Source organism: Rhinopithecus roxellana, chromosome 11 (assembly GCF_007565055.1).
Source record: "Rhinopithecus roxellana isolate Shanxi Qingling chromosome 11, ASM756505v1, whole genome shotgun sequence".
Classification (NCBI taxonomy): domain Eukaryota; kingdom Metazoa; phylum Chordata; class Mammalia; order Primates; family Cercopithecidae; genus Rhinopithecus; species Rhinopithecus roxellana.
In genome coordinates this window covers 16,934,751-17,006,839 of record NC_044559.1, presented here as the reverse complement: position 1 = coordinate 17,006,839, position 72,089 = coordinate 16,934,751, and positions in this window count along the sequence as shown.

The following is a 72,089-nucleotide window of genomic DNA, read 5'->3' as shown; positions in this document are numbered from 1 at the left end:
GCATATAAGCTCTTGGGTCCCTGAGAAGAACAGAATAAACGACAGGCTAGTAGGAGAAAAGAGGAAAGAAAAAGGCTGGTCAGCTGTGTCTCTTTGGGGATGTCAATTTTCTATGTCTTAACTCAATTGTAAAATGAAGATGGTAGATGGCATTAATTCATGCAATGTTGTTTAGGGATATGTCAAAATCTGGGCTTAATATTGAAGATATAAAGGTTGAAAAACCCCACATATGACCCTTGCTCTTGTGAAGGTGACAATGGGGGAGATGAACATCAGTCAACAAACCCAAGAAAATTGTTATATTTTGGGTTCCAAAATAAGCAGACTCTGAGATGGAGGTTAGTTTGCAGATTTGTCTTGTGACCACCACTTGTAGGAAGGAATGAAGGACAGGAAGCAGCTTGAACAAGAAGCAGGATTGTGTTATTGTATTAGTCCAATCTCGCACTGGTATAAAGAACTGCCTGAGACTGGGTGATTTATAAAGGAAAGAGGTTTAATTAACTCACAGTTCTGCATGGCTGGGGAAGCCTCAGGAAACTTACAATCATGGTGGAAGGCAAGGAGAAGCAAAGTACTTTCTTCACAAGGTGGCAGAAGGGAGAATGAATGCAGGAGGAAATACAAACACTTATAAAAAATCAGATCTTGTGAGAACTCACTCACTACCATGAGAACAGCATGTGGGAAACTGCCCCCATGATTCAATTACTTCCACCTGGTCTCTCCCTTGACAGGGGTGGGTTATGGGGATTACAATTCAAGATCAGATTTTGGGTGGGGACACAGCAAAACCATATCAATTATCAACAAAGATTGTTTAGTATCAACAAGACCTCAGTCATCCTTATGAAGAAGTCTGGTCTGAGATGGCCTTCAGAGTTTTTCTAAGATGGGCCACGTAGTCTGGATTTTCTATCCCAGTTATTAGGTGCAGGCTGTACCAGTTAGTAAAGTGGTTCTCTTCAGTCCAAGTATATACAAATATGGCTGATATTTGAGGGATGTCAGGGAGTAACTTTAGTCCTGAAGGAGGATCTGAGCAGTTCATCAGAGTCTATGAACAGATGTGCAATTATGAACTGCGACAGGCGCTATGAAGAAGGATTATCCACTGCAATGGATGTGGATAGCCAGAAGATCTGACCTAGTCTGAGAAGTCAAGGAACTCTTTGCTAAGGAAGTCATAATTAAGTCAAGATTTGATAAAACCTAGTGCACTTCAGGGACCAAAGAGAAAGAAAAAAATATTTAGAAGACAGAGAGTCTAGAATATGGAGAAAATGAGCATGAAGTCATTGGCAGAGGCAAGACCACACAAGGCTTTGCAATCCAAGTTGAGAATTTCATTGTAAAAGTAGCAGGAAGTCACTGAAATATTTAGCATGGCAATAAGTGGGGTGGGTGTTGCTGGGGGGGAGGGTAATATAATCAGATTTACAATTTACAAATATTGATCTGGCTGCTGAGTTGAGGGTTGGAATTCGGAAAGGCAGAGTTGTTCTCTGAAACTGCCATCTAACTCTTTAAGTTTCTACAAGCTTTATTTTATTACTGACTTGAAAATGATCAGCTTGTCCCACAGAATCTAGATTTCAAGGTGTGTAATATGGCTTTTGGGATATTATAAATGATGACTAAACATTTTATATATATCAATTAATAATTCTATACAACCCATGAAGCATGTACTATAAGGTCTCATTTCACGAATAAATATACACATTATGAAGTATCATTATTCCTATTTTATGGATGGATATATTGAGCCCTAAAAAGGTTATGTATGTCATCCAACTATATGCAGCTAGTCAGTAATTCAAGCCCAGACAGCTTCACACAGACTCCTTCAGAGACAAAATAAAATAAAATATAATTTACATATATGTATTAGCAAATTATCATATACTTAATCAAGATTAACTAAAAAGCAGACATTATCTGTTAAATGACAGTAACACAAAACCTGTGCTTCAGTGTAACAAATATTATGTATTGTATTTTAAATGTGATTTGGGGTATATGTTTAATGATGAACTCAATATATATTTTTTCAGCTAATATTCAAAATGCAAAATACATGTAATTTTAAGGGGTTTAGGGCTTACATATTACTGTTGTGTTATTTGGAATAAATATCCTCACCTACTATAGTAAACATATCCCTAAATCATTCTGTTTTAACCTAATAAAAATGCATTCATAACTCGTAAGCCCCAGTGACCATGTTTCTCATTGTTATATGCCTTTCCAGAGCCCAGAGACTAAGATGTCTTCCTTTATCAGGTTGTACCCTCCTTTATGATCCTCTGCCGCATTCTCTACACTTGTCCAACAGAAAGAGCAAGGAGGGAGTGAAGTCATGGAAGTGGACTGCATCACTTTGTCTGCTTGCCATTGACCGGAACTTAGTCCCATGGTCATATCCAATGGAAAGGATACTAAGGAACACATGATAACTATTGGCCCAAAAAGACAAGAAATGGATGTTGATGCCTGTGTAACACAGTTTTCCATGAATATAGAAGATATTTACAAGTCAAAAAGTTTGGGTAATGTGCACCTACATTAAAGCACTAATTTGGTTCCTAATCCCATTTTATTTTTCTTTTGACACTCTTTGAGCTATGGAAATAGCTATGGAAATGTTTAAAATTAACTTCTGTTTCAAAGTTTCATTTTGATTTTTTAAATGTATTCTCCAGAGCAACCACTAAATCTATGGTCCAAACTACACCTAAAGTCCACAATGAAGAAATAACAGCTAAGAATTTGTCCATTATTTCATTCACAAAGCTGATTTTTCTTTAATTTCAGTAGGATTTCTACTTTGCTTAAAGTCATGATCTAAAAATTGTTTAGAAAGTTTCTGCATAGTTAATGAAAATGCACAGTTAAGAATCTGTCCACTATACCATTCACAAAGCTGATTTTTTTCTTTGATTTCAGTAGGATTTCTACTTTGCTTAAAGTCATGATCTAAAAATTGTTTAGAATAAGTTCCTGGATATGTAATGAAAATGCACTTACATGCTCCAAATCTAGGGTTCAGGAATTAAGTACAGTATTACCATTGGTAATGTGGACAAAGATGAAGACAATGATGATAATTAGTAATCATGAGCAGTAAGCCTACAACAATTATTACAGATTTCTTCAAAATTGTTTCAGACCCTTCTAATACAGTTTTTCTAATCCCTACATTATTGTAAGATGTAGAGTAACTAACTGTATGACTTAAAAAAAATCATCAAATATCCTCTACCCTGAACTACCTTTGGAGTCTCCTTTCTCAAAACAGTCATAAAGCATACTTGGGAGTGAATGGTGTGGTCCAGGACTTTAAAGTCACCTAAGTGACAGCCAGTTAGTTGCAATCAGCACCACACAGTCACAGTGTCCACAAGTTAACAAATGCATTTGTTTCTCAAATAGGAACACATTGAGCAGAAACTGAACTACGTTTTCAAGTCTGAGCCTCAGTCGAGGTTTCCATCTGAGTTAACAATGATAAAAATGAATGAAAATAGAAGTGGTATAAAGTGGAGGGTGGTTAGCTCTGACAACAGAAAACAATTCTTTTTTTTTTTTTTTTTGAGTTCATGTCATTCAACAGTCTCTTCCAGTCCTAATTCTTTAACTCTGTGTCTTCCAGAGAAAAGAAGCACAAAATTTAGCCAGAATTCAGTGAGCAAAAACTCCATGATGTTCAACAGTAAAAACTCTACTAAGAATAAAAAAAGAAAGAGAAGGTGTCATCATCATGTTCATCATCATCATTATGACCTTCATCAAAGCAAACATTTATTGCTTGACTACTGTGTGCAGGGCAATGTACTAAAACTTTACGTGTATTGATTTGTGCAATTGTCATTGTAACCCTGAGAATTTATTAGTTATATTAATCAGGACTCTTCCAATTTCAATAAGGAAATTCCAACTCAATGTAGGTTAACAGAGAAAAAGAGATAGAGAGTAGTCAGTAAATAATGAGAGATCAAGATACTGGGAAGGCAGTATTCAAGCTATTATACTCAGAACACTTGTCTCACTCTTGCTCTCTCTCTCTCTCCTTTTTGATCTGCCCTCATTCTCTTCTTTCAAAAATATGACTCCTCTATGTGGCAGGGATAATAGAGAGCTACAGCTATAAGACATATGTACTCCTTCTTGCTCTAGCCTAGAAGTATCTAAAAATAAAATTAATTAACTTGCCTGGAGTCACATGTCCATTTTTTAATTCCATAGGTAGTTTGATGGAAGAAGTTTTCTGACTGGCCGATTCTGGTTTCCATGGTTAACCTAATTTATTGTTGGCTATGTCCAAATCATCTGGAGAAATATTAAAGAGGGCAGACAAAAAATTCCATTCTGTTCACAGCTAGGCTTTCCTATTTCACAATATTACATTTGAAGAAATTAAGCCTAGAGAGGTTAAAATAATTTTTCTAACATAATTCATGAGTGTTAGGGTAGACTTGATCCAGCTCTGATTGATTTTATAACTTATGACTTATTACTAAGCCAAATTAGGTTTCCAAAAAGTGTCAGTTGGGCCAAAGTGGAAGCTGAACCTTCATGCTAGACATTTTCAATGAGATGGTGTACATTAATAAGCCTGAAGGAAACTTGTTTATTGTAGCTACATACTTTGAATATTGACAACCAGTAAAGAAGGCTTAGACTTAAAGAAAATCAAGTCTAGGCTCAGTACAAGTCATTTCCATTCTGTGGGTATCTTTTTTCTCATATAAACCTCCTACCCAACTATATCATGTAGTTATATCAAGACTTAAATTATTGAACAAATATCAAGGTATTTTGGAAAGCTGAAAATGCCCACACGCCTGGAGGAAAAAAAAAAAAAGAGAGAGAGAGTATAGTCATTCCTTGGTATCAGTGGGGAACTGACTCTAGGAATCCCCATAAATAACAAAATTGGACGTGCTCAAGTTCCGTATACAAAATGGCATAGTATTTGTGTATAACCTATACACGTTCTCCTATATACTTTAAATCAATTCTAGATTAGTTATAATACTTAATACAAACGTTATGTAAATAATTGTACACTGTTTTTATTTGTATTTTTGTTGTTGTATTACTTTTGCTTTTTTTTTTTCTGAATATTTTGAATCTAAGGTTGATTGAATCCATGCATGTGGAACTCGTGAATAGGGATGGCCAACTGGATCCCTTTATGTGCCTTCTATTTTGAAGTCTGCAATCGTGGTCTATTGACAACTTGCCAAATATTTGAGGGAAAGAAAGACAATGTTATGATGGTACTTTATAAACAGGAAAATGCTAATTTACTACTCCGTTCTTCTTTATTTAAAATATACTTTTAAGTTCTAGGATACATGTGCACAACGTGCAGGTTTGTTACATATGTATAGATGTGCCATGTTGGTGTGCTGCACCCATTAACTCGTCATTTACATTAGGTATATCTCCTAATGCCATCCCTCCCCCCACCCCACGACAGACCCTGGTGTGTGATGTTCCCCTTCCTGTGTCCTAGTGTTCTCATTGTTCAATTCCCACCTATGAGTGAGAACATGCAATGTTTGGTTTTTTGTCCTTGCGATAATTTGCTGAGAATGGTTTCCAGCTTCATCCTTGTCTGTACAAAGGACATGAACTCATCCTTTTTATGGCTGCATAGTATTCCATGGTGTATAATACCACATTTTCTTAATCCAGTCTATCATTGATGGACATTTGGGTTGGTTCCAAGACTTTGCTATTCTGAATAGTGCTGCAATGGACATATGTGTGCATGTGTCTTTATAGCAGCATGATTTATAATCCTTTGGCTATATATCCAGTAATGGGATGGCTGGGTCAAATGGTATTTCTAGTTCTAGATCCTTGAGGAATCACCACACTGCAATCTACTCATCTGACAAAGGGCTAATATCCAGAATCTACAAAGAACTCAAACAAACTTCCAAGAAAAAAGCAAACAACCCCATCAAAAAGTGGGCAAAGAATATGAACAGACACTTCTCAGTTTTTCTTTAAGTTGTCATTGTTGCTGTCTTCTTCCTCCTCTTTCTCCTTGGTCTCCTTCTACTTTCATTCTTCTTCTTAATATCTGATGAAGTTATCTTTGCTAAATAATCCTCTGGGTAGGAGTCTTACAGATTAAATTTCATGCTTAGTGCAAGATTTTGTTTACACCAAAATTAGAAGCAGTTTCCTTCCCATTAGGTCTCTTCTGTTGACAGAGTATTTTCTGGTTTTTCCATGCTGTCATTCATGTGCATTATTCTGTTACCTTCTCTCCTGAGCCTTTCTCTGTGCAATCCAAACAGTCCTTTCACTGTTTCTTATACCAAATCTCTCTTTATTCCTAGAGTCTCCAACTAACCACAGGCTGATTCCAGATGAAATTTGTACATTGATTTATAGTAAAGCCTTATCCACTGCTCTAAGGAGGCAAGGTAACAATGCTATATTTTTGAATAATTGGGTTAGAAAACCAAACCCATGTGTAGTAGGATAAAACAATGGGATTTATGCTGCACCTCATTTATTCTGACAGTTGTAAAATTCCAAATCTGATTGTATGTGTTGATGCAGGCAGTGGGTAGGAAAAAGGAAAGACATGTTATTGTCAAACCAATTTTCATAGCATCTCAAAGATCATTTAATTTTGGCTGAGATTGCTGGTCATGCAGGGGATTCTGAGTGCTTTTCCCTGTCTTATACTGCAAGAAAATAACTGAATAAGAACAGTGACCCATGGAACTCTACCTTTGCATTGGCCCCCATCCCTGAGACCACTTGATGACCTTTGGTTTTGGAGCAGTGTTATCTTTGGGTGGACATTAATCTAAAAGGTGACCAGGGCACTGGAGTGGGAGAGACAGTGGATTTTAATTTCCTTTTCATTAAGTTTCTGACTTTGGATTCAGTATCAAGATAGAAAAAGAGATGGTTAGCAGGGAGGGAAATATGTAAAATAAAGACAGCTCCTGAGTAGATAAATCAATGTATGAAGATAGAAGCATATTATACAGAATTATGAGTCGCACCAAGGTATAAGAATCAGAAATGATTAATAGTGCTTGCATTTAAGGGTGAGACTGTATGTGGGAAGAGGCGGTGTGGAAAACCTTTGCTTTTTGTAGCAGACTCACACACACACACACACAGACACACATGAACACAAGTATTTGTAATATAAGTTATGACTTTTATAAAATCTATATTAGTGATTCTTTAAAAAATAGGTCTAGAACAAAGAGGCTAAATTTGATATAGAATATGAAATAAGTCTAAAAGTAGCACAATTATCTTTCATACACAAACCACATAATATTCTTTGGTGAGATAAATGGTGGTGGTGGTGAATAAGGAGAGAGGTAGTTAAATTCTCTAACAAGTGTCTATCAGAGACAGAGGACAAACAGATTATTTCCCAGAAACAAAGAGGTTGAGAGGCTGAAGTAGAGCGGAACAGAAGTAGAGCAAGAAACAGAAGTAGAGCAAGAAACAGGCACAAACACACAGGAAGAAGCAAATGTGAATGTGGGAAAAAAAAAAAAAAAAAAAAAAATGATTGTTTAGGCCATGGGCAGTGGTTCATGCCTGTAATCCCAGCACTTTGGGAGGCTGAGGTGGGCGGATCGTGAGGTCAGGAGATCCAGACCATCCTGGCCAACATGGTGAAACCCCGCCTCTACTAAAACTACAAAATTAGCCAGGTATGGTGGTGCATCCCTGTAATCCCAGTTACTCAGAAGGCTGGGGCAGGAGAATCGCTTGAACCCGGGAGGCGGAGGTTGCAGTGAGCCGAGATCACGCCGCTGCACTCCAGCCTGGTGACAGAGCTAGACTCTGTCTCAAAAAAAAAAAAAAAAGAAAAGAAAAATAGATTGTTTAAATGTTTGACATTTTTTTCTAGTAAAAATAAAGAGAATAGGCTGATAAGGAATAAAAGTAAAGTTTATTGTTTTGTAGAAACAGGAATCAGTTCAGTAACAACTTTTGCTTCTCTACTATAATTTGTCAGCTTTTACACAGGTAAGGGCATAGACCTGTGTGTGTTTGTGTGTACTTGTGTTGGAAATATTATCTGTGGAAGGGCATACAGTTTGAAAGAGAAACTAGCCCAGATGAGCAATTTAGGAGTCCTCTAGATCATGGGTTCCCAATCCCTGAGCCACAAACCAGTCCTGGTCCCTGGCCTGTTAAAACCTGGCTGCACAGCAATTGCTGAGCGGCAGGTGAGTGAGAATGACCACCTGAGCTCCTCTCAGATCAGTGGTGGCATGAGATTCTCATAGGAGTGCATACTCTTGTGAACTGTACATGTGAGGGATCGGGGGTATGAGCTCCTGATGAGAATCTAACTAATGCCTGGTGATCTGGGGTGTTTATCCATGAAACTGGTTCCTGTGGTGCCAAAAAGGTTGGGGGCCACTGCTCTAGATCCCTAGCTGCTCTGTTTAATATTACAGTCATCAAGAAAGGAGAAGTTTTCTATCCCTTTCTTGTTCTGAAAAAATGGTTTTATGCCTGGCTTAAAAGGGTTTAGAGCACATTCATGGGCTCCTTTATCACATGATTATTATTCAATGGAAAAATAAAAATCAGTAACGCAGTGCTGGTCAGCATAAACTCCTGGAGTGAAAGAGAAACACACATCTTGTAGGTGTCAGAGAACATATAAAAGTGGGAATTATTAATAAGGTACTTCAGTCTTGCTATTGGCTTGGAACTAATTAGATTATAGTATCCACAACGAGAAAGCTTTCATTTTATACCTGTTTTGCTGAGCTGGTGATATCCCAGAGGCTTTTTGCAGGGATAGCTCCTTATTTTTGAATCTCCTGATGCCCGTGGATCTGAATGATCTGAAGCTCCTTTTAGAACACACACAGAGCCTTTAGTCTGAGGCTCCTTTTAGAGCACGCAAGGTTGTAGTTGCTTTTCTGATGCATTTATTTATAAGATACACCCAATCTGTTTGAAGTGGTTTAAGGAGCACATGCCTGTGTAGCACAGGCACAGACTGCAAAAGAGGTGTGGCTGGTTCGGTTCATGACACCCCAGTGTAGCTCTGGATGGGGGAGTCAAGGGTGTGGGGATGAACAAGAATGATCAATGACTCCTTCCAAATTAAAAAATTTATTAAAACTAGAGACAGAATTGTTTTCTTATCTCTAACCCCTTCAAACCCCCCCCCCCCCCCCACAGTTGTAGGCACAAACTAGGCTAGTGATTATCAATATTTTCTGAGCTTCAGAAGCAAGGAGATGCTTGTAAATAGAACTCCATTGGTTTTGATTTAATGAATCTTGGGTGAAACTGAGGAATCTCAAGGTATAGATATCACTTAAGGTAAATCTGCTGACTTTTTGAGAAGTACTGTAGTTAATGTTCTTAGATTCATTTTTCAGTATCTGGGCTCACTTGTTGGCCTGTCCCTGTTCTTTGTTTGCTCTCTTCAGCTTCCTCACCACTGTCTTAAACTGACTCCAGATGGAAAGAATACTCTCTAAGATTAAAAATGTCTATCCATTTATCCCAGAAAGTGAGAGTCATGGAAGAAAGAAGCCCAAACACGGAAAAAGAGACTTCATTATCTCATTAGTATTTAACAGCAGTTCATGTAGGAAGGTTTGACCTCTTTATTTTCAGAGTTGAGAAATCTGCTATTCAGGGAAGTCAAACGCCTGGGCCAAGATCCCACAATTTAGAGTAAGTTGAGAAATGAATGACAGAGGCCCTGGTAGAGATATAAGACTACAAGGTGCAGGGATGCAGAGGTCACCAGGTCATTGTGAACTGGAGGCTCCTGATTTTCATTTTAAGGGATCGATCAACATTTACATAACAATGGATCATTAATCCTTTAGCGATGAAGGTTTGGCAAAAAGTGGATCATGCTACACAGCATGGCTTTAAAAACACAATGAGTAAGATCTTAGTTTCATTTTACACAATGACAAGTAAAAGCCATGTAAAGTGTACAAATCTGAAATATAAGGGTCTGGTCTTATATTTACTAATAGTTAGGTCATGTCTACCTTAAATGTGTCTGAGTGTTTATGACAGAGAGAGAGAGAGAGAAAGAGAGAGAGAAAGGGAGACAGAGGGGAAGAGGAAATAATAATTATATAACTGATGATAATCATTTTTAATCAACCCTGAGAGAGAGAGAGAGAGAGAGGGAAAGGGAGAAGATATCCAGAAAAGAGGTTTATCGTAGTTTCAAGAAAAAAACGAACAAACAACAAACAAACAAAAAACCCTCTGAGTTGAAGTTCATCAGACATAAAGCCTCCATAATTAAACCTGCTGCCTGTAACCCTTCCTTGAGAGGAGACAGGTATATTATGTGTTCTCAGGTCATATGAAAAAATCTCCATGTCATCCTAATTTCAAGCCTTGGTCAATCTTCAACATGTTTTTTCCTTGTGCTAAAAATACATTTGCAATTTTATCCCATGGGATCTACTTCCTGTCATTAATGGGTTGGAACAATGAAAGCACTTTGCCAAAGATCTCAACTGTAAAATATAAATCACTTTTTATGCCATCAAGATGAGCAAAACATTTTTTCATAAATTTCCAGTTTCACCTATATGCAGTTTTGGCAAATATATCATTTCCAGGTAGCTTTCTGTAAACTGCTTGGCTCTGATGCTTTTTAATGACCTAAGTAATGTTTTGGAAGCAGCATTGCTAAATTTTATAAAACCAAGTTATTGATTGTCTAAGGACAATTTAAGATGAAGTTTGAAAGTCACAGCCTTTGTGGCAGTATAAAATGATGCTCTTACCTCTTCCAGCTGGAGAACAGAAAAAGAGGTGTTACAGTTTAAAGAGAGGGAAGCGTCTATCAGAAGACACAGCAAACTTTAAGGTTTAGCTATTTTCCAATCCCTTGTGCTGAGAGAACAGAAGACAAAGGAGTCATCTGTCTTGGAAGGACCACTAACCCCAAGCATGAGAAGGATGCAGGGTTGCTGTTACACAATGGGGACAGGGAAGAAATGTTTAGATACATGTCACATAAGGAGGACAGGGAAGATCACTCAGAGTATCCATGTAGCAGTTCTCGTACTGTCCTATTCCATTTTTATGGTACATTGACAAGTGGCTGTGACCTGAGAAGCTCATGGTGATCTGGGCTCTGAAACCACAGTGGGAGGATTTGGATTCACGCAACAGGTAAGTCATTCAGCCCAGCAGAGGTGCTAAAAAATGTAACGGAAATCTAAATGTCCAATGGTCAAACACTGGAGAAGGATTCAGAGTATCAGCTGTAGACCCCAAACCAGTTCTAGCCACAGAGGCTACAGTTGGTCTTAATAATCTATCTCTTGAAATTTCTCCAGGAAAGGTCCCATCAAAATGTCAGAGACACTGTTTCTGATTAATCTGATCGTGCCAAGGGTAGAACTTAGTAGATGTTGTTGTATGTTGCCTATACCCCCTGCAGGATTAATTCATTCATTGTCTTAGCTGCCAGGAATGTCACCTACTGAAAGGTCGCAGTTGCCTCCCTCCCCAAGAATGGCTGGTGACTGATGGAAACTGACTCATATGAAGACAGACTCTTCTCCAGGGGAATCTCCTATCAGTGATAGGCCACTATGCTTCCTTTACTTCAATATGGGACATTTGTGAAAATCTGTTCCAGTCTCAGACTCCCCGGTGGGATTGGCTGAGGCCTCTGTTGCAACTCCAACACTGTCCACCTTCTCTTTCCTTTTCCTCACTTTACAAACGCGATTTCTTGGGAGACTTCCCAGAAAACTTCCTGCAAGCAAATCTCAGCCGCAGAGATGATTTCTTGGTCAAGCTAATCTATGACACTTCTTTTGATTTTTAATTTTTTTTTCTTTTTCCAGAGCTCTCTATTAGAAAGGGGGAAGAAAAAAAAATCGACCTTTGACACAATTTTGAAAATTTAACAACTGATAATCATCCTCAACTCCTCTCTCTCCCACAATCTTGGTCTTACTCATCCAACCAATAAACAAATCTTCTCAGTTTGTTTGTAAAATCTGTCTCAAAATTACCTATGTTCCACTGATACTTAACAATACCTTAGTTTTTCTGATACTCTAGTTCGAGTTATCATTATGTGCCTTTGCTAGTTTTCCTTACCGTGTTAAATGTATTCTCCCATTGTAGTGAGAGTGATTTTTCCAATACACAATGGTTGAAGCACCAAAGCCTTAGCATTTTCCTAGAGACTCTGCATGTGCCCGCCCTGCCTGCATCCAGAGCCTCAGCTAAGACCTTCCCTTCACTTCTTCCAACTTGCTATGTGCCTTTGAATTTTGGACCTTTATGCCTGTTGTCTTCTCTGCATAAAGTTTTTCCTCCAACTCAACATATGTAAATACTAAGTCTAAGTCCTCTCATCAATGAAAATGGACTCTTATCCCAATAAACGATGTTGTTTTAAGATGAAACAAAATAAAATTAACATATAGTTGTATGCTGGCATAATAGTTTTTACAAAATTTACGCAAGCATTTTCAGTCCTCTAAACTTTTTCTTTTGATTTCTTAGAACCTCAGTGTCAAAAACAATCTTTAAAGAAAATATTTAGGCTGAGTGCCGTGGTTCACACCTGTAATTCCAGCATATTGGGAGGCTGAGGCAAGAGGAATGTTTAAGTCTGAGAGTTTGAGACCAGCCTGGATAAGATAGTAAGATCCCGTCTCCTCAAAAAATTAAAAAATCAGCCTAGTATGGTAACATGCACCTGTAGTCCCAGCTACTAAGGAGGCTGAGGCAGGATGATTCCTTGATCCTAGGTGTTCCAGGCCTGGGTGACAAAGTGAACCCAGTTTCTAAAATAATAATAAAGAATTGATTTATATCACCTCAGAAATTCCTAATGCATTGTGTCATGAAGATTTCAACAAAATTAGTCATTACCGTTAGGTCTATATATCCCCTGGAATGTGTGTCTTTATCAAATGTAGACGTTGGCCTGCTATAATGCATAAAACTTTGTTCTAAAATCTGTTTTAAAAAACAGATAAAAGCCATTAATGAAATATACTCACTTTCATGTCCTTGACATGAAGAAGGAAGATTCGAAATCAATGAGCAAGTAAAAGAACAGTAATTAGCACATAATTAGCCATAGCAGAGTACAGTGCTCAATAATTTTTAAACAAATTGACTCTTTTGTACACATTTGAGATGGAAGCATAGCCAAGTTCTCCTTGAGGTACGATTAATGTCACCCTACTATATAAATTCTTAAAACAACTCTCTTGTTAGAGAGACAAAGTTTTATTTTATGCGGAACATCAATATCAGAATATAACTAACTTGTAACGGCAAGAAGGAAGGACATTTAAAGGATTACACATGCCTGTGAACTGTAGAAGTGCTGTGTGTTTCTGGAAATATAAAAACAAATATTTAAACCAGCAGTAATGATATAATTTCAATGAAGTCTAAAATTATTAGAAAATTCTATTAAGACACTACCATTGTTAGAAAACTCAAAATGAATCAATATTTGATTTTGAAAATTAGAAACCCTAGGTATGTGACAGCTAAATTCATAAAGAAGCATCTGTATCATCTTTCAGACACTGAGTAAATATTTAACCTTTAGCAGCATATGAAATGTTCTTTGCAAAATCCCTTATAATTTTTAGCTAAGTACGATATGAGTTGTTCTAGCCAGCAACATTTTACTTTTATCTATAAAGAGGCATCAAAAGAGTTGACAGTAACAAGGATAAAGGAATCTGAACCAGCAGGTGTCTAAGCACTGTCATCTCTTCAGCAAAGGACGTGGACTTTGCATTCAGGAAGATTTGGGACAAATCCTTCCATTTCTCCTTGCTGGCTGTACATTTTTAGCCAGTTACTTAACATTTCTAAGCCTCAGTATTCTCATTTGTTAAAAAATAACACATGCTTATGGGGTTGTGAAGATGCAATAAGCATATAAAATGGAGACACACATTCAAATCTAAACAATGTAACAACCAGGACCCACACTCTTGAGTCTTACCCTAGACTTACAGGGTCCAGTACACATGAATTGTGCCTAACTCTCAGCACAATTGTGAACATTATCATTTTAAAATTTTATTAGAGACAGGGTCTCCCTATGCTGCCCAGGCTGGACTGGAACTTGAACTCCTGGGCTCAAGCTATCTTCCCACCTCAACCTCCTGAGTAACTGGGCCTACAGGTGTGTGCCATGCTACTCAGGAACACTGTAATTATTATAATAATACTTGGAGGCAACCATAATTACTTAAAATGATGTTTTTTTAACATACAAATATTGGTCCAAAACTGTTCAAGATAAGTGATTGAATTTGGTTATTTCATACTCAGAAACTGAGAAAGGTTCAGTAGAAAGTCAAATGATTCTGGAGGTGAAGAGCAGGAAAGAAAAAAGAGTGTGTGTGAGAGACTGAGTAAGAAATGCATTTTCTGCAGGCACTAATGAACTCAATATGCTGTAATAAGCCTGTGTTTTATGTTTTTAAACGTCATGCTCATACAATGAAATGCAGAAACCTAAAGAGCATCAGCTGTGTACAACCACTATGGTAACAGAGCTATGGTTATAGACCAGTATGGGGACCATTCCACGTGTGCAGAGATGAGAAATTAGGCTGAAGAGAGAGACAAGGGGCTAGATCTCAAAGGGACTCACAAGTCACATCAAGGAGTCTGTATTATGGCCATAACCAGCAGGGAGTATTTTAATCAGGACATGTTTTAGTAAAATTTTGTATAACGTGGCTCATGCTAGCAGTGGTGTGAAGCTTAGTTTGGCAAAGTAAGAGACAAAAGCAGGATAAACCATTTAAAAGTGTCTAAGTTCCACTTTTCTCATCTGAAAAATGGGATAATAACTGCCAATTGCAACTCCCAAAGTTGAAAATGACAGAAAATTACATAATGTATCAGGAAGGATGCTGATAGATGTAAAGTTCACTGGAGAATAAAGATCAATATGTTGAATGTGTGATAATTTGGGGATGTATATCACATATGATTACAGTAGGGATCATGAGCAAGTACTTCTGGCCCAGAGGAAAATATGCAAATTAGTTGACCTCTTTCCATTTCCAGTTGCCTACTAACCCCACTGGTGACTCATGATAGAGGAGAATAATTATATGTAATTAGATTGCTGTGACTAAATAGACAGTTCCCATACACAAAAGCAATTCAAACAGGGAAAAAGTAAAAAGAGTCTAGCCTGCACAATCACTGGTAGTCAAAGTTAAACCCATTGAATCATTTTGCAGAACTGTGCAAACAGATGACTAAATGATTGGCAGAGATCGCTGGAAAGGGGGAGCTCGCCCTGCTGGCTCCTTGCCATTGGCTTAGGAGGTTGTCATTTCTTCTTGACTAAATCTTAGTTCTGATGCCTTTCATGATTCAGAGAAGTGAAGGTTCCTGTAGTTTCAGCCTGCTGTAACTCAAAGACATCAGTAATTTTAATTTCCATCTTTATTTAAACAAATGGAAAAACTGCTCTATTGCCAAATATATTATACTCTGCCAATTAATCCATTAGCAAGGCTCCATAGCTGAATTTTCCATTAAGGAAAACAATTTTCTGACAATTCACTTTTGGATTGAGTGCTGATTACCCTTTTATCTAAAATTAAACTGTACAAAGTTGAGAAGTTTAAAAAACAAATGTGAAAAGTAACAGTGTGGGATATAGATTTGTGCTGTCCTATACAGTAGCCATCGGCCACATCTGCTTCTTGAGCATTTAAAATGTAGCTAGTCCAAATGGAGATGTGCTCTAAGTGTAATATGCAAACTAAAACCTGAAACTTATTACAAAGATGTTAAATGTCTCATCATTTTAATATTAATTATATGTTGAAATGACAATATTTTGGATATATAGTATGAAATATATCATTAAAATTAGATTTACTTATTTGTTTTTGTTGTAAAAAGTATCCACATATCTTAGTGTGAATACTGAAAAACTTCACATTACATAGGTACAGTGTATTTATGGTTTCCATATCCCCATGGGATAACAGCAGTATAAACCTTCTATAGATATATGAGACATGAAAATAAAAACTATTGCATACAAAGACGTATGCCAGGCTACTAGTTTACAGTGAGGCAAGGACAAACATAAGAACAAATCTAGGCAGGACAAAGCATAGGGGCAGGAGGAGTATGGCCGATGATTTGGGTGCTGACAAAATTCTGAGTTCAGAAATGTCAGCTAGAAAAAGAAGATTCATATGAGCATGGCAGGTCTCAGGGGGCAATATCGAAAGGGTAGATAGTCCTGTAAGTTTTACTTGTTTGGAACACGTGATTCACGAATGGACATTCTAGGACAGGAGCACCTTACTTGAGCTCAGCTTCATTCTTCCTGCTGAGTGAATATTTCTTACAAAACTGGAATCTCATGCGTATTATTGGGTACTCTAATTTTTTTCAATCATTATAACATTATATCATGAACATTTTCAATACGACAAATTGCTTTCAAGGCTGCCTTTTTTAATGGTTCTGTAATGGTCCATTAGATGTATATATATCATTTATATAGTTATATAACTGGACATTTATTTTATTTTGGCTACAGAAAATACATTTACGGCTACAGAAAATACCACTCTGGCCAGCAATGTGGAGCCTCCATTGCCTTTTGTGAAAAATGGGCTTGTAGTACTCTTTGCAGATTAAATGAGATAGTTTATATTGTGGAAGGTATGGCATGTGGTAGAAGTTCTTGCCACCTTCTTTATATAGAAGCATCAGTCACTTAAGAACTCGATATACCCTCAAGAAGCCCTTTACTGATCTTACGTTGAGACAGCAGCAGCTTACTTAAGGTGAGCAGGTGAGCATTGAAGAAGAATCCTCAACCTCTCTTGGTAACTTGACATAAATTCTCAATGCTTCCTTTTTTTCCAAGTAATCTTCACCTTTATTTCTCTGCTGTGTCCACATGTAATATGCACTAAAGTTCTGTTGATTTTGCTCTCCAGGTATATTTTTTATCTGCCCCGTTTTCCTATTCCTATTTCAAATGGACTAGCTCATAAACTGGTCATCTCTAACATGAATTATTGCAACAATCCCTTCATGAGCCTAGACTGATTGTGATGATTAAATGAGATGAGTCATTTCTGAATGTTAGCATAGGCCTTGACACATAATTAATGTTCATTATAAATTAGTAAATAATGATGATATAAAAATAGTAACTAATGAAAAAATTCAAAATGCAATCTCTTATTATAACAAAAGATTACTAAGTGAATAATATATCTAAGGCAGAGAATAGTTACTATGAGAAACACTGAACCTTTGCTTTTCAGAAACATACACTTTATTTGGGGAGAGAAACAGGAAGGCCAAGAAAAATTCCAAACAATTAAACAAATTACTTCAAACTAAGAAGATTTTTTTCTCTAGTTCTGACATCAAGTTGTATTTTAAGAAACTTTAGTGTGACAACCCAAAATGATTTTAAGTTAATTTACATTAAGTTTGTTATCTCCTTATAAATATCAAAGTGAGTTCTCATTAAAACTACTCAGAAAAACATCTTAAACACGTCTTTCTAAATCCCTCTGATGCTTGTCTCTAAATTCATTGTAGCATATCCTCAATATGTCTCTCATTTCCTTTATTTCACACTATTTAAAAAATAGTTCTTTTTAACTCAACATAAGACAAGCAGGTTCTTATGTTTTTTTCCCTACCTCTTCTATCTCAGGCTCAGCTATTCACATCCCTGTGGATTTTAAAATTTTTCACTAGCTCCAGATTCTGTACTGTAAAAGAAAATTCAAGATCTGACACAGGAATCAATAATTCCTCCTTCAAAGAGGACAGTAGGAAGGGGAGATAAGAGATTTTTAAAACATCCATTAATAAGTGAAAAATATAAAAAGTATACAAATGATGCATGTTATTATAATTATAAACAAACTGTATGCTGAGGCTGCATGGAGGCCACCAGTAAGTAAGTTTTGCGTTTGAGGCATGGATGGATAAGGGAGGAGGGTAGGGTTAACCATTTGCTCCCCAATATAAGAAGGATGGTTTGGGATGCATTCCCCTCAGGGAAGGCCATGCTTTTGAGTTACAAAGTAAATGACGCTTAGGCTGATAAAAACTAGGCTAAGGGAGAAACTGAAGATAGCAGCAACAAAAATTGTCCATAAATTAACAGAGAGGCATAGCACAGCATGCTGCAAACAGAGTTCTCTAGAGTGGCCTTCAGACCCATTCCTGTTTGCCTTCGGGGAAGAGTCTGCCACAGAAATATGATGGAAACATCTAGTCTGTGTAAAATAAATGGGTTTGCAAAAATTTAATATGGAATGTGACTGATATTATGGCTTTACAGAAACGATAGATGATTTGAGATGTGCTGTGTGCATAACTTTGCCAAGTCTCTGAGACACTTCTTTAGCCCTGAGGGACAGAGCAGGGCTTAGCAGTTATGCCATGGATCTTTACAATGTCTCTACCTGGAGGTGGAGTTTTCTGATGTCATGAGTATTTATAAAAGGTTAAGGAAACTCTTTTAGTTTTGTTGGCTCAGAAAAGCCCCCTTTTCCTTCCCTCAGAGTGTAGGTGTCTCTCCAATGCCGGGCAAATAACTGTTTGTGGGGCTGATGTCAATTGGTTTCTCCTTAATGCCCAACAAATAATTGCATATGGGACTGAGTCCTTCCCTGGTGTTTTTCTCACTTGAGGTGGTAGGGAAAGTTTTCTCTTAGGTTCATAAAGCCTGAAGGTATGAATACAGAACTATCCCCAATAACAGTTTCAGCTTTGTGAGGAAAAGCAGTCTGAAAGAGGAAAACAATTCACAAAAAGAAGAGGAGAGGAGAGGAGAAAAAGGGTAAAATGAGTTAGAGCCCAGGGCAAGGCATGAGAGAAGGAGGGCAGAGCTTCCATCCCCTCCCTGGGCATATCACCTTCCAGAAACCTCCCCATGTTCAGCTATCAGAAGTTCTAAAACCCTGTCCTCTGGGGCCTTTAAGAAGGGCTATTCATTGGATAGGCATGGTTAACAACCATATAGAAAGATGATTAGACAAAAAGGGTAATGATCTAATTCTCATAGACTGAGTGGAGAAACCCAGCACTACCTGTCTAGAGTCTTCTTAGCCTCTCTGTGTAGCATTCCTTCTTCCAGGAGATGGGGCAGAATCTTATATGTTTAGTTTCTAAGTGTCGTCTTGCAAGAAAAAAAGAAAAAAGGCAGGAGGTCAGATAGAGGGATTCTGTTTTCTGAGACTTGCTTCTGAGACCTAAAGCACTCCTACATATAACAAGGGCTACAGCAGTTATAAACCAGGAACCATGGAGACACACATACACATGTACATGCAAACATATATATATATATGTATGTTTGACATAAACTCTTTATACACACATATACATATATGTATGCACACACATATACATATATGTATATAAATGTTTTTGCCATGGTTCCTGGCTCACAGGGCAAGATCAATTTGACCACAGCATGGAAATAAAGACCGAACCATTCTCCCACTGATGTTTCTATGACTGATACTTTATCATCCCTCTGATTTCAGCTCAAATACTACTACCTCAGAGGAACCTTCCCTGATTCACCTATCTAATGTTCCCAGTAGCTCACCATCACATATTGGCTTTGTTGAATTTGTAGCACTTATGCCAGGTTCAATGATCTAAATTGCTGGTCCAGTGTTTAGTTGCGTATCGCCCTTACTGGCCTGCATGGTCTGTAGCAACAGGTGTCTTGTTAATCTTGGACACCTCTGATTGCCAGTGCCTACTAAGGCACTTGCACAAAGGGAGTTCTTATTAAGTGTGTGTTAAGATAATGAGTTGGGAAGTGAGAATAGAATCTGGAGTCTGAGAGTGAATGCCGCAGAGTCCTAGGTTTATGCAGAAGATAATAAAGACCTGGGGGTAATTGTCAGAGCTGTACTTTTAGGAGACTGACTCATTTAGTGTGCAGGAGGCATAGAGTGGGCGAGGACTGGAAGAGCTGAGCTGAGCAATTAGGAGGCAACTGCAGATACCCAGGCAGAAGCTAATGCTTGCTGATTGAGTGAATTAGAGGAGAGATTCTCAGTTTTCCTAATTACAACAACAAAAGAATGATAAATGCAACATGTCTACTTTTTCCTTTTCTCCATCTCTGAGAGCTGTTTTTCCTGTAAGAGTCTCCCATCTTCTTCCAGATAATATTTTTCCAACCAGCATCTTTCATATGAATCTACAATGTTATCCCCTGCACGAACTCCCTACAGATAATAGCTTCAGAGAACACAGTAGGAACGGCTGGCTGATTAGATAACGAAAGCACCAAGACCTACATTCCCTGGTTGTATCGGATTCTTGTCTCCCTAGGCCAGTTCAGGCCACCCTTATCACCACCCATGCAAACTTTTGCTAATTAAACAGGCCACATCTTCACTACCATCACAGATTATGTTTGTTCAATTTTTGTTTGTTTCTCACAATTGTTATATTTTCATATTATATATGCAATATTGCAACTTTGTTTCCTTCAAATATCTGGTTTGTGGATTTAGTTAAGTGACAAGTAGCTTTAATTGCTCCATTACCATTGACATAGAGCTTCCATTGTGTGAGTACGTACCATTTATTTAACTATTTTTCCTACTAAAGAACATTTCATTTAGTTCTATTTTATTTGTGTTTTGGTTTGGTATTTTGGTCTTACACAACAATGTTACATCGAACACACTATATTTGTTTCCTTGTATTTATGTTAAGGAAACCTCTAAGAAATTCTAAACATTTCATAGATTCTAAATAATTGCTGGGTCCAAAGTATGTTTACAAATATTCAACCATATCAAATACTATCTAACTGCCCTCAAAGAGTGCTATATCACTTACACAACTTTAAGCAGGATATAAAATCCTGTTTTTCCCATCTCCTTGTCAATCCCTTGAATTATAAGTCTTAAATGTTTATATGTGCATTGTTTGTGTATTTCTTTTATTTCCAAATATTGTCTTATAGTTCTTAACCATTTGTTTTTCCTCCTCTGTGAATAACATGTTAATAATTTTGGCCTATTTTTCTACTAGCTTATATGTGGTTTTGCTCTTTATTTGTAGGACTTTTTAAGTGGATTTTTAAAGTAAACTTTGCATACAGTCTTCTCCCAACACTGTTATAAAGATTTTGCCCTCCTTTTCTTGTTTCAGGCCTTTAACACAAGCAGAATTTATTTCACATTTACCTCTTGCTTCTCTCCTCTTAGTCTCTGTACTTGAGTTCCCTCTATCCTTCTCTAACCTTATGACTCTGGGACAGCCAGAGCACCACTTTCTTCATGAAGTTTTCCTGGTGGCTGCATCCCTGCCTGGCTACACCCTCCCTAGAATTCTAATTGCTTCTCAATGAATTAATGACAATTTTTGCTTAACACAAGAGTTGTAAACTCAGATGCCTGCAGCAACCATACAGGAAATTTAAGTAAAGTGTGCCTGATTTAATACAATGGGTGGGGCAGGGGTTGGAGTCTGTGTTGAAATGGACAGAATTTACTTCTCAAAACATCAGACATTGCTATGAGTGCATATGGTCCCAGCTTGGACAGAGCTGCTGATATTTTTTTCTTTCCTGTTAGGAATACAAATTTTTTTCATGTGAAACCTCCTGATTTTTAAATATTGCCAGCTAGTGCAAACATTTTGTAAAAGTATTATGTAGGTAAAATAAGTTGTATCTATTAGGCAGGATTTTGCTTTCTGCCCTCAAACTCAAATTATTTCTAATAATGTGATAATTTGTAAACATAATTTGTTTCCCCAATTAAACCAGAATTCCTTTGTGCACAGGAACACTCTTTTTATACATGCCACTGTACCTATTGTGGAAACAAAAGACTGAAAATTCTCAATAAATCCTGATGGATTATTGATTGACAAGAGTCTTTATAATCACTTATAAATGCACAGTCCTCCCCATAGCCAAATACTGAGGATGGTATCATGGGGGATTCCATAATGAGTCCAAATGACCAACAATCTGTCTACCTACTTAGCATTTGTCATTCCAGCCAAACTTGCACATGTTCCCAACAACCAGTTGTGTCCTTTAACCAGGCAGCTTCATCACTGCAGTTTCATATCTGTGCTGAGTCCTTGTCCTCAGAGTCAAGGCTTCCTTGCACTCCCAGGCTAGTTATATGCAAGTGCCTTGTATTTATTTGACCAAAAACAGGATTGAGAAGCTTCAATTTGGTCCAGCAGTGCTCTCAAACCACCCTGTCCTGCTATCAAGCCTTTTGGAAAGCACAAACCAGTGGCTTTTGAACTTTTGGGGAAAAAAAAAAATCTCCTGGGACCTCTATAAAATGATACATCCCAGATGTCCTCTACAGTCAAACATTCAAAAATACCAGAAGCTGTTACAAGGTAGGTTCCCAGACATCAGCATCTCTTAAAAAGCTTCCTAGATTATTCTAATGTGCATCTCGAAGTGAGAACCACTGTACCTGCTAGATAGCTAGGCCTTTGCTGTTTTCCCTGGAAATATGCAACTTGCTTCACTTGTATATGACTTTACTTTTATCACAATTCAGTAGTGATGATGATTTAATTAATTTATTTAGTGTAGCAATGGGCTGAGCCTGTGCTTTCCTGCTCAATAGAAAGATAATCCCTGAGAGTAACTTGTAAATCAACAGCCTCCAGATTAATCCTCTGAAAACAACAAAGAATGTCCCCTCCCAGCCCACCTTCCTTCACTTTAGCTAACACATATCTCCTTTTCATTTATAGGCTGTGTAATTAATAAGCTATATCCCTGATTTAATGTCCATATAAAATGTTCACATCCATTGCTTGTGTTTGACAAACAGAAAAAGAATATATGGGTATAATAGAGCAAGTACTTTATAAAAATTTAAATGCATGTTTTAGAGCATTCTTTACAGGGGAGTAAAGAGAGGAGGAACTAGAAATGAAATGCAATTGTAACCTTGGAGAGAGAGTTAAAATCTAAATGAAGGGAAGAAAGAAATCTCAGATACTTAAAATGTGGGAGGCAAGGATACAGTCATATACACAGCTTACGGCTTTGTGAAAATAGGTTCTGACTCCTTCACAATTTGACCCTTGCCTGCCTCATTGGATGGACATATTTCTGGAGCAGGTCCCCTGATAATCTTGTTAGCAAGGATCCTTGCTGGGTTAGGTTGTCTGGGTATCCCTGTGACACTTCCTCACTCCCAAATTCTTGCTCACACCCTTAAAGAATGTTCAGAGGTCTGAAGATTTAGACAGTTGCCCATCTTTATTAGGCAAAAAACTACTACATTTAAAAACATTTCTCAGTATACCTGACATAGTAGAGACTCAATAAACATTAGTTGAGTGAATGAACATATTACTGTTCAATCACAAGTTGGATCTGAATGGGAAGCTCAAAGGACTTTTTCCCAATGAATAAAAACCCAAAGAACCAATGGAAAAGCTTTCTTTGTCTCCAAATAAATCAGCAAGGGGGCATTTCTTGGAACAAATTGTTCTTGGGAAATCACCAAGAGTAGAGAGATAGGGATAAGACTGTGTTTATCTGCATCACTTGCTGATATTTAACTCAGTAGGGAAGAAAATAAAATAAAACAAATAAAAACTTAATATTGGTTTTTTTCAGCTATTTCCATGCAGTAGGTAACACCATGTTAGGATTCCTATTTTTTTTTTTTTTTTTTTTTGAGTGATTGGAATGGTGTGGTGGCTTTGTAATGTATCAAACTGACTAAATTAAATCGTATTTCCCAGAATCCTGGTCCCTATATGTTCCTGGTTCATCTTATTACAAGAAAAATCTGGGCAAGATTGGAAAATAAGATTAAGGCAGTAGTCATGTGTACCCTAAAAAAGTAAATGCGGGTCAGGATCTGATACAGATTATGCACAATTGTTCAGATTTTTTGGTTCATCTTGTTGCCATGAGTAGCAGACCTGCCAATAGTTCTAGCTGCATGGAATCTCTTTCTCTTCTTTTCTAAATCCTAGGCCAGATGATTGGATGTTTCTGTGAGAAGATAGATCTCCAGCTTCTTTTGGAAGTTATCTGCAGCAGCAAGGTTGGAAGCTTAAAGATGACAAGAGGCCAACACAGGTTTCCGAGAGAGAGAGAGAAGTGCAGGTTCCAGCTCTTTTCTTAAATGATCCCATTTTACCCATTTTACCTGTTCACTCAAACTTCAAACACAGCCATCAATCTTGACCACTTGTCTTGTGTCTTTAGGTTCATAATCAAAGGTAGAAGGAACAGAAAAACCAAGGCTGTCTGATTAGATACCATAATTGCATGTGATCAAACTATTATAATGAATACATTATATTACATCATTCCCAGCAATTCTCTTTCTGGTTGAAGCCTGATTGATACAGAATTTAGTACGGGAAGTATTTCCAGAAGAAAAAAATTTAAGGATAAGTTCTCAGAATTTATTATGGGTTATCTGGAAATGGTTATCTGATATGATTAAAGGCTTTAATTTAATCTGTTTCTAGTGGAAAATGAAACACCATTAGCCTATAACATGCAGTGGCCAAGTAGCCACTTAAATGATCACATGTTGACACTTGTGATCAAATACCTACAGAAATGTTTGCTACCACAGAATATTTTCATGGAAATAAGGAATATAATGTAGTTGGTTTATTGCTTTTGAATTCAATGAAGACCTTTAAATAAAATTATGAACTCAGGGCTTTAAATTCCCAAAGACTGCTTAAGCAACTCAAAAGCTTCTATGATTGACCTAAAATAAAACCTTATTACATGTAGCTGCAGGATTGAGATTTCTGAAAACAAAGTTCAAAGTCCAGTAACAAATATGGCTAAATTATTATACAACACAAATGAAAATTTCTAATTATCAGGGTCCTTTAGTCAATATTTAGGCATTAATTGGAGAGAAGTGAGACCCTAAATGTAGGTTGTGAGTACATGGGAAGATTTGAATAAAGCAGGAGAATTTGACTTGTAAATTCTGTTTAGCATACCTTGCCTTTAGGAACAATCCTCCTTTCTCTGAGTAGCACAGACTGTCCATTGCCTGAAAAGCCTGTAAAGACCTCCTATGAAGTAGATTTATTGCAAGGATCTGATGGTTTTTTCCATTACATATACATGCTACTTCTTATCGCCTTAAAACCTATTATAAGACTCAAGTCTCAGTAGACCATGAGAGTAAGAAACAAAGTGTGACCCCAACAAAGTGCAATGCACACCAAATGCACTGCATTATTTTAAAAAAATTATATAGAAAGGCCAAGGAGGGTGGATCACTTGAGATCGGGAGTTCGAGACCAGCCTGACCAACATGGAGAAACCCCATCTCTACTAAAAATACAAAAATTAGCTGGGTGTGGTAGTGGGCGTCTGTAATCTCAGCTACTGGGAAGGCTGAGGCAGGAGAATCACTTGAATCCAGGAGGCAGAGGCTGCAGTGAGCTGAGATCACGCCCCTGCACTCCAGTCTGGGCAACAAAAGTGAACTCCGTCTCAAAAAAAAAAAAGAAAAAAGAAAAAATTATGTAGAAAATATATGTTGAAGAGTATTCTTAAAATCCTGGATCAGGGTTGAAGTAATCTAATGAATAAATTTAGGCTCATTAAGCAGAAATTTTCACTTCAATGTGCTACTCAAAATGCTTTAAGGGCTTTTACAGTTTGCTTCATCGGTTGACAGAAACCTGGACCCCAAGATAACCTGTATTTAAAGAAATTCTAAATGTCATACCTACTTTGGTATACTACAAAGGGAGGTATTGAAAAGCTTGGAGAGGGGCTTTGGGGTCAGCTCAGATATGTAAAGAACTCAGAGTAAGCATTCCATTCTTTCAATAAGGAAAGTTGGAAACATGTGAAAGCAGACACTTTTATTTGTTCCACCAGGTAAGTGAGGTTTCAGGGCAAACTGCTATCCCCAAATCTGGGAGAGGCACAGCGAAACACAGGATCTGAGATTTACTTAGCTGGAGCAGTGTTCCACTAGATGCTGTAAGAGCATAAAGCTAGAAATACCACTGAATTGCTGGTGGCCAAGTGTGGGCTACCGGGAGAACAAGCTACTGGCAGTTACAGTCATTGCAGGGTCCCTACATTTCTGCAGGCTTCTCCTCCAAGGACTCTACCATTCTCACACCGGGAAAATTGAGAAAATCTGAAGACAGCTCCTCACTTGACCATATCAGAAGAAAAGGAGGGGAAGGGTAACCATTGTGCAATCTGCGCAGAGAACACTTAATCTCAGGAAGAAAATTTCTAGACGGCAGCCATGAAATCCCATCTGACTAAAGGGAAGAAACTTTGCTCTGCTTTGTTCTAGCCCTATTCTAACCTCTCTGATTTACATATAAACATAAAATAAAAGTTGTAATCTGTAGGAGAGAGGGCTTGAAGGACACAGACTGGGGACACTACAAGATACTTACCATAAATCTGTAAATGGGAAGGGAATAGGAAGCATAGAGGGGAAAAGCTTTTTATAATCTTTCCTGGAGAAGGGACAGAAACAGACCAAACGCCATGCCTTTGATATACAGATCTAAGGTGAACTCCAAATACTGGAAATTAATCAAAAGAAAACTCTCACTACTTCCTCCCTCCTCTAAATCCATGCTAATAAGACTCCAGTAAAAATAACAGTGGATTGTAACCGGGAAAACTGCAAGAGAAACAATATTCCTGATAAGAAGCACAAAGAGAAGACCCAAAGCCAAGAAGAAAGAGAAGACAAGTCAATAAGCTTTTGGTCCGCATGGCTACAACAAATATTATACATAGCCTAATACTTAGCTCTGTAAATGTAAGTTCTCACACTGATGAATGCTAATTCGCCTCAGTATATATTGTGCTGTAAAACATTCCTGACTATCAATTACAACAAAATCACAAGCCAAACAAAAAGACAAGAAAAAATAGTCTTAATTAAAGGATCAATAATCAGAATTAAGGACAGATATAACACAAACTAGAATTATCAGAGGTTTAAAACAAATATGTTTAGTATTTTAAAGGCACTAATGGAAAAGATACACAATATGCAGGACCAGCTGTATAACGTGAGCAGAGAGATGGCCAATATCAGAAGAAAAAAAAAAAAAAAAAAAAAAAAAAAACAAAGAAATACTTGAACTCTAAAACACTGTAACAGAAATGATGTCTACCTTACATGGATCATCAGTAGACTCAACACAACTTAGGAATGAATCAGTAAGTCTAAATATATGTCAATAGAAATTATCCAAACTTAAAGGCAAATAGAGGAAAAAATAAAAAAGAGAATATCCAAAAACTTTGGAACATTATGAAACAGTATAACATGCAAATACTTGAGAGAAGAAAATAGAAAGATGGAGCAAAATAAATACTCGAAGTAACAATGGATGAACGTTTTCTAAAATTAGTGACAGACAATAAATCATAAATTCAAGAAAGCCAGAGAATGCTCAACAAGATGAATACAAAGACAAAACAAAGTAAAACAAAGCAAAACAAGAACAAAATACCTGGGTGTTTTATATACTAATTATAGAAATCAAAAGATAACTAGAAAAATCTTAAAGGTAGCCATGGTGATAAAGGAGCACTTTACCTACAGAGAAACATGAACAACAATTATAGCTGAGTTTTCAGCAGATAACATGCACATGAAAAGCCAGCAGAGTTAAACATTTGATGTGCTAAGAGAAAAAAAAAAAAAAAAACTAAAGTGAAAACATAATGCTAAGCCAAAACTCTACATCTAGTAAAATGTGCCTTCGAAAGTGAAGAAAAAAATGTAGACTTTCCCTAACAAAAACCGAATAAATTAATCACTAGTGGTCCTGCATGAATTTTTTTTAAAGTTCTTCAATTAGTAGAAAAATGATAACTATGAAAAACTTGAAGATCATTCAGAAATCAATGGATGAAAATAAATGTAATCTTTCATGTTTTATATTCTTATCTAAAAGATAAATGTTAAAAACCACAACAATAACACCATTAAAGTTTATCTAAAGCATTTAAATACAGTTTATATGAAGTGACTAAAGTATATATAAAATGAAATAAATGACAGGAATGTCTCTGACACAGGAAGATGGAATTGGGAATATACTGTTGTAGGGCATCTTCACTTCATATGAAGAAGTATAGTATTACATGAGCTTAGATTTTTAAATGTACATTATTGTCAAAATGAAAAACTAAAAGAATAAATAAGCCAATATAAAAATAAAATTGATTTTTTTAATGCACACCCAGTAGAATGACAATATAAAGAAGAAACAAAATAGTGTCCATAAGGATACAGAACAACATAGATTCTATTATATTGCTGGTGAGAATATGAAACAGTACTGCCACTTTGAAAGACAGATTGGAAGTTTCTTACAAAACTAAAAAGTCTCAGCATGCAGTCTAGCTATTATGCTTTTAGGTATTTACATAACCTTAAACTTTACGTCCATACAAAATCTTTACATGAATGATTATAGCATCTTTATTCATAATTGCCATAAACTAGCATCTGCCAAAATGGCCTTCAATAGGTTAACGAATAAAGAAACACACAGTGGTACATCCATAGAATGGAATATTCATCAGGAATTGAAAGCCAAGTCCACACTAATAGAATAAATTACTTTTAAAAAATGAAGGGGAAGAGACAACTCTCCCATGAACAAGAATTCTAAATAATAGATACATAGATAATTTATACTCAAGGAAGTGAGGTATAATTCCCTGCTCCTTAATTGTGGGCTGTGCATACTGACTTATTTTCCAAAGCACAGTATGAAAATTGGGGTGGGGGAGGAATAACTTTACAATACAGAAACCTGCTAAACACTACCTCAGTTAGGTGATCAAGGTTAACATTAATAGTGACAAGTCAGGTCAACAGCGGGCACCTTTCGTGTGATGTGATTAGTATGGTACTTTATCTCTGAAATATGTTTCCTCAACACACGTAACTATAGTCTAAGCATGAGAGAAATATACAAATCCAAACTGAGGAACATTCTGCAATATACCTGAACTATCAAAATCACCAGAAACAAGAAAACTTTTGGAAACTCTCGCACATGGAAACAAAATGTAATATGGCATCCGATGGGATTCTGGAATGGAAAAGGATAGAAAACTAAAAAATCTGAATTTAAAATGAATTTGGCTTTTTAAAGTAAAGGCAGAAAAAGAGGGACGAAGGGAGAGGAAAAAAAATACAAGCATGTAGAAAACAGCAGACGGTGAATTTTTATCCAGTAATATCAGTAATCAGTTTAAATCTAAATAGTCTAAACATACTAATTATAAGGCAGAGCTTGTCAGATTGGATTTTTTGAAAGGAAAAAAAAACTTAAAACCTCAGGTGGTTAAAAGTAAATGGATAGAGAAACATGTATGATGCTAATTTTTTTTTAAATGCTGGATTAACTATATTAATTTCAGACACTAGCCATTTGTTAGGTAAAATTAACAACCAATATGGATGCATAAAATGGAAGTTATATTTATTGCTATTGGTTGAATATTCATTATGTACTATGTACAGTGTTTCCTTTGATTATCTTATTTTCTTGACTACCTCATTAAGTAGCTACAAATATTTTGCCAGTTTCATAGCTGAGAAAACTAACGTCCAAGAGGTTAAATAAGTATTGAGCTTCTCTTAACAAGGAAGCAAAAGCCAGAATTCCAACGCATGTCATATGATTCTAGAGCCCACATGACTGCACAGTATAGAGTTTAATTATATAGCCACAAAAGAGTTGAATATGATCAACTGGTAACAAAGCGATTGATAAATGTGAGGAAGCATAGACAAGGTATGACTAGAAATCTTTTTTTTTTTTTTTTTTTTTTTTTGAGACGGAGTCTCGCTCTGTCACCCAGGCTGGAGTGCAGTGGCCGGATCTCAGCTCACTGCAAGCTCCGCCTCCCGGGTTCACGCCATTCTCCTGCCTCAGCCTCCCGAGTAGCTGGGACTACAGGCGCCCGCCACCTCGCCTGGCTAGTTTTTTGTACTTTTTAGTAGAGACGGGGTTTCACCGTGTTAGCCAGGATGGTCTCGATCTCCTGACCTTGTGATCCGCCCGCCTCGGCCTCCCAAAGTGCTGGGATTACAGGCTTGAGCCACCGCGCCCGGCCATGACTAGAAATCTTAAGGACACTACCTTTTGAATTCCATAAACTAATCTCTTAGAACCAACACAAATGTATTCTGATTCCACAAGTTTAATTACTTAATGGGGAAAACAATGGAGTGCATTGCTTAGTGACATCTTCATTATTATTATTTGGAGATCGGTCTTGAAATGTTGTCCAGGCTGGACTTGGACTTCTGGGCCCAAAAGATCCTCCTGTCTCAGCCCCCTGAATAGCTGGAGCTACAGGCACATGTCCCAGAGCCCGTCTTAGTGATTTTCAAGACATGAAAGATGGCCACCTCACAAAATTTTAGAGTGGACAATGGCACTGGAGATTGACAGTCTGTAACTTTCATTTTGAATTACTTAAGCACATCTATTTAAAGTTCAAAAGACAGATTTGTTGATTTAGGTATTCTTTAGCCATTGCAGTCCCAAAAGATTCTGACCAACCAAATTTTTTCTTTGTATAAAATTAACGGGCAAAAGTGCAATTTTGTTATATGCATATATTGCATGGTGGTGATGTCTTGGCTTTTAGTGTATCTACCATTTTTTCAGTAAAAATAGAAATGATCTTTCTGTAAGAACCAAAAAGGACCCTTCTCTCCTCTCCCTACTCTACCACTGATAATGTGGAGAAAATGCTTATACACATGCAGATGTAGAATTTACCATGAATCTTCTACAATGTTTTCTGTCACTCTTCCCTGCTTTGGCTTCTCAGCAGAGAGCCCTGTGGGAACATGAAGGCAGGCCAGGTGCCCTTGTGCTCTGATTTATGCTAATCTATTCAAGAAAGTTTGAAATAAAAGAAAATCAAACAAAGTGTTTCATATTTAGAGATGCCAAACAAAACAATCACACACTTTTATGTTTCACACACCATGTGTTCCTTTAAATTGTGTTCTCCTTGCATGTAAGTAAAGGAAACTGGGAAGCTGGCCCAGCTATCAAGGAGACCCAGCAGCCTTTTATCTGACCAATACTTTAGCTATCTCTTACACCCCACACCCTTATGCTTATCTCCACTTACCGCTACCTGTTTTCAAAGGGCAACTTACTGATAGAAATTCTGCTTTTTGAAGCAACAATGCAAGATCTTCAGGCTCTAGAGATGAAGGAAAGCAAATGCTCAGTTATAACTTGGCTGAGCTTAAAAAAGCTAATCGGAAAGTGACCATTGGAGAAATGTTATCAAGATGACATGCCCCAGGAAGCAATAAAATAGGAATAGGAGAGAAAATTAGGACATGAGGCAACATGCAGAAGGAGGAAAGAGTCACCTTGAAGATTCTTCCACTCTGAATTTAGGACTTCAGACATTCCATGTCTCTGCATAGCCTGTCCCCAACTAATACTGTTGGATTCTGCAGATTGAAATTGACTCAAAGCCTCTTTATTTCAGCTTCTCCTTTTATTTTTTTTTTAATAATAAGTTCTTGGTTACATGTGCAGGGTGTGCAGGTTGGTTATATAGTACGTGTGGCATGGTGGTTTCCTCCTTCTATCAACCCATTACCTAGGTATTAAGCCCAGCTGCTTTAGCTATTTTTCCTGATGCTCTTCCTCCCTCCACCCTGACAACAAGCCCCAGTGTTTGTTGTTTCCCTCCCTGTGTCCATGTGTTCTCATTGTTCAGTTCCTACTTATAAGTGAGAACATGTGGTGTTTGGCTTTCTGTTCCTGCATTAGTTTGCTGAGGATAATGGCTTCCAGCTGCATCCATGTCCTCCCAAAGGACATGATCTCCTTCCTTTATATGACTGCAAAGTACCCCATGGGATATATGTACCACGTTTTCTTTATCCAGTCTATTACTGATGGGCGTTTGGGTTGATTCTATATCTTTGCTATTCTGAATAGTGCTTCAGTTTCTTATTTTTAACTCCCTTCCTATTACATCCCCTTTAATCTGTTGTGCAGCCCAAGTTTAAAGAAACCAGGATGTTGAAAATGCCACATGCCTCAGCAACTTATTTCTTCCTTCCATATTTGTAATAGAATTTCTTATTTCATGAACAGAAAACTAGTGAAATTCTCAACCAGTTAGCAAATGTGTAGACATGTCATTCTTCCTCACATTCAGAGTATAAACTAGAATAGTTAGGTGCTTTAAAATCTTTCTACATCTCTCTGTGTGTGTGTGTGTGTATGTGTGTGTGTATACTTTATTATTTACATGGAAAAGTATTCAATATACATATACATATCTATATGTATCATAACATCTATCTCTCTCTATATAGGGAGTAACAGGAAATGTATATTGAATGTAATGTTTTATGTAAATAATAATGAAATAAGCCCTAGTAACAGTAAAATTAAAACCTACCATTCATGAAAACTCTGACAGCTTATGAAATATAATAAAGGTCTCTAGACCCTTTGACTCCATAAACACATCTCTGGTGAACATCCAAGGGAAATCAAAAGTAGGGAAACAACACACATACACAGTCACATTCACATTATGGTTGTTTATAAAGGGCCTACTTTTTTGACAGTAAGACATTTATTTAATCTATTAAGCTAAATCCACTCAAACATTCAGATATTTTTAAATTTGGTTGAATACTACATATCAGTCTAATATTTGGCTATGATTCTTCCCTTTTTTTCAAAGAGCAGAATTGTTGAACAGCCTGAGTTTTTGGTTGCAAGAACCAGAAGTCAACAATGGATAATTTTAACAAGAAACTTATAAAATAACAACATTCAGCAATTGAAAGAATTACAAGGACAAACACAAGAAAGACTGCAGAAGTAGGATTTGAGTTAACACAGCCAAATAAGTATTTTATAGCACACCACAGTACTGGAAAATACCATTGGCGAGCCTCTGAGATGGGCACTGCAGCTGGCACTGCTGATGGCACTGATAACAAAACCTGGGTGCTGTCCTGAGATTATTATGGTAACTGCTGCTTTGGAAACCCCACTACAGCCATTGCTACCACCACTGCTACTCTCACCAGGGTGGATCCTGGGCAGACCCTGTCCATTCACATTACCAGCTTCCAATTCAGATTTGAGGTTTATGTATCTAATAGTGCATGGGTAGCACCCTGGTTGCAAAAGATAAAGAAAAAGAGGGACCTGGCGTGTAATAAAAGGGAGTCTCTTATGAGGCCTTCTCCTTATAGGGGAAGGAGTCCTACTGTGCTTAATTTGTGAATTTATGAATTCATAAAGTAGACACAGTAAGACTTATTTCATTCAGGAATGTTTAGACCCAGATTAGACAAAAATAATGTCATGTGCCCACTATAGACATAGAAGTATATTGAACTATGGTTATCACTAAGAAAAACTCTTTGCATTAATACAAGGTTGCAATAAAATCAAAATAATAGCTGAGTTCACACTTAGCAATCTAGGTAATGTTTTCTTATTTCTCTAATGGTCTGTGTTACATTCTGATACGGTTTTAATGTTTTTGTCTCCTGCAAAACTCATGTTGAAACTTAATCCCCAATGCAGTAGTGTTGGGAAATGGGACCTAATGGAAGGTGTCTGGTCATGAAAGCTTTGTCCTCAATAATGAATTAATGTCATTGTAAAAGGATGAGATAGGCCCTAGTTTCCTCTTTGTCCCTCTGCCTTCTGTTACATGGTGATGCAATAAGAAAGCCTTCACCAGATGTCAGTGCCTTGATCTTGGAGTTCTCAGCCTCCAGAACCATGAGCCAATAAATTTCTGTTCATTATAAATTAGTCAGTCTCAGGTACAGTAGTTTCCTCTTCCCCTTGGGGGATATATTCCAAGACTCCCAGTGCATGCTTGAAACCATAATAGCACTGAACCCTTTGTATGTTAATAGCATATTTTTTCCAATAAATAATACCTATGATGAAGTTTAAATGAATTAGGCATAGTAAGAGATTAGCAACAGTAATAAAATAGAACAATTATAACAATACACTGTGATACAAGTTATATGAAGGTACTTGTTCTCTCTCTTTCTCTCTCTTGCAAACTATCTTATTGTACTGTACTCACCTATTTTCAGACCGTAGTTGACCAAGGGTAACTGAAACCACAGAAAGCAAAACTGTGATAATGGAGAACTTCTGTAATCTGTTAGAGAAGCACAGACTGACATATATTCATATTAAAAACAAAATTATTTTCAAGTGTCCTTCCTCTGCTGAGTTAAAATTCAAGCTTCTGATGTCAGATACTACCTTTTTCCTCCCTTTTAGATACAAACCTTCCTTTCCTTAGGGCAACTAGCATAGGGCTTAGAAAATGATGGGTAATTAGAAAAGTCCTGAAAAATAATGGAGAGAGAGACAGTCTGAGGGCAACAGGAAAAAAAAAAAATTAATGGATAAGCAATTGGATAATTCAGTGAACTAATGACTTTATTGGTTCTGGTAGAAACCTACCACAAGGTCAGGGAATCTTTCTTCTCATTTTCACTATCATTTTTATCAACATTATTTACTACATAAAGCATCTGCCACAGTAAAGTCTCTGTGTCCATTTAATTGACATTATAGTTATAGTTTTTCTTAATTATAAAAATCTGTCTCTCTCACACAGACACACACAAAGTCAATGAATCTGAGTAAATTATATCTGTTGTTAAGAACAAAGTAACATTAAGAAAAGCCTCAATTTTTTTGAGAAAACATTTTATCAATTTAATTGATATGCATTTTTTCTCAAAAAGCTAGGTAGTATGTGGTAAATGAGTATACTAAGACAAGCAGGTACATAGATGTCATTCCTCCATGAACCATTGCTTGTTCTCCTTTCAAGACACCAAGGCAGCAGACATGATCTCCCCCAGGTCCAGTGAAGGTCCAGAGTGAAAGGGGCTACAAAGAAATGGCTGAGGTTTGAGAACCTGAGTTCAAGGTGATTTTACCAGATGTCAAGAAAGAGAACATCAGCTGCTGTGCACAGTCTATATAAATAAGAAAGCATTTTAAGTAGCGTGTGCTTATCCCACAGTATACCTTGATTGAGTATCCTCCAAATCCATAATTGCACATGACTGTGTGAGGACTTTGATTCCTTATAATTTCCTTAGCCCTTGAATACCTGCAATTCAACTCCTGGGAGCTTTCTTGCCAGCTCAACTGCCACATGTTTGGAAGCACAGAAGAGCAGGAAAGAGGATAATTTTGTGTTCTTCAAAGTCTGGGAAAGACTTACTTTTGTGACAAATCCTACTTGAGATGCTCCCAGCAAGCTATTATCTTGACCTAGTAGTAATTGCTTTTGAAAAGTAAATAGCAAATAGTGGTCCTGATACATACATACATACATACATACACATACACACACACACCCCTATATCTATATCTTCAGGTTTTAAAAATCTTTTGCTTTGCTCATACACCCAGATGCTTTGAAGAATGAAAGGAAATTTCCTTAAAGTTTCCTCATTTTACACCTTGAGTAAATTTTAAAAAATGAATAATTCAAAGCAAAGCAAATTAATAGTTTTTAAATTGTAAGTAAAATGTTACTCACATGCTCAGACACTGTCCATAAAATTAAGAGGTAGGTGTTTAATACTTTTTTTAATCTAAAAAGCAGGTGATAGAGAAAGAAAGTAAGATAACATGACACATACCAAGAATAAAGAAATTTAAATCTCTATCCATTAGAATGTTTTCAGCGACCAGTAACAGAAAACCTGACAAACTGTTGCTTAAAGCATGAGAACTTTTGTAGTTTACATAAATAGAAGTCTGCATGAAAGTGGTTCCAAGTTTAATACAGCAGCTCAACCAAGTCATCCTAAGTATAAATTCCCTTTGCCCTTCTTGTTTGACAACCTCAGAGTGTCAGATTTTCATTATCAGGTATGTATCTTCTTCATTCCAGTTCCAAACATGTTCAAAAAGGGAAAAAAATAAAAAATTCCTCTGAAATAGAAATATAACAAAGTAGTGCTGATAATTGTTTAATATTATTATCATTATGTAGCAATGGAAATGACTGTGGCCTGAAGGTCAAAGTGATGCTGAGGAAAAGATATCCCCTTCCCTATTAAGAAGCCCAAACTTTACTGCAACCTGCATCTGTAGCTGATTTTCCCCTCTGCTGCATTAGCCGCTACAGGATCACTCATGGTCTCTTGCTGCAAGGAAGCTGGGGAAGTGTATATATTGGCAAAGGATAACAGAAGTAGTGTCCCTTCTTTTCCCTTTCTTCATACCTCCTCATTTTTGAGGTATACTCCCCCAAAATTGTTTTACATCATCAAGAAAAAAAATGGTACAGAGCAAGAATTCCTGCTAAGTGATAGAGTATAATATGGGTCACTTTGTTCATCCATTTAGACAAGCCAGATTCAGAAAATAATACATGTAGAAAATTTTAGAATTGGGTAAAGTCTTTCTACAGTGACTCTCTCAATATGTAAGGAGACCGTCCCTTCCTTATTTATCACTTTGATAATGACAGCATGAAAAGAAAGCATTGGAAACCACCTTTTTCTCTAAAGGGGTTCAACAAAAGATTTGTCCAGCATGGTAGTCCAGAGGAAATAGTTCTTATTGTCAGATAAATTTGAGTATTTTCAATACACACTAGTATATTAAAGAGTGACAAATATTATAGTTAAAACTAGGCATAATGTCAAAAATGTTTTACATTGTAACTACTAATGTGGAGAGGTTGGTAAGTTATGTACGTCTTTGCCCTCTACGGAAAACAGGCAAGTTTCTGATTGGGCACTTAATATTCTCTAAGAAAAGATCTTCTGATGATACAAAGATTGACGGTACCAAGGTTGTCTCAGCTCACTGTTAAGAGTGCTGCTCGTCTATGCTGTGTTTTCTTTATACTTTTCTTTCTTCAGACTAAACAAAGTATAAATTAGGCAGCAAGGAATACGCAGTCTTACATTTATCCACTTAAGGGGACTCAGACAGAAACAGATTAGTTTAAGCAGAGGCAAAACTGAAAATCAAGTTGAATTCCATCTTGAACTGTCACATGGAAAAAAAATAACATTTGGTAAGATCTCCAAAGATTATGAAAATTAAGAGATAGCAATTCAAGTCACGTGTGTTTCAATTGTGGATTTCACTGAGTTGACTTTAAGCAGGAATGTTGCACAAGTCCTCGTTCTGCAAACAATTTGCAAGAGAAAGAAAAAACAGAGAAGACACTCTCTCCTTAAAGAGACTAAAATTGTACTCTTTTGTGCCTTCTATAACTTCCTGTATCTCTTTTTTCTTGACCAACTTCCACCAAGCACTGTCATGAAACAATAGCCAAACAGAAGTCTAAAAACTCTTAATGGGCACCATGCTGTCCAAGGGATCAATAATATTGACCTTAACTCCCATGATCTGGCATATTAAGAAACAGGAAATGTGTTATTTTATAAACATTCTGATCCCATCTTTAAAAATATATAACTCACTTAATTTTTTAATTGTGATAAAAGACATATAACATAAAACTTACCATATAAACCATTTTTATGCATACAGTGCATTGGCATTAAATACATTTACATTGTTGTGCAACCACCACTACTACCTATCTCCAAAACTCTTTTCATCTTGCAAAGCTAAAGCTGTATGATTAAACAGAAGTTCCCTATTCCCACCTGCACTCAGCCTGTAGCAACCATCATTCTACTTTGTCTCTGAATTTGACTATTCTAAACACAATCTGTAAGAGAAATCATATAGTACATCCTTTTGTGACCAGTTTATTTCATGTAGCATAATGTTTTAAAGGTATACCATGTTGTAGCATGTGTTAAAGTGTCTCTAATGTTACTTTTAAAGTTGAGTTTCCCCTACTGTCATTTTCTGGCTTAGGAAGATAAAGATCAAAGTCAGGGCAGACCCATCAGCAAAACAGTGGCTAATAAACGACCAATACAGAAATGTCAAATTCTCATGGGTTTTCAATACAACTCTCATAGAAATTCCTTCAAATGTCAGCGACTCCGAGGGAGACAATCTTTTGGATATGATTGCAATAGAAACAGTTTTACGTATACTAACATACCAAACTCTTTTATCATGCCTGGAAATCTTCTCTACAAATAGTAAACTCAAGCCCAGTGGAGACCACCTCCATCTTGGAATCGAGCAGTGTGTTGTTTTAGTTTCTTTGAACAAGAAGGCTGATATAGCTAAGTTTTACAGCTTAGTACCTATGTTTGGGTATTTTCACTTAAGTCATTTCATGAATACTTTAATTCTGAGTGATTTGTCAAAATACTTTTCTTGCCTCCTTTACCTGCTAAGGGGCACCTATCATTGGGTTTTGCATGTCAGCTGGCGAGAACACACAGAGATGCGGAACACTGAGAAGGTTAGAATTTGACTCTACCGCCGAAGTGACCAGAATCCTTTCCAACTGGTCCTTCTCCCAAATGATTTACACCAGCCTAACAACTTACCAGTGTCTGTTAAATACGGCAAGTGAACATCTGTCCTTGGAATCCTCATTTTATTTCTTTCTCCTCACTGGAGTTGCTCTCCCTTAACATCCAGTTATTGCACAGAACTTTCCCCATCCTTTGGCTCAGAAATGTTCAGGGGCTTAAGACATTCAGCTATAATAAGCGATAGGTTTGGGATTTGAACACACATTTGACTGACTGACACCAATGGCCATCCATACCCATAACTTTATGTCCCAGTAAGAAGGCGGTTGGGATTTTAACCTAAACAGCCTAAGGGTAGCATTCATGCCCTTAATCACTTTACCACTGTGACCTTTTAAAAAAAATTCTATCAAGTTGTTCTTAAGACTCTGGATAGTTAAATCACATCCTTTTACACACAGCCTACCCTTTTCAGAGTTGAATAACTAATATGTTTTTTCAAGGAGGAGATGGACATTTGATAGAAGAATAATACATACAACTAACAATTGTATAAGGATATAACATACTAATATAAGAGAAGGTTAATCAATGACTCCTTTGGTAATTTCAAACATGTTTTCTATAAATGTTCTAGGAATAAGGATGCTGTAATACTAGATTCAAAGCCCAATTACATGTATAAGTCAAAGTTTTTCCCACAGGCTTCCTCCTTCTTCCTCCTTTTCCTGGATTTTCCTGAAAATTTGCTGCAGGCAGTTGAAGAGGTCCAGGATGAGGGAAGAAGAAGGTTGAGTGTGGTTGTAGCCTTATATGATTTGGAACTGAGTAAAAAAGATAATTGAGAAAAATAGCAGCAAGATTTGGATCCCATTAAGGAAAGTGGCTGAGTGAGCTCATGGCCCACCAGGACCGGGGGCTAAGTGAGGCAAGTGTTTGACACATTGTGCCCTTAGGCATTCAGTGTGCAGCAAGAACCCATGTAAATGAGGTGGCTTCTCTGGTGAGGAGTTGGTCAGTGAATCACTAACCCACAAGGACAATGTGCAATTAAGAGAATCAGTGTATTGGGATAATGGAAGACAGAATTCTCAGTGTCAGAGGAGGGAGTTACAAATAAAACACACGGAGCCTAGAATGAACCATAAATTTTGGGGATTAAATTCAAATTGAGGCAAATTCATAATTTTCACTAATACAAGTAGATATAAAATTTAGCATAGAAAATGTATGTATGTGATATGCACACAGAGTATTTCTAGCTGTGTTCATTGAAAGACCAGTGGCAACAGGTATATCTAGCCCTCAGATTATTTATAGATATTATTATTCATTAAAATGAACCAGAGCTCCTTAAAGAAAAGGCTTTAACACTGGGGCAATAAAGACGTATTAGATAAAACTGGAATATTTTATTGTATCAATCAGCTATACGTATTCACAGAATAGTAACCTATCAAAAAGCCATAGATGAGGCTTCCACTGGTCAATTTGGATAATTTAAGAGTAAAATGATATAAACAGATTACAAACCACTAAATAACATGAAAATCCATGAGTTCATATTGATGTAAAAAAATACATGATTAAATAGGCCAGGCACAGTGGCTCACTTCTGTTAATGCTATCCCTTGTGGGCAGATCGCTTGAGCCCAGGAGTTTGAGACCAGCCTGGGCAACATGGTGAGACCCAGTCTCTATCAAAAATACAAAAAAATTAGCCAGCTGTGGTGGCACACACCTGTAGCCCCAGCTACTGGGGAGGCTGAGGTACGAGGATCAATTGAGCCTATGGGGGCGGAGGTTTCAGTGAACTGAGATTGCGCCACTGTACTCCAGCCTGAGTAACAGAGGGAGACCCAGTCTCAAAAATAAGTGTGTGCATGTGTGTGTGTGTGTGTGTGTGTGTATGTATATGTATATATATATAAAATGTATGTGTATATATATATATATATATAGCTTTATATTAGAATGCCAAATAATAAATATAGGAGGAATTATGGTATTAGAAAAATATCAGTTTGATAGCTTTCATAGTAATAATTGATTGACGCCAAAACTGATGGGAAAATGTAATGGAAAAAAAGGGTATTTAGCTAGTTTCAAAGTATAATTCCACAAGATATGTGTTAATTTCAAACTGAAAATGTAAGAACTATAAGAAGAGAAATCTGGTAGACACAGCTGATCCAAATGACACCAAATAACAATAGGACAAATCCATCTGGAGTGGTGCCAGATAGGTTTCAACAAGAACACAGTCTTATTTCTATGATGATTTTGGACAAAAATATATAACCTAGATCCAATTATTATAACACCAAAACTAAATATGAAGAAATAATTGACAAAATGCTTGTAATCTTAAGCATTATTTTTATTTGCTAGGTATCTATAGGAGAATGTCCTTTGATGTAAGAAATGCACACAAAGCATTCAAGGTAGTGAAGCATCATTTTGGTAACTTATTCTTACATGGTTTGAAAATATTACACCTACACTTGTATATTTATATACGGCATACAGTAGTCCCTTTTATCAGTGAGAAATACATTCCAAGCCCCCCCCCCCCCCCCCCGTGGATGCTTGAAGCCAGGGATTGTACCAAAACCTATATATATACCATGCTTTTTTGATCTGATAACTGAAAGGACTACTGAGTAAACAGGTAGGTGCCATATACCACATGGATACATTGGACAAAAGCATGATTCACACCGTGGGTGGGACGGAGTGGGACTGCATCATGCTAGTCAGAACAGCATGCAGTTTAAAACTCACAGATTGCTTATTTCTGGATTTTTTCATTTAATATTTTTGGCCTACAGTTGACCATGGATAACAAAAGGCAGAAAGCAAAAGCAAAACTATAGATGAGGGGTGTTGTGGGGGGATTAGTGTGTTTAAATAATTATAAAAGAAAAGATAGTAAATGTCAAGAATTGCCACATCTAGGTGCAAAGTATATGGATTTGAAAAAATTACTCTTGCAAATCTTCCGTAACTTTAAAATTGTTTAAAAGTTAAAAGTAATATAAAAGTTTTCAACAGTGCTACCATATTGATAATTGATATCTTTCATGGAGAAAAACACTCCATGTCATGGGGCAATACACTTCAGGTAAACAGCATTCTTGAATTTCTTCCTGACAAATCCCAGCTTCTTAGTACCAACCACTATTTTCTGAAAGCCAGATGGTAGATGGTGCCTCATTAAGATAAAGCCCTATTTCTTTCCTTTCTTGATAAAGGTAGCAAAGCCACTACTCTGAGACTAATATGAGGTGGAGGCCATTTTCTTTTATGTTTACTTTTCAGGGATGCCAACTTCTGTATCTGAGGACTAGAAACACCTAGAATAGAGTTAAGAAACTTGCTCAGAAATTTCGTGAGGGATTTTGTACTGTTACTGCTCCATAATTTAGCTATCTCAGTGGACACTGGCCTAGCAGGCAACTCCTTGTAAAGCTCTTAATTCTGCTGTAACTGGCATCACTTCATTTTAACTTTATAAATGTGTCTTAGCCAACCATATATCTATTAATTAACCTTTAGAAAATAAAACATTCTCTAGCTTTTTTTAGTGACAATATAGGAGTCAAACTTATCTTCCCAAGGCGATGTTGAAATCTCTTTGGTCCAGTTTTACAACTGTGCTGCCCTCTTTATTCATCACCCCAAACCCCACCCATCCTACAAGCCTGACTAAAATCTCTTCAACACTTCAGAAGAAATCCATCTCGAATTTCAACCATCATTCTTGTTTCTTGATTCTTTTTTTTTTTTTTTTTTTTTTTTTTTTGAGACGGAGTCTCGCTTTGTCACCCAGGCTGGAGTGTACTGGCCGGATCCTGGCTCACTGCAAGCTCCGCTTCCCGGGTTCACGCCATTCTCCTGCCTCAGCCTCCCGAGTAGCTGGGACTACAGGCGCCCGCCACCTCGCCCGGCTAGTTTCTTTGTATTTTTTAGTAGAGACGGGGTTTCACCGTGTTAGCCAGGATGGTCTCGATCTCCTGACCTTGGGATCCGCCCGTCTCGGCCTCCCAAAGTGCTGGGATTACAGGCTTGAGCCACAACGCCTGGCCTTGATTTTTATATTATGTGGCTCACTTTAGAGTTAATTATTTACATCTTAAGCTTTCTACTAAACTGAGACTACAAGCTTCTCAAAAGTATATAGAGGTTTGCTTATCTCTGTGGGCTCTACCATGTTCAGAGAAGATATTGTAAGGCATAACTACTAATTCAATGCCTTCTTGTTTAACCAAGAAAATAACTCAAATGCTCAATAATTGAGAAGTTGTGAAGGATAGATTGTAAGGTGACCTCCATGATCCTTACATCTCAGTAATTCACACACCTGTGTAATTCTCTTTAGTGTAGTCAAGACCTGTTAACTTGATTCTACCTAATAGAATGTGGCAAACATGACAGGGAATACATACGAATGTATTCTTACATGCATTATAAGAGATTAACTGCCCATCATAATATCGGGTGCTCTCTCTGACTGGCTTTGAGGAAGTAGGTGGCTGTGCTAGGAAGGCTTTGTGACAAGGAGATGAGGTTGGCTTCTGGCCAAAACTCTAAAAAAATGAGGCTCTCAGCATAACAGCTAGCAAGAAGTAAAAGCTCCCAACAATTGAGAATTTGGAAGTAAATCTTTTCCAAGTGGAGCCTCAGATAAGATCACAGCCTCATCTGACACCAAGATTGCAATAAAAGGCTGTTAAAGTTGACACTTTTTTTCCCCTTTCTACATTTCTTGTTACCTAATCTCCTTGATAAGATTATTTTAATCTATTTTCCTTTCCTCATCTCCCCTACCCCAAATAACAGTGAATCATAAAAGCCAGCTTCTTTATAAGCCTTGCTTTGTCATTGGAACTAATTTTTTAGGTATAATTTTGGAGATATGATGGAGAACCTCTCTTTCTCTCGCTGTCTCTCTTTTTTGAATATCAAGGACCCTATACTTTTAAAACACTTTTATGTCATTTAAATGCCATATGTTTTGTCCTTGTCCACGTTTTTTGGTTCGTCCATATGTTATGCTTTCTGTCTTCAGAAAGGCAAAGTGACTCCCCTGGCCTAAGCCCAGTGTGTAGCAGAAAGAAAGTCCTTCATAAATATTTCCTGGGTGAAAATTCAGTGACCAAGTGCCTTGAAATTATACAGTGGTGTTGGCTAATCCACTCCCTGTTATGGGGACAAAAATATAGTCCTAAAGTTAGTACCTAAACTTTCCAGATTCACAGGCACACATGCATATACACATATGCATAGGCATGTGCATGTACGCTATAAGAAGACAGTTCCCGGAATGACATGTTGGCAAACAGAAAACCACTGCCCTTTATTAATGCACCAGAAAATTCAGGAGACCCAGTTCCCCGCTCAGCACAGCAAATTCAGACCCTTGATGTGCATTAAGCACGTTCCATGTCCTAAAATCAGAAATGTAGACCAGTGGAACAAAATAGAGAGCCCAGATGTAACAAACTTGCACGTTGTGCACGTGTACCCTGTAACTTAAATTAAAACAACAACAACAACAAAAACAAACAGAGAGCCCAGAAATAAATCCACACATTTACAGTTAGGTGAATTTTAACAAAGGTGCCATGAAGGAACAATGGGGAAAGGATAGCCTTTTCAATAAATGATGTTGGGAAAACTAGATACCCACATGCAGAATAATTAAACTAGACCAGCCTGTCTCACTTTATATAAAAATCAACTCAAAATGAGATAAAGACTTAAATGTAAGACTTGAAATTGTAATGCTAATAGAAGAAACATAGGAAAAAATTCCATGACATTGATCTTGGCATTGATTTTTTTTAAAATTATAACCCCAAAACACAGGCACACGAAATGAAAATAGACAAATGTAATTATAGCAAACTAAACAGCTTTGGTGCAGCAAAGAAAAAAAAATCAACAGAATGAAGAACAATCTATAGAATGGGAGGGAAAATAATTGAGAACCATACATCTGATAAAGGGTTAAAAATATATAATGAATTTAAGACTCAATGGCAAGAAAATAAACCCATTGGTCAACAAAACTGAAAACATTACTCAAAAGACGACATACAAATGGCCAAGTATATGAAAAATATTTCAATATCACATTATCAGGAAAATGTAAATAAAAATCAAAGTTATCACCTCATTCCTGTTAAAATGGCTATTATCAAAAGGAAGAAAGATAACAAGTGCTGGCGAGGACGTGGGAAAAAGGGAACCTTGATACAATGTTGGGGGGGTATGTAAACTAGTTGAGCCACTATAGATAACAGTATGCAGGTTTCTCAAAAATTACAAATGGAATTACCATATAACCCAGGCATCTCACTATCAAATATATATATCCAAAAGAAATGAAATCAGGATGTCGAAGAGATATCTAAACTTCCATGTTCATTGCAGCATCATTCACAATAGCCAAGGTATGAAATCCACTTAAGTGTCCATCAGTGGATAAACAGATAAAGATAGATATGGCATGTATGCACAATGGGATGCTATTCAGGTTTAAAACATGAGGAAATCCTGTCATTTGTAATAACATGAATGAACCTAGAGGACATTAGTTTCATAAGCCAGGCAAAGAAAGACAAATACTGCATGATTTCACATATGTGGAATCTAAAAAAAGTTACACTCATAGAAGCAGAGAGCAGAATGGTGGTTACCAGGGGCTAGGGTGGGAAAGTATTGGGGAGACATTGGTCAAAGACTACATAATTTCAGTGAGATATGAGAAATAAGTGAAGAGATTTATTGTGCAGCATGGTGACCATATTTAATACCATTATATTCTTGAAAATCATTGAGATTAGATTTTAAGTGTAAAAAATACTATGTATGTAAGGTAATACATATATGAATTAGCTTGAGTTAGCCATTCCATCATGTATACCTATTTCAAAACATCATATAATATGTAATAAATGCATATAATTTTATTTGTCAATTAAAAAATAATTTCTAAAAAAATATTGCTATAGCTTAAATGGTTTGTGCTGAGGTTCTATTCTTCATGGATCTTGATCGAGGGACACAGAGGAGTTGGGGAAATTAGGAAGGATCACTTTTCCCTATGATATTGTGCTCTATTGTACAAGGTCAGTGAGCCTGCCTCAAGTATGGTGTTCAGACTTATCCTTGAGTCTCACAGTGCTGTGAGATCCTCTTCCTGGTGTTGTCAGAAAAAAAGACAGTATTAAGAATTGAAACAAGTCAGCCCTTCTAATTGTATTTCAAATAGAACCACATGTCTCTCTAAGGTGAAGATAAAATGATACAACGTCATTATGGCTGGTAAACTATACAAGAGTAGACACATACAAAGATTGGCGTTAATGTTAATTACCATTCATGAGCACTGAGTAGATACTAGTACTCTCCTGTACACATAATCCTATCCAGTTTATCTTTCCTAAAACATTTTAAGAATAGTATTGTCAACATATTATACATGAGAAAACTGAGGCTCAGAGAAAATGGCGATTTAAACCATCCTCAGATTCATTACATACCAGAGCCATGAAACACTCATGTCTCTATGGCCTCCAGATTCACATTACATAAATAGTTCATTTCTTCCTGCTCTTATCTGCCTTTGAGTTTATTCTTATAGGTTAAGAAAAGTCATTTAATTTTTTTTAATATTCCGCAAGATTTTAGTAATAAAATTAGTATCTCCCTGCCTAGGTCTCCATGACAATTCATATACTAAAACTGTGGCCATGAACATCTTATTGGTGTGCTGCCAAGAATGAACCTCATAACTTGCTAAGATGGAGGAGTCAGGACATATGAGGGAGCAGTAATGTTGACTAAGAAGGTGCCAATTTTACAGACTCCCTTCTTGGAGTGTAACGACACTCCCCTTAATGCTTTCCCATTCCTCACCTTCCAAGGTGTAGGAGTGAGGAAGAAATTAATATAAGTCATTGCACCTGCCTCCTGAAAAGATGTTGCTTATAAACTTCAGGTTGGGTCCTCATAAAAAAATGAAATGGAGACCATGACTCCCCTGAGAGGTCTCAGGAGCAGGTATTAATGTGTTTATTTGAGAGACATAAAGTATTCCAAGGAAATACTCTTTCCTGGCCAAAAGCTGCATTCTTTGGGATGAGATGATTATGCCTCTTTTAAGACATAAATGAAAGTATGTGCTTGAGCACACCATGTATAAGCACCTCAACTTTAGCTTGGAAAAGAGAAAGGACTGCCAAGCCTCAGGCATGAAAGCCTGGAACTTGAGGGGCAAAGGGAATGTCTGAGTCTGACAAACTGAAATTCAAACTCTAGCTCATTTGTATATTATAGTAAAATTGCAGAAAATTGCTTCTTCTGATTCTTAATTTCCCATCTATAAAAATAAGGATACAAAGTATCAGCCTCCTCATGATGTTTTCTTGAGTAATTTAGTTAAGTAAGAAAATGAATGTTAAAAAAGGAAAAACATTCAGCACAGTGCCTGGGACGGAATGAGCCCTCCACAAATGCTTTACTTAGACTGTGTGAGTTCCTAGATTCCGAATGAAGAGACTGGCTTTTATAAGTGTGAAAGGAGGAAGTGAGAAAACACTGATCCAAAGAAGTGGTCCAAAAGGGAAAATGTGATAAGGTACCAGTGTGCCCATATTGAAGCTCAAGGAGAGGTAATTGTGTGCTGGCATATCCAGGCACTGCTTGGGCTAGAAGGGCAAGGAGATTCCATATTGCTGCTGGGGGGACCCAGAGCCTTTTTGAACACTTCTGAGATTTTGAAGACAATAAAGTAAATTTAAAAAGAACAAAAAGAAAAGGAGGACAGGAATAGAACAGAAGAAAGGAGTCCAGATATATGCAAGACTTTATTCAGTCAACCATCAGTAATTGAGATGCCATAAAAGGGAAATTAAAAAGAAAAGCCGACATGAAAGTATGTCCAGGCTCTGCAAAAACTAATTGGTAACCATGCACAAGCTAAATACCTTCCTTGGGCCTCAATATTCAAAACATATTTCTATGGTGACTAGATGTTTTCTAAAATCTCTTGAAGCTCTGAATTTTTAAAGCTTTGGATCCAATCATAAGCAAAGCTTAATGATGTCCATGATTTTACTAAATATAACACACAAATATATTTCATCAAATATGTATCAAATAAAAATAGTGTGGGACTGCAAGGAATACGTGTTCTCCAGCCAACTTCAATTACATACTATTTTTATATAGGAAAGAGTTCAACACACTACTGAAGATAAGTTGGCGACTGGAGACTGTCCCAGGGCAACCATTGGGTCCACAAGCTGAAGATGGCAGGGTCTCAGGAGGGAAGGAGCCTGGGTCACTGAATCCACCCAAAGGAGAGTCACCTCCATCCAGAAACACTTGCATGAATAAGGACAAAGTAGCTCCATTGAAAATGTAAGCCTTGGCCAGTTCCACCTGGTTTCTTGTGTGTTCTCACAGCTGAAATCTAGATCTTTCCTAAAACACCATTGCTTGGACCCTTTAGTCCTGTCCCTACCTCCCTGCCTGCATTGATCAAACACAAAGGGGACATGGAGCCTGTATAAGATGGAGATCCCTGTGTCCTGTGCAGAAAAGGTCAGACTTCCCTGAGGCAGAAGAAAACTTTAGAGCAGGAGAATGAACCTCAACCAGGGATGCCCTCTACTGAAGTGGACCCCACTGCTCTGCCCTGGCATGCTCATGTGCAGGGCAAGGCTGAGGCATGGCACTGCTCTGGTCTTCTAGGTTTGCTGCAGGGCTAGGTGCCGCCTAGAGTGGCCTGAGCTTCAGACTGATCTCTGGTTGTACTCAGCCCTTTCTGTTTCCCCAAATGTTCTATATCACTTGCTATGAATAGTTGTACACTGAATAGAGCAAAGTTAGACAGAATTGTTTTGTCGAACAGGGCAGGCCACACTCCCCCTGGCCCAGCTGATGATCTATCCTAGTGGCCAGGATCATGTCTACCTTAGAAATGGACCACGCCACAGGGCTTTGTGTACTATGGTCACCGTGAACTACAGGACACTAGCATTCAAAGACAGAACTCCCTGCTCTTTCAACCAGGGAAGGCTGGCTAAGTGAAAAAAAAAAAAAAAAAAAAAAAAAAGTTCTCCAAACTACTCCTGGAGCTTCTCTGGTATTCCGATGGTGACATCTGATTGCTTGAGACAAATTCCAGGTCTCTTTGGGTTTCCCTGGGAGATCCTGGTAAGAACTACTATGGTTTTTATAATAAAGAGGTGACATACGTTAAGAAGGGGGAACGAGCTAGCCAAGAGGTTTTCTGCCAAGGTTGAAGTACAATTAAAATCAAGGAGAAGATTGGGCTAGTTCCATAAGTCTTCGGAGCCATAAAGCCTTCCACCTGTGGCAGAAGCCAGTCCTCTGAAGTTATCAACTAGAGGAGGGGGAGGAGGAGGAGTGAAAAGGAGAGGGGGCAGAAAAGGGAGGGGAAGGGAAGACAGGAAGGGGGTGGGGGAGGGATCTTGTTCAAGCAAGTGTGAATCTGGCCCATTGGGTCTTTCCCTGTGTCTGATATTTGTCTGAGGCACCATTCCCTTCATATTCATCAATTGACAAGTAATATGATCTACTCTTCTCTCCACGATTGAAAGACAGGACAAAAGATTTTTCTATTGTAATGTCTGTTTATATGTGTGTGTCTATGTATCTCTATACACACATATATATTATCATGGGAATAAAGATTGAACACAACATTTTCTTCCTCTCCCATTCCCACTCCTTCTCCTTCCCTCCCTCCCTGTCATATGAATAATCGTAGAGGGCTCATTATCGTGCAATTCAATACAACATAAAAACTCAGTTTTCGAATCAGAGGAACTAGATGTAGGAGAGTTATCAAAAGCAGTCTCACTGGGCTTAACCACTCCCTCACTCACACAGATGAAGAAAATGAGACTGAGAAGGCAAATGGTTTGCAAGGACTATGGCCAGTCAACAACAGCTGTTCCTGATCTCTGAATATCCTAGCCCTGCAATCACCCTCTTCCTCTTAAGAAGTCTGGAACCCCAATGAAAGGTGTCAGGGAATGAAACTAACACCTTTCCCCACATCAGCACCACCATCTGAACCATATGCCTTCTCATGAACAGATTTCAGTTATGTTAAAAATAATTTTCAAAAAATGCTTGTTGGATTCTTCTTTGACTTTGTTCCTTTCATTGCCCTTGCAGGATCCATTCTCGATCTTTGGAGCATAATAAACTCTGACTTGATGACAACACTGACCACAGGGATTATGTGATCCTTTAAAAAATTCCCTGGCAACTTTTATCATGTAATTCTGAAACAGGAAGTAAATGATGATCACTTTTTCTGGTGTTAGCGAGGGTCCATTCGTTCATTCTAGCAGACAAAAATCAAAGCCTGCAAAATGACCTTTTAGGTAAGCGAGTCTGTACCCTGAGAAGGGGGCAGATGAATGCACGAAGTATATAATGACAATCCTATTACCAGCAAGTGAAAGTTAATAGAGACGGTGGTGTTGCAGGTTGAAGATGCTGAAAGCAGGTGCTAAGATGAAATTGGGCTTTAATAATATGTTTTCGGAATCAACACCTGTGAAAGGGAGGTTTTGAAAGCTGGTTAAAGCAGAAAGAAAATCTGAATAGTGATTCAGGCTTCACAAACACTCTGTCACCCCAAAGAGAACTCTAAGTGTATATGGCCTATTTGAGTTTCCCCACAGAAATCTTTGCTATCCCCAGCAAGATCAATCGTCAGTATGCGTCATTGCGGAAAAGCATGCAGCTCACTACAGCTGAGGCAGACCATGAAGGAGGCAGCAGCTCTAGACTGTCAGTAACAGCGTTTCTAGTGACCAAGCAACATGTTCTTCCCGGAAGAAGGATTTGAAGCATCTCCCACAGCAGTTTTAAGGAAGGGGCAATTACACATCCAGAAATAAAACCAGGGCACCAGAGAGGGGGAGGAAGTTGAAGACAAAGATGGGACAGTGTGGGAGGAGAAAAATAAATGTGGTTTTGAATTCAAGAGTTAGGAAAAAGTACACAGTCTGGCAGGATAGTTTTCCTGCTCAATATCAAATTTTTTGTTGTTAATACTGCAAGTCTAAGTATAAGGTGTCTTCTCTTAGATGCTGTGCAGAGATTTTAGTATTTTCGCTAAAGTATTTCCACACCTGTGCCTCATCTTTCTTACCACGTTCCCCTGTTGTGAACTCACTTTCTTATGATTTCCCTTTGAGAGGGGACATGACATGGAGAGAGAAGTTCCTTGATTTGCCCAAGTCTCTAAATGAGTTGGTGAGAAACCTGGACTTTAACCCAGACCTCTTGAGCCCACATACTGAGACTTTTAACTGAATCATAATATATTAGGGTTCTCTTAGAGGGACATAATAGGATATGCATATATATATATATATATATATATAAAGGGGAGTTTATTAAGTATTAACTTACATGATCACAAGGTCCCACAATAGGCTATCTGCAAGCTGAGGAGCAAGAAGAGCCAGTCTGAGTCCCAGAACTGAAGAACTTGGAGTCTGATGTTCGAGGGCAGGAAGCAACCAGCATGGGAGAACCGATGTAAGCTGGGAAGCTAGGCCTGCCTCATTGCTTCACGTTTTTCTGCCTGCTTTATATTTGCTGGCAGCTGATTAGATTGTGCCCACCTGATTAAGGGTGGGTCTGCCTTCCCCAGCCCACTGACTCAAATGTTAATCTCCTTTGGCAACACCCTCACAGACACACCTAGGATCAATATTGCATCCTTCAATCCAATCCAGTGACACTTAAAATTAACCATCACACATGATAAATGACCACCAATGTCAGAATCATAGCCAATCAGTCCATCTCTGATAGCACTAAGGCATGGTGTGAGGCAGAACATTGGCTTTGTGGCATTAATTTCAAATCTCTCATATGCCCCAGACATCTTCTATGGGGCAATCAACTGTGAATTCTCTTCTCTTGCCTTCTGAACCAGCTTCATTTCACCGAACATATATTGAGAAGCTACCATATGCAGGGTACAGTTTGTATTTCTTGTACTTCTCTTTAGTCTTCCCTCCTATCTAGCCCCATGATAACATTTCTGGTTCTTCTGAGAATGACCCATGTTGGCTCCTTTGCAGGAAGTTAGATCTTTTAACAGCTGTGCAAGTAGATATGTTAGGATATTTTTTCCACAGACACAGATGTTTTATTTATAGGGCCCCATCCACTTCTCATTAAGATGCTAGAGAGAAGGAAGAATTGAGAAAAGCCAGAAGACGAGGTAGAAAAAAAGAAAGAAAAAAATTAGAATTAAAATGTGAGGGTTGAGGGGTGCAGAAATGCCCAGAAACATCCTCAATGAACACCTTCCATGAAAACAGGAACCACATCTATTATGTCCATCCCATCTTCTTAGTTCCTTGAACATCATCTGACAGATATCTGTCTTATGCATAAATAAAGTTAAAAAGAACTAGGCATGATCAGAGTTTGGAAGAAAAACAAAACAACTTCAACTATATTAATCTGTTTTCATGCTGTGATAAAAACATATCCAAGACTGGGTTATTTACAAAAAAAAAAAAAAAAAAAAAAAAAAAAAAAAAAAAAAAAAAAGAGGTTTAATGGACTCACAGTTCCATGTAGCTGGGGAGGCCTCGCAATCATGGTGGATGGCAAAAGGTACATCTTATATGGCAGCAGACAAGGGAGAATGAGAAACAAGTGAAAAGAGTTTCCCCTTAAATAATCATCATAACTCACGAGACTTATTCATTATTACTAGAACAGTAGGGGGAAACTGTCCCTGTGATTCAATTATTTCCTCATTGAATATCTCCTAATTGAAACTCTCTTTGGGAGAGTTCGAATCTCTCTCAAAAGATGTGGGAATTATGGGAGCTACAATTCAAGATGAGATTTGGGTGGGGACACAGCCAAACTATATCATCAACTAATTATTTTCTAGAAAATATAGACATTTTATACAACTATTTCCTCTTTTTTAAAAAAGGATCTAAGATTTGAATTTAAAGACAGGGATTGGTCCATGGGATATGTAGCTATAGGCAGCCAGAGCTGCACACAATAGGGGAGAAAGAAAGCTGGAAAGATATCACAGTTACTTTTTTAACCATTGGGTATGCCTTTTTCAATAGATCCTCATTTCCAGGGACAAGACTTTTCCAACGGCCAGAAGCCTCAATAAAATTTGCATCTCCATATAGTTCTATTAAAAAATGAGCAAAATATATTCTGTAGCCTAATTTTATTATTTTTTGTTTTATTTTTAAAGCACAATCAGCAATTTTGAAAACCGAGGGCTATAGTTGGATGCAATGTGAAGTCTTCTGAAGTTAGTATGCTGAAAAGTGAATCATTAAATTTAATTTAACTACATCCAGTTGTGTTCTCCAGACCAAAGAAGGGTTTTATTCTACTAATTATCCAATGGTTCTCATGGCTTGGGTCTCTTCCATGAGCCACTTCAGTATGAAAGCAGGCAACTAAGCACTCTATTCACAAAACAGGGAACCCTGAATTTGCCATCATTCATGTCAAATGGCCAATTAGGTTCCTAGACAGACCTCAGAGCCATGTGTTATGGTAATGAACAAAATAAGTATAAGATATTAGATCATTACAGTATTCCATGCATTAACCTTCAAATTAACCCTGCATTGGACACTCAAGCTTTTCTGGGTTCAAATATAATGTCACTTATTTTACCATGACTCATAATTACCAAAGTCAGCTTCCATCCAATGTGATTAGTTCCTTGGCCCTGGAGCCCACCAGTAGGTGGAACCTCTGTACCAACCAGTGACTTGGTGACAGATAGCTGGACTGTGACTCAGGAAGTATACAGAGGACCCTTTATTTCAGTGACTCTGCAAATACTTGGCAATATTCATTCACCTGCAGCTATTTACAAGCCAGGAAATCTACAACTGCCTGTCCCATAATTTTCACTGTGCATTTTTTCCTGCCTCTCTTCTTTTCACTGTTTTGTTAATTCAACTGATGGGTGTCGAGCATCTGTCATATCCCATAAACTCTTCCAAGTGCTGGGGTAGAGTGACAGAAAGATATTCATAGTCCTTGGCTGTGTGGAGTTTATATTGCAGGAGGATAGGTGGAAGGAGGAAAAGGAAGAGAAAGACATTCAAATAGAAAGAAGAAGACGGAGGAGTAAAAGGAGAAAGAAAGGGAGGACTAGGGCGATGAGGAGAAATACAAATGTTATATAATTTGTGACAATAATTTTTAATCAAATCCCATTATTTCTTACTTTAAGCTTCTTTAAATTTGTCATTTAACTAGTGACCATTATGCACTCAGCATTTACAAATGCTAGTTCAGTAAATTCACTCAACATCGCTAGGAAGTGCTTATTGATCCCTTTTTATAGATGAGGAGACTGAATTTAAGAATATGATAAAATAATAATAACAACAACAGCAACAACAATATTAATAAAATATAAGATATACTGAGATATGCCAAGCATTTACTCACAGTTTTATTCAAGCTTATGATAATCCTATGAGGCACTATTATCTCCATTTTACAGTTGAAGAATGAAAGCTCTGAGAGTTCAGCACTCTCCGAGTGCTATCAATTAAGACAGCCAGAATATAAACCCAAGTCAAACTCTCTCCAAAGTCTTTATTCTTAAGCACATATGAGAAAACTGAAGCCCAGAAAGGTTAGAGCTTGCCCTATGATACACAAGTGGAAGGAGTTGAATCCATACCCAGACTCCAAAATCCATGTTCTCCCTCTTACCCATGAAAGATTAATCTTCTCCAACTTCTAGGCTACACTCTGAAGATGTTCTTGTTTTGATCACTACTACCCTGAGTATCCCTAGTGTGGAACCTTATCTCACAGGCAGAAAGTAGATAGTACGTAGAGCAGAAGGTATGGCTGCCACCTGCCTAAATCCTCTCACACAAAGGGCAGGTTGCCTTTCCTCTCTCATTTGCCAACTTCTGAGTCTCCTTGTCTCTGAGCCCCTCCCCATCTGCACAGCCTTCTTCCACTTTGGTGCATGACTGGGCACTTCCTACTCACAGCCCCTCAGTTCTTACCAGCTCCTGGGGCACCACATCCATCTATGCTTGCATGTGCTCTTCTGGCAATGCTCCTAGATCGCGCTCGTGTGTGTGTGTGTGTGTGTGTGTGTGTGTGTGTGTGTGTGTGTGCGCATGCATGCTAATGAATCTGGAGCAAATTGTCACAGCCAAGGACAACCAAGGACAAAGAGATAAGCATAAAGAGTGAAAGTGTCAGGTGACAGAAAAGGACACAAAGATGTATCACGGTGACAGAAGACAGGGAAGTCTTCAGACCCAAGGGACAAGGATCTTCCAGAAGCATAAGATGCTGAGGAATGGTTTCCTATTCATTGTGCTAGGCACAATATTAACTACATCAGAAACTTTTTGTTTTGAATTGCTTCATTTATCCTGTAAGGAAGACACTTGTTTCTATTATACAGAAGAGGAAAAAAATGTATAGAGTAGAAAGTAAATTTTCCAAAGATCCCATAGTGAATAAGTGAAGGAGTCAGGATTTTAACATGCATTGCTTCAACATTAAAACATGTTTCCTATACTAAAATTTCCCACTGTGACAAATATGACAGAAGAGTTACTGAGATTGAAGAGTGAGTGAGGGCCTCCCTCACTAGTAACTAAGACATAGGTGATCCTATAAGTGACTGTTCATGTTAGGATACTTTTGAGATGAAAGCAAGTACTCTTAATAATATGTCAAGACAACAGGTATAAAGGAGATGTTTAGTCTCCCTACTAAGAGGGAACGGGTGACTGAAAAAATAGTCCTAGTAGAACACTGAGGTGGAAGGCAGATAGCAGTGTACTAAAGAGATTAGTAGAGATAAAGAAAAGTAGAAAATGAGAGCAGGTCATGCTACTTAAAAAATAATTGCTGGACACCAGAGGAACGATATTGAAAAGTAGTTTATGAGGGCACCAGGTCTGGCTTACCTGTGAACTCAGTGATGGTAGAGACCATGTGCATTTCTTCATTGTTGTATTCCTAACACCTCCTACAGAGCCTGAAATCTAGAGGCATTAATACATAAATTTTAACTAAAAAACAGGGAGTCAGAAATTGCTCTCATATGGCAGAAAAATGCTGAGGATAACTGTAGGAAGAAGGGGTGGATATTATAAAGATGATTTAAAAAATAATTGTGAGAGAGATGATAAATAAAATAGGAGGGATTGGTGGTAAATGGCCTTAAGAGTTCAAGTGAGATAGGTGTTTCTATTTGAAGGAAAAAGGGTAAATCTTTTTTTTTTTTATTTTTGGAGATGGAGTTTCACTCTTGTTGCCTAGGATTGAGTGCAATGGCGCAATCTTGGTTAACTGCAACCTCTGCCTCCCTGGTTCAAGGGATTCTCCTGCCTCAGCCTCTCGAGTAGCTGAGATTACAGGCATGTACCACCACGCTTGGCTAATTTTTGTATTATTAGTAGAGACAGGGTTTTACCATGTTGGCCAGGCTTGTCTCAAACTCCTAATCTCAGGTGATCAAAGGGTAACTCTTTTTTTTAGTGAAGTAATAACATGAGGCTATAATGACTGCATGACATACAGATAGGAGATTACTTTTCATCAGTGGTGAGGACTGAATGATAGCAATATACATGAAATATTTTCAGAAAATATGTACTGTGTGTACCTCATGCCTGGAACCCTAAACAAACACCACCCAAAGAAGTTGAATCCTTTCCACTGAACACCTCTGGTGTGGTGGTGAACTAGCTGTGTGGAACCTAAGCAGACAACATTTCCTTGGACTAGATTTCTAGCAATATGGGTATTCCCTGTTTGGCCAGGACTTGTTGAGTACCCTTGAATAATCCCCTTCCCCATGCAGCACCAAATGGGATTTTGAACCAGATAATAACTTTCCACAGGACTGAAGGCTCCATGCCAAGACAATGATCAAGTTTTCAGTAAAATAATAAAAAATTAGAAAAAAGAGTTCAGTTTTTCATAAGTATAAATTTACTCCATTTAATAACTATTCCTATTCTGAATCATGTATTTCCCTGTTTTTTTCATTTTATGAAATCCATCTCTAACAGCTGGATGTCTGATTTCAGTGTTTCATAGTTTAGGGACCTGACTTTAGAAATGTATATCCCAAATTATATGCTTTCTTGACATTTACTTGGATTTTACAACAGCTAGATCTGTAGCCCATTGAGCTAGAGCACCTATAAGGTTCTGGGCTCTGTGATTTGCTTGACAAAACTTGAGATTCTGAATTTCCTTTGATGGCTGAGTTTTGAAAGGAGAAGAGGCTGCAGACTCTTACTGATCCCCATGGAAGTCCAAACAACCAAACAATTGATACTTCTTGATTGGGAGAGTGTGAATGAAGAGTTTTGGGGGATAAATATCCTCTCTAGATGTATCCACCTCATAACAGTAATAAATTATTTACTTATATAACAGGCCAAAGTCCTCAAATGTCCATAAGCAACAACCTGAAAGTCTGTCCTGGGAATGGACACATGACTCACTAGGAGAAAATAAAAGAGACAAAGAATGAGAGAAAAGAGTAAAACAGTGTGAATTAAAGCTTAAGTCTATGAGTTCAGGCTTGGTGTGTCAGTGGAATTATGGAATGAGCAGGATAGCTTGAGGTCATGAAGAAGCAGGAAGATGCATGTACTACACAGAGAGATAATGATCCTAAATAAATTCCCTGAAGTAGATATAATTGGTTCAGGCTGGAAGCAAAAATAGTTTTTGTTGCTGCAAAACTAATTTTTGTGCTAGGTTTTGCTTTGATCTTTAGCAGCTTATACATAGCACCTGGCTGTGGAAGCCATAGTGAGACAGAACCTTCAGGGGAAGAAAAAATCGAAACATTTCCCAGGATGCTGAGTGTAAGAGATGACTGTCTGATGAAGGAAGGGGATCCATAATGGGATGTTTCATCAATATATGCTCAAATAGAGAGGACCTCAAGTATTCAGAAAAACTTCCCCAGGAGACTTCAGCGGCATATGCATTAAAGCCCCCTTTAAGAAAAGACATCATTGTAAAACTTCGCATTTTTTTTTTTTAATGAATAGCTTGTGAAAAGAAGCAACTGCACTCCTTTAAATGGGTAGGTGTCCTTGTACAACTGAAATATGATCCAATGTATACAGAACTTTGTTAGTCTGATCAGGCTGCCAAAACAAAATACCACAGACTAGGTGGCTGAAACAGACATTTATTTTCTCAGAGTTTTGGAGCTAGAAGTCCAAGATCAAGGTTCCAGCTGATTCCGTTTCTGATGAGGGCTCATCCCCGCTGGCTTCTGTACATGGAACGATACAAGTGACCCACTTTCCTAACTAGATGCCTTAGAAACAGCTTTCCAGGGATGCTACTGAACAATGCTGATTCATCCACACTCTCCCTCACCTTGGTCCATAGTGGTCAGTGTTACAGACTACAAAATCATTTCTCACATCTCTTGAAACAAGAGAAGAATGGACCATGCCAGAAAACAGACTGGTAGGATGCGAGATATAGAACTAAACATACCTGCAGAAGGAGGGAGCAGCACAAAAACACAGTAGTAGAGCAGTGAGGTGGAAAGTGAGGTGAGACGTGATGGTCCGGGTAGAGACACCTCCACAGAGTATAGCAAAGAGAGTCTCTTTCACCATGTAAAACAAATAAGAATTTGTGCCAGTTTATGGTGAGAATAATATGGAAATTCAAGCAGACAGCTGGCATCAAAATATGCAATTGTGGCTGGCCCCAGGGCTAGAACTTCAGGCAGGGCAAAGTTAAGAGGGAGAAAACTGACATTCAGTAAACATCTAATTCTTATAAGGCACTCTTTATAATCTATTGAATTTACTTTTCATAATACTACAAGACAGTATTTTAAACCATTTAAACTACTTTTAACAGATAAAGCAAATGAGGTTCAGAGAAGTCAAAGAACCGGCCTGCATTAATCAGTTTTTCCAGAGAAACAGAACGAATAGAATAGAATAGAATAGAATAGAATAGAATAGAATAGAATAGAATAGAATAGAATATCATAGAATAGAATTGAATAGAATAGAGTAGAGGAGAATAGAATACAGTACAGGAGAAGAAAATAATAAAGATTTATTGTGAGGGATTGCCTCACACAATTATAGAATTATAGAAGCTGAGAAGTCTTATGATCTGCAAGTTGGAGGCTGAGAAACATCTCTAGTGCAATTCAGTTAAACTCCTACACTCTGAGAACCAGGGAGCCAATCATGCGAATCTCAGCAAGTGGAAAGGTCCAAAATCAGGGACACTGGCATCTGAGGGCAAAATGAGATATCCCAGCTCAAGAAGAGAGCAACTTCACCCTTCCTCCACCTTTTTATTCTATTTAGGTCCTCAACAAATTGAATGATACCTATTTGTGTGTGAGGGTAATCTTCTTCACTCAGTCTTCCTCTCCAAATGCTAACCTCTTCCAGAAACATCCTCATAGACACGTCCAGAAATAATGTCTTACTAGCTATCTGAGCACCTCTTAACTAAGTCAAGTTGACATATAAAATTAACCATTATACTCCCCAAAGCGCCAGAACTGATTAGTGGTAGTCTCAGGATTTGAATAAGGTTTCTGTGATTCCAAAGCCATTCTCTCTCCACTGGGGGACCATGCACAAAACAAAAGCTGGAGATAAGACAGAAGCTCAGTTCTCAGGCTTGAAAGATTAAGGCAAAGATATTCCTAGAAGTGGTGCACAAAGGGGAAAGAGAGGTAGCAGAAAGGGTACTCAGTATCAATACAGTAATCACCTAGAGCCCTGTAAATCCTCTTGACCAGGGAAGGGTTTAGTCCTGAAGCCTGATGTGTGATTGCTCCTGCAGGTGGAAGTCAAAAAGCTTTCAGATTTGAGGAACTCAGGAGTGGAAAAAGAAGCCTCAGACACCCATAGAGATGGGGCAGGTTTACAGATAATGGCCATGACCATGGAACAAAGCGAATTTTTGATCCACTTGGGGACTGAATGCAGGACTTCAAACCTAATTTAAGTTGGGCTTTAACTGAACTAATCAATCTATCTGAGGCTGTAGTGTTCAAAACAATATGTGGAGAGGGCAAATATCCTGCAGGCCAGTGCAGGGGTCAGCATGCACATCATCCTCTTGACAGAGCAGCATGGAGCTTTCATTAAAAGAAAAAAACAAACAAACAAAAACCCAAAAAACCTCTAGTGGGATATTTGCAGCATGTTTGAAATTGAAGATAATTCTCAGCACAGAATACTTTATGTCGGGCTTTGTCATATAAGACATAACTTGGAAAAGTCAGGGAGAGTCACTAAGTTCTAGGAAGACAGAGTCCCTGAAGAACTGGTGGTGTGTGTATTTCCTATTATGGTGACAAGCCTGGGACTGAAACTGTGAGGATCTTATAATCTGATGAAAAGATCAGAGACACTAAAGGTAAGCTGCTCTCATAACAAAATGGAATTACAGGACAGTTTGGGGCAACCTGAGCCAAGTGGTAAAGGATTTGTCAGTGCAACAGGGTGCTACGACCCAACCAGGGAGACCGTAGAATTTTGTGAAAGGAGCAACCTTGCATGATACTACTTTCTGTTTCCTCCCCACTCAGCAGAGAACCTCTTTCTGAGGTAGCAGAATCAAACTTCCTTATTTCCCTTATACATAGACCCTGGCCTGGACACACTGATCCCTGAGTCCCTACCATTCCAGCCACTAAGTGGAATTCACATGCCTGCCTTTAATATCAATGGTGGGGAAGCAAATGAGGGTCTTCCCCAGGAATTCAGGAATTGACAGATTGCAAGTCAATTTGTGTTCTTAGATTTTCTCCCCGGCTCTCTCTAAAGAAAACCTTTGTTAATTGCTGGATGCATAAATGATGTCTACAGAAACATGCTGTACTCAGCAATGTGGAGGTTAGTTGGAAAATTCCCCTGCTGGACTCCCTAGTAATGTCCTCTTATCTCTTAACAAGTGACACTGCCAGCTGTAGAAACTTGAGGGTCTGATCTCTCAAGTTTTCTAATAATCTCCCTGAACACCTTTCCTTGAAAAATCTCTCTCTTGGCCAGAGGCATGTGCCCTTCACCACTGCATGCAAATATATCACAGGCTTCTGTCACTCCTGGAAAAGGAAAAAAAAATGATACGGAGAGAAAATTCTAATCAGAAATTGGACAGTTAAATCCCAATCCAGACACTCCAACCAACTAACTTTTGGAGCTGTCAGTGTCTCACTTGTAGAATGGTCATGGCAATCCCCATTCTACCAACCTCAGGATTGTAACATGGAGAAAGGTGATCATTAAGGTGCTTCAGGTAACATAACACCTGTAGCTGACATTTATTTAGTTGTAACTTTATGTCACATATTTTTCTGAGCACTTTATATATGTTGTCTCATAGGTATACACTATTATTACCCCACTTACCCATATGGAAACTGAAGCAAAAAATAAGTTAAGTATTTACCAGTGGTCACACAGTGAGTAGTGGCAGATAGAAGATTGGAAGATCTAGGCAGTGGGTTCCAGAGACCAAGGGCTTTACCTTGGTGTTGTCCAGTTATTGTGTTACTGTAGGTTAATATTGAGAAATTATCTCAAAAAGGAATCTCCATTTTCTACTCCCCACTTCCACCCTAAACATTCATATTTAACTACCGTCAAGCTCCATATATCCACCAGACTCTCTTAAAAGCACTGCCTTTAATGTCCCTACTTTTCATGGTTGTGACAAGACAACATTCAGATTCTACTCTGTACCAGTTGCACACAAAGCATCATAACCTCCTGAATCAAGGGATCTTCACATGGCTACACATGGTGAAGAGAACTTACTCCATGTGGAAGGCTATGGAATGTTTCCTGCATCCCCAAACTCTAGTCAGAGAAGCTGAGTAGGAAGAAGAGGCAGAGACAAAGGCATGCATGAACATGACAGTAGGACTTAGGGGAGAGACAAAGTTCAGATGGGTGAAAATAGATACCATGATTGGATTTTTAGCTGCCATATTCAAAGTTCTCACCACAGACGTCCTCACTTTGGGTGGGCCTCAATACTAAAAATATTTACTTTGAAACCCTTCACAAAAAACATTTTTCCACTTCCCCCTGATTTAGAAGAGCTTAGACCTTTGCAGAAATATTAAAAATTGTGGCTGGGTGTGGTGGCTCATGCCTGTAATCCCAGCACTTTGGGAGGCCAAGGCAGGCGGATCACCTCAGGCCAGTTCAAGACCAGCCTGGCCAACATGGTGAAACTCGGACTCTAATAAAAATACAAAAATTAGTGGGTCATGGTGGTGGGGGCCTGTAAACCCAGTTACTCAGGAGGCTGAGGCAGGAGTATTGCTTGAACCCAAGAGGCAGAGGTTGCAGTGAGCCAAGACTGAGCCTCTGTACTTCAATGTAAGAAATCAAACATATATCTCAGTCCTGGGCCCAGTACAAACATTCCTCCATATATCTCAGTCCTGGGCCCAGTACAAACATTCCTCCATATATCTCAGTCCTGGGCCCAGTACAAACATTCCTCCATTTGTCTCAACTTCCTGGGCCCAGTACAAACATTCCTCCATTTGTCCCAACTTCCTGGGCCCAGTACAAACATTCCTCCATTTGTCTCAACTTCCTGGGCCCAGTACAAACATTCCTCCATTTGTCTCAACTTCCTGGGCCCAGTACAAACATTCCTCCATTTGTCTCAACTTCCTGGGCCCAGTACAAACATTCCTCCATTTGTCTCAACTTTAGAAAAACACCACCTGGAGAGTCCCCGATAAGGTCACAACCGTTTGTGGAGTGGTTTTACTGAAAGCGCGGGAACCAATAAAAAAAACTGCTAAAAGTATAACTTAAAATGTTAACCAATTGTAATGCTGTAACCAAAAGAATTCCCTTGTTCCTCTGTAACCTTACATATCCTGTTTACATCGGGCTATAAAAAGTGAGCACAGGCATCGTTCGGGGCCCTCTTGTATGCTGTGGAATGGAGGGACCAAGTTCAAACTTGCAGTAAAGATCCTTGCCGCTTGGCTTTGACTCTGGACTCTGGTGGTCTTCTTCGGGGAATAAACGGTCTGGGCATTACAGAGGCAGGAGTATTGCTTGAACCCAGGAGGCAGAGGTTGCAGTGAGCCAAGACTGAGCCTCTGTACTTCAATCTGGGTGATAGAGCAAGACTTGGTCTCAAAAAAATACATAAATAAAAATAAAAATTAAAACAATGATTATTTGTAGCCAAGTCAGAAATTTAAGATTGGGGATGCTGCTCTTCTTCCAAATCAAGTTGTAACTAAGAGACAACCATACCATTACTCTTGCATTCCTTATAAACTTCTAGGAAAAGAACCAATACTGAGGATTAAACCTATTTTACTCAACTCTTTTCAGGACATTATGAGACTGAGAATTTTAGTAAAATCCAAATTTTCCTCTAGGGAGTTTGCAGACACAGAAGAAGCATAAAATGTAAAAATATAGTGAATGACTATAATTGCAGTGTTAAAATTCCTCCTGGCTGATCCAGCATCCTTTGTGGGATGCTGAATTAAATACTAAGCTAGTTTAGCATTACAAGCCTCTGGAGACTTTTTCTCATTTTGTCAAACCTCACCTGCAACTGTGAAAGAAGTCCAGACACGGAGGCTTTCACCTTTGTGACTCTTATAGAAAACAAAAGTGCCATCTCAACTGGCTCAACATGAATGCAGTTCAACAATGAGCATAGCTCAACAGTGAACACTGGCATTTCTGCATCTTTAACCCCGATTTTATAAACATCCTTGGTGTTTTCCCACCAGTCTTATCAATAAATGATTATTTATTAAATATCTCCTATATGCCAGACCCTGTGAAATTTCTTGTATTATATAGGAGCGTCTATTGTCATTGGGGAGACTTTAAAAAATTTTCAATAATAATGAAAAGGAATGGTTGGTTAAGACTCAAAAAGAAAGTAAGTGCTAAAGAAATGTAGAGGAGGGTGTTCCAACTGGAACAATCAGAAACAAATAAACAAAGAAAAAACTTTAAACACACGTGTGAGACTTGAACTAGACTCAAGAGGAATGATTCAGAATGATAATTAGACGGAGGTGGCCTTCTAAAACGAGGATTAGAATCAAAGAATGTGCCTACTTATGTGACAGGCATCGGGGAATTTCAGGATTGGGTAAGCATTACCCTCTGTTGGAAAGTGTCCTGCATACACAGCCAGGAGACCAGGAATCAGTATGACACTGGGCTACATCTTTAGTCCTGACCTCAATCTTCTCATCTGTTCCATGAGGAGGTTGGCTAGTTGACACACATGATCCCTTCCAACTCCACAACACCCACTTGTTTGGACAACAATATTGCAGTCAGAACACAGAATATTCTGGCTTGAAAAAATTCGTCTGCTGTGAGGCAATACATAGTATGGTTAACGCATCTTTTCAAAGGTATCATGATAGGAATTACTGAATCTTTGGTCACCACCGACTTTTTCAGTTGTTGCTGTGGCTGCTATTTGCTAATAAGCAACTCATTTGGTAAACATGCCCCCATTGTCAAGTGTAGTAGGCCTTGGGGGATGGGAGGTAATTAGGCATCTTCTCAAGAAGGTTGCAATCTAAGGTGTCATAACCTGGAGCCTGTAGGCCAAATTCAGGTCAGGGATTACATTATCATGCAAGCCAGTATTTTTAAATGTTGACAAGTTACTGACAATTTCTCATCAAGTACAAAACAAAGCAAAAAATACCTTGTAGCTGGAGAAGGATTGATTGGGAAGGGGTCAGGGGAATCCTCTCACTGGCCCATGTTTCATGACTAGAAAGTAGAAAGAATTTCCTAGAAATCAGTAATTGGTATGTTGAAGGAAAGTATCCCCATATCTGAACCCTTTGTGAAAACTCATTTTATTAGACATAAACCTTCACGAGGATAAAGACAGCATATCAAATAAATAAGACCCACCCCTTGGGGGTTACTGTCTAATTTTTATTTGGTGCCTGCTTTTGCTATCCAAAAGTTGTTCCATACATATACAAGTGAGAAAGACCATTTATTTTGACCTACATTTTTATGACCTAATCTTCCCCCTGTGCTCTTGTAAATTTACATTTTTATCTGGTATTTGCAATCTTTATGGTGCCATTTTGCCTAGTTTATTTCTCTTGAACTTAAATGCCAAGGCAAAGTAGGCCCCAGCAAAAAGCCTCAGGCACCTGGCACCTGTACATTTTTGTTTCTTGGGTTTTGCCAATTAAATCAAACTCACTCTGAGACTGCCTTAGGAAGAGACAGGCTTAATATCCTGGTTAGCAAACAGAGGAGTTACAGTCACACTTGACTTATAGTCTGTTTAAACTACAAATCAGCTGCAATTTGTGGTTTCTACTTCCTAAGACATGGAAATCTTGGGGATATCATAGAGAACATTACTGCCAAGTCCCAGGACTCTAGACTTGCTGGGGGAAAGGGAGGAGGATAAGAGGTGAATTACATGATTGCTATATGTCCAATTATTCAAGAGGGTACATTTATTTAAGCCCATTCTTATGGAACATGTTGGATATACAAGCAATTCTGAACCAAAGACATCCAACAATCAATCTTTGGTGAAACATATACTGCAGGTCTGCAGAATGATTACTGTTATTCTGTGTCCTGGTTAAAAAAATTTAACTTAAAACTATCTGTGAACCTTCATTCTACTCGCAAATCAAGTTGGAACTGAATTCTTGGAAGGAGCAAAGAAAGAAAAATAATCTCAGATAAGTTATTTTTAAACTTAGATTAAACGTGTACTATTAATATAGGATAATGTTGCTGCGATTTTGCTGTCTATCATGGTTCTGAATGATGAATATACTCAATCTGCAGAACATAAATATATTTTATTCCTTGTGCTTCCAGAATTTTTGGACATTCCTAAAATATAGTGGTTGAAGGAGAACATATTGAGCATAGTACTTCCTAGTACAACTAGCATGCTATTTAAAAATCAGTTCATTCCACGGTTCCTGATTTTTGGATTTCCAGTAGATTATTTTATTTCACTTTCTGGGCCTCCAACTAGAGCAAGATGCAGACAGAGACAACCTTACTTAGGTGAATAGCCAAAGTTATGTTTTGGTTTATTCATGTTTTAATGTAATCTAAATTAAAGATAGATTTTAAGGATCAATGGAGTTAAATTAATAGGTTTATCTCATGAAATTATTTATAGCCAGTAAATGGAATGAGGTAGGCCTACATGCATGAATAGGGAAACATGGCTAAGAAATAACATCAAATGAAAGTTCAAGCTGTATAAAAATGTATTATGCTCAAGTTTGTGTAATCATTTGCTATATGGATAATTTAAAAATATATATATTCATGTATAATGTTTATCCATGAACAGAAAAAAGTCAAGTGTGTGTATATATATATATATATATATATACACCATATGACAATTATATTAAAAGGTTTCACATTACATTTTTGAATCATTTATACTATGCATATTTTCCTTTTTAATCTTATTTCAAAATTATTACATGTAAAAATTTATTATTTTTTTGGTGGGAAGTTCTATGACTTTTAAGATAAATACATTTCTATAACCATCACCAAAAAAGTATATAATAAAAAGAGTCTCCACAAATTACTTTTTATAACTAAAAGTCGCTACAGTAAATCCAAATGAAAAGTAGGGATTCTCAAGGCCTCTGCACAAGAATGTCCTCTTCCCAGAAACTCCCTGCCACTGTGGCTTCTTTGAGTGGTCCCATCTTTATCAGTGGTCCCAGCCATTTCAGCTGCCAGGCCTGGAAATCTCTCTCCTGACACACACAGGGACAGATCTGTGGGGCACAGACAACAGGAAGGCATGCAGTTCAGACATTTTTATTTACCAGTCCTAAATATATTCTCATGACAATAAAGCTATCTCCAGTACTAGTCAGAGTTGGAATCTGATCAGGTAAAAGGTTGTTTTGCCATCACAGGCCGGAGAACCTTGGCTTCTGGCAGGGGGAGCGTTCCAGTCGGAGTTTTCAGCTTCCTTAAGGCATAAGCCTCTGCAGCAGCATTACGTTGATATTATTCTCAACAATTAAAATAATAATCAAAAGAAAATCAAAGTTGTTGCCAAAAAAAATTTATGGAAGTTTAGGGGTTCTTCTTAGAGTAGGAAAACAAGCAACACCCAGAAAGAGGTAGGTGGAAAAGAGGAAGAGGAGGGATGATGGAAGGGTCTGGAGATTGCCTGCCATGTTTCTTCCTTTCCCCAGAGCATATTTTATTTTATTACTTTTTCCGTTTTCATGAGTGGTGACCCAGAGCATATTTCTAAAATGCAGAAGTGTCAGTAATGTTTGGAGATAGGGTTGTCTCTCCATTGAGGCACCAATAGACTCCTGGTGGCCTGTTTCCTTCCGGAGTACATTTCTGTAAGACAGGTGGTATCAGGACAATGAGACCGCAAATGATGCAAAGGGAAGTCTCACCATTCACCCTCACAGCTTTATTTTTGAAAAGTCGCTGCAGGTGACACACTATGAACAACATCCTGATACTGAAATCACAGGCATCAAGGAGCTAAGATCCCAGAGAGACTTCTGACCTTGCTCTATAAGCTGGAAGAGTTTCCAGCTGGGAGAACCAGCTAGAGGAAAGAGCCAATGGAAGTGTTCTCCATTACTCTTCATCCTTCATAGGTATTTTTGTTTATTACCACTGAAAATGCTCAATCAGTCCCCAACTGAGAACAATCTCTACCTTGAGAAGTAAACAGATATTTTGGGGGATAAAGCAAGTGGCTTCCTCATATAAAGAGTTCTGGGTTTTTTAGTTTCATTTTTTCTGGGAGTAACTATTTTCTTGGTTCCTGCCAATTTATGTCTTTTAATTTTTTTTTTATTTTTTTTTTTTGAGACAGGGTCTCACTCTGTCACCCAGGCTGGAGTGCAGTAGTGCAATCTTGGCTCACTTCAACCTCCGCCTCCTGGGTTCAAGTGACTCTTCTGCCTCTGGCCTCCCCAGTAACTGGGATTACAGGCACATGTACTGCACCCAGCTAATTTTTGTATTTTTTGGGTAGAGATGGGGTTTCACCAAGTTGGCCAGTCTGGTCTTAAACTGCTGACCTCTAGTGATCTACCTGCCTCAGCCTCCCAAAGTGCTGGGATTACAGGCATGACCCACCGTGCCTTGCCTTTTTAAATTTTTTTTTTTTTCCCAGGAATTTTGACCACCTGTGTCACTGTCATTTGAAATTAGTGTCCATAGGACTCCTGCCTGTCTGTGTTTGGAGACAGCTTGTCTGCCCTGTGCAATGTGTCTCCCCAGGTCAAGGCTATGGCTCTGATCCAACCTTGATCATCTGTGTGATCCTACAAGCCTGCTCCAGGTCCCTTGTCCCCCTCACCTGGCACTCTGGGCATTTGCACATATACGAGTATAATCTTTGTTGAACTAAATTAAGCCTTGGCTACTGTCCCTTGCTTTTGGAAGGTTTTGACTTCCCCTGTGTGATTATTGTAGCCAATAAGAAAGTACTGATGCCACTTCTCTTTTTTGTGGGAGAACTGGTATACAAACAGGTGTAAGACTCTGCTTCTCAATTCCCAAACTCTTCATGCAACACAACAAGATTAAAACACTCCCTTATATACAGTGTCAGGAAGCCTTAAGTGCCCACCTGACATTTTGTACGGTCACATTTTTGCTACATGCACTTCAATGGAGCTGTCCACAGGTACTTACTCTGCTTCACCTGATCACTTATCACTCTCAGTTGTAAAATTTGGCCATCCTATAATATCTGGGGAGAAAGACCCTCTCTGGATTATGTTCCAACAAATAGAAGATATACTCATCTTCATGTGATCTATTGCTTTTAATTGGTTGACTTGAACCTGTTAATTAAAAAATGAGAATATTGTGGAGAATTGAGGATACCTCCATTACCCAACACAACCCTGCTCCCTGCTATCTTTCCTTTAACCTCACTTCATGAGAGAATCCAGCTCTATTATTGTATTCTCCATTAGAAACAAAGTTAGAAATTCAAACACTAGAATTTTCTGAACTTAAAAATGTACTAAGGGAGAAAGGAGAAGCAGATTATATGGCTCTTTACCACAATCATCAAAAACTTGTTTACCAGAGAGGGACACCCCTCAGTGCTCAGCATTAGCACAGAGGACAGGAGTAAATGGGAACCAATGGAAGGTGGCTCACCATTTACACAGGGCACATGAGGGATGTGATTAACACAGCTGGTTACATCAGCCGCAGATACTGCTCTGGGATTACCAGGAAAACATGAAGAACATGGATAGAAGGTTACTGAACAAGGACCAACAAGAAAAACGTCTACCTGTACTGAAGAGAAACCACAGTTCAGACACAGGCGTGCCTGAGCTCAGGGTATATGGGCTCACACATGCCGGTAGACTCTCTATTATATCAATCTTGGTTATTGGTTCCTGAGAGCTGTTCCGGGGTCAAACCTCCAGAATAATTTTTGTTTCTTCAAAAATCAATCATGCATTCTGCCTTCATAATAACCACAGCTCTCCAGATGCAAGATCAGCTGGCTACTGAGGAAGCATGATCCCCAGCCATGATGGGTGTTCAGTGAGAGTGAGAAGCCAGAGGCTCCCTGGTCCTGATGGTAATGAGTAGGAGGATCTATGCCTCAGTCAGGGCTGTATTAGGTAAACTCTAACTCTACTGATACTTTCTCAGAGCTAACTTCCTAAAGCAACAAAACTGTGATTTAACAGACACTCATAAAACATTATGACTACTTTCATCATTCATGTGAAGAAATTGAGGCTCACAGATATTAAATGACTTACTCTAAGTCATATGAATGATTAGTGGCAAAACCAGGGCCAGCTCAGGCCTGGTCAACTTCCAGCCCAATGCTCCATTATCTGGTCTCCAAGCAAAAGGCTATATGCTCAAAGCCTGTATGTCCATAAAATAAATCCCAACGGAAAGCAGCACTAGCCCAGTGCTGAAGAACAGAGAGGGAGGGCTGGTGGCAACTTCCCCTGGGCCCTTGGATGCTACATCTGATTTTTCTTTCCAGGATCATGGCTTCGCATTTCACCCAACATCATAATTTACCAGGAAGAAAACACTGCTGAGGTTGCATCATAATCTTTAGGCCTTGGTCCCTGGAAGCTGCTCTCATTTCAACCACTTCATGCAGTACTTCTTCTTAGTTTAGCTCAGTCTGATGTAGGCTGGAAGCTGACACAGTGAGAGAAAGGACTTGCTCTTCCATGCCAAATGGTTAAAGTGTTCATTCCATGAATTGGAAAATGAGCCTGGTGCAAAAGAAACCACCTATCTTAGGTTTTAGTTGGAGAGAAGTGTGTTGCATCCAAGCTATGTGGACCATAAAGACACATGTACAGTATTTCTGCCAAAAAATTCGCAGGGCCATAGTACTTATCAGGAAATAGATTTTTTTCTTGTTTTTCTCCTCCTCCAGATTCTCCTTCTCCTACTCCTCCACATCTTTCTTCTTCCTCCTTTACTCTTCCTTCTTTTCCTTTTTGGCAGTTTGTCCCCTTCATACAGAATATTTATAAAAATATTTTAAAGCATTTTGCCCTGCCACACAAATAATCATGAACAAACAAAACAAAACACCATGGGACAGATTTCTATAAATATTTTAAAAGGGGTCTGACATGGTTAGCCTTTGTATCCCCACCCAAATCTCATCTTGAATTGTAATCCCCACTATCCCCATAGTCCCCATGTGTCAAAGGAGAGACCAGGTAGAGGTAATTGAATCATGGAGGTGGTTTCCCCCATGCTGTTCTCGTGATAGTGAGTTCTCACGAGATCTGATGGTTTTACATGGGGCTGTTCCCACTTCACTCAACACTTCTCCTTCCTGCTACCATGTGAAGGTGCCTTGCTTACCCCTTTCCATTTGCCATGATTGTAAATTTCCGGAGGCTTCCCTAGCCATGCTGAATTGTGAATCAATTAAACCTCTTCCTTTATAAATTACCCAGTCTCAGGCAGTTCTTTATAGCATGATGAAAATAAATGGACTGATACAGGGACTTAGTGAAGAGAGATATGTCTTGGATATGAGCCCATAGTAAATTAAAGCATATGGAAGATTTTGCCGTGGGTAAACTAATTTAAGGAACATGAAATCACACCAACTAAGACGTTATGAGTACCCTTTGTGACAGACACTCTGCTAAATATTTGGATTCTATTACTACACGTCTTCCTGACAACAACTCTATGAACTAGATATGATTATTATGCTCACTTCGCAAAGAAGGATACCAAAGCACATTTAGCTATGATTTGTCTAAGGTTACATCACACGAAGCAGAGCCAGGTTTCAAACTCAAGCAACTTCAGTACAACCACACCACACTGAAGGTTATTTGGTTATTTGCCAAACCAGGAATTAGTGCTCAAAAGGAGAGTTACCTGATTTGCTCAAAATCAACCTCCAAATATGTGACAGTTAGGATAAAACCCTAATCTAAGGCTTGTCTGATGCTCTTTCCATAGCATAAGAAGACATCCTAGACACAAAGCTCATGTTATTCCAAAGTGCTGATTCATATATATGGGTCAGGGATGAACTGAGAACCATAGATTTGCCCCACTGGCCATCATAAAAACTTCTTACTAAAGACACTGTCTTAAAGCACTTTTTTGGATTAAAAACAATTCATAGAGATTCAACCTCAAAGCACCATGCACTTAGCGTGGTCCAGGATTTCCTTGTGCCAGTGGCTCTTATATTTTATGACATCTTCAATATCTACCCAGGAAATGGGTAGTACATATTCCTTTTTTACAGACGGAAAGAGAGGACTCTTAGAAGTTAAGTGACTGATTGCAGGTCACAGAACTAGTACACAGCCACCAAGGTCTGGGGCCAGGTCTTCTGACTCCTGGTTCCAGATTCTCCTGTTCAATCTAGGACATATTGGAAACACGCTATGCCAGTGAAGAGAGTGTGTGTGAGATACCTCAAAAAATAGAGTCTTCAGTTGGGAAACTGGCTTTGAAAGATTAGAGATTTTATAATCTGGTGTAAATGCTGCCCAGCAAACAGTCCTTAACCTCATCTCCATCACAGAATAGAAAGTTCTAGAATCAAGACAAAGACTAAACCTGTTTAAACTTGAATCTCAACCACCTTGACCTTAACCGAATGCTTTTGTAATTTCTATAAATGTCTTACCCTTTAATAATTAATTACATAGACCTCATAAACAGATAAACCTGACTCCACACTAACAAGCTACTTTACTGACCTTCATATAATTTTACTGTTTCTTACAAACTGGTTTTTACAAGAGTAGTGCTCTCCTTAACAAAGCAAAGTGAGCTCTGAGGTTTTGCCTCCACCTTGCCTTCTGTAGGCTGTGAGGAGAAGAGGAAGTATACCAAAAATGAAAAATCAGGTCACCTGAAATACACCAACTCTTTCCAAAAAGGGTTCCAAAATTGTTTTTAAGTCAAAATAAGCCCCTCTTTTAAAAGA